Genomic DNA, 60,587 nt, shown 5'->3' with positions numbered 1-60,587 from the left:
TAAACTGGATAAAGAAGCAAATAAATCACTTTATTATTTATGTATCTTTCAACTTTTCACCACATAAGATCTGTTGTACTGTCACCTTCAGACTACAAATCCTCACCACAGGTCTGTGACAGTAACATCCCTCTGCTGCAAAGAAACCTCAACGGCTTCTTTCCGTTGAGGTTTTTTGTTCATTCCCCTGTCCCCTGCTCTTCACCCTGCAGACCCATGACTGCACACCAATATTCCGCACCAACCACATAACGAAGTTTGCAGGTGATATGACTGTGGTGGGTCTCATCTCAAACAATGAGACAAATTACAGGAAGAAGGTCAACCATCTGTCCATGTGGTGCAGCAATAACAATCTCCTTTTAAATGTGGGCAAGACAACAAAGATTGTTCTGGACTTCAGAAGAGGCCACATCGAACACCCCCACTGACCATCAATGATGCTGTTGTGGAGAGAGTGTGCAGCACCAAGTTAATAGGGGTGAGGATCTGTCCTGCACATCACTGGTGAAGAAAGCCCAGCAGCACCTCTACTTCCTCCGCAGACTGAAGAGAGTGAGAGTCTCCCCACCCATCACATGCACCTGTTAGCGAGGCATCACTAAGAGCATCCTGACCAGCTCTGTCACTAGATAAGATAAGATAAGATAAGATAAGATAAGATAAGATAAGATAAGATAAGATAAGAGAAGAGAAGAGAAGATAAGACTGTACTGTCCGCTTGCACAGAAAATTGCACTGCAGTACCGAATCAACAATCATTTCAGACAAGACTGCAGTCATGCAAAAACAAAAACAAAGAGTCTATAAATATCTATTAAAATATCAGCACAGAAATACAAGGTTTGTGGACTAAATGGATCAGCCTGTCACTGAAGCTGCTCTCCAGAGTAGACAGTCTGCCCCAGCAGACCACACCATACAAAATGGCTGATGCCACCACATGCAACCTGTACACTGCAACCGTGTTTTGAGTCCAGTACAGTTTATTGTTTAGGTGAACACTGAGGTATAAGAATCTACTCTTTCAATGTCCGTTTCCTAGATGTTCATGGATGGATGAGGGTACAGCAGACCAGCTTCTGCAAAAATCCACCACCATCTCCTTGGTTTCCCCGTACTGATCAGGAGGTGGTTTATATTTATTCCTCCTGCAGAAAATTACCCTGAAGCATCTGCCTGGTGGGAGTCACTGATACTCTTCATGGAGGGTATGAGAGGGATCTGCAGCTATCGTATTTGCCAGTCTAAGAGTATGTGCAGATCAGTCATTAAAGAAACAGCTCTCCACAGGAGGTTGACCTACTACCTTGGAGCGGCTGTTCATCTGTTTCAGAGTCCAGGACTTCAGCTGGACAGAGAGGCCACAGAGTCAAACTGGACCTCCATAATGCAGGATGTTTAGTATGGTGGCGCTGCGGAAACTGTGGAGGACCTGAATCTCCTCAAAAAATAGGTCCTCTGCTCTACTTTGTTGCAGATGTAATCCACATGATGGGACCATGAAAGGGCATTGTCCATGTGCACTCCCAAATATTTAAAGGATGAAGATTTTTTTATGGGTTTGTTATATATCATGACAACAGCTGGTGTATGTTGCATGGTTCCAAAGATGACTTCCTCTGTCTTGGTGGGATTCAGTATGAGGGCATTCTGGTCACACCACTCCACTAAGCTGCTTACTGTCAAAGAAAGCTTCTGGTTTCCCCTCCTCAGTCAACAGAGCCACCAGAACTGTGTCATTAGAGAATTTGATGAGATGGTGGTCAGGTGCTCTGATAACACAGTCATTGGTGTAGATGGTGAACAGCAAAGGTGAGCTCACACATCCCTGTGGGACTCCACTATACTGTTTGCAGCCAGTATTGAGCATGTGCTACTGACCTTTACCAAGTGCTGTCTGTTGGTGAAGAAGGAGAGAAGCCATCTATGAGAAAGCAGAGAGTAGTCCCTACCCCTTAAGGAAGCTAAGATCATTCAATGTCTGTACCAAGATGTTGAATATCTTCTATAAGTCTGTTATGGAAAGTGCAATCAGATTTGCAGCTGATTCATGGACAGCAGGTTTGACTGCAAGAAGCTGAACAAAATTATCAGGGAAACTTGTTTGGTACTGGGACAAATCTGGAGCCACTGGTGCTGGTTGTCCAGAGAAGAATGCTGCAAAAGCTGCTGAACATAATAGACAATAATGGATGATTCTTAATATCCCCTTTACAACAAAGCAAAAAACAACTGTATGTTGAGTGAGAAGCTTTTTCAAGTTCCCTGCAAAACCAAAAGCTACAGGAAGTCATTCCTGTCAGCTGCCATCACCCTCTGGAACAATTATTATTATTATTATTTTGGTTAAAACAACAACAACAAAACCCTTCAACATTCAATGTCCACCTGGGATTGATAAAGTATTTTTCCTTTTATCTCTTCATTTCGTCATGCAACTTTCTACTATGTGGCATTTCTAAGTATTTAACTTTAAAAGCTACTGCAACTTATAAGAACATTGTTTATTATTTACTACAATAATTAATTTGTTCATGTGATTATTTTATTTTATTTTATTTTATTTTATTTTATTTTATTTTATTTTATTTTATTTTATTTTATTTTATTTTATTCACTTGGAAGTGATAACGCACATCAAATAGGGTGCTGGTGTTAACACAGGGGAGGACGAACAATTTGAGGGGTAACAGAAATTGACGTTACACCGGAATTGTCATCACGCCGCTAGTTCTCGGCCATTTTTACAAGTGCAAGCTTCGACAAAACACAACACAAACCTGTTTTTATCATTGTAATCATATTCGGACTGTATTAACACAGTGAAGCGGGTAAGTCAAATTTCACAGTCATCTTTTCCTTTTCGATGTCTATGTTGTGCTGTATAGATAATGGTTGCTGAAGCCAATGATGGTTGTTGTTGTTCAGGCTAACGCATTGCTATGCTAAAGCATTACCTAGCTAATGCTATATTTCGAAATGGCTTCAGGGGCCTCGTTTAATTTCTGCTGATAAAAATCTCTACTAGTTATACGCGCTATGCTTATCGGAGCATGCTACGCTCAAATAAGTTCGAAGGAAAAATTGGTAAAATAAAAACTAGATACTTGTTGAAAGATTGTTCACTTGCTAAGCTGCTAACACTGGTAGCAGTGATTAGCGTCGTTAGTTGATGCTAACTCACAAGGGTAACCTTACCAATTGAATTCGGATTTAAATGTTAGATTGTAAAACTATATGTCAGTTACACAACATTGCACATAATTAGATTTAAAGCAAATTATCTTGTTTTTGTTTGTTTTGATTTTGTCTGTATACAACGATGTGGCGTATACGCATTGCGACACCCAGATATAGTTTTTAAAGCTGCTTATTTCTTTCATGTTGTTGTGAGGGATCTAAGCATGGCATTTTTATGATACACACTCAAGATTTACCATATAAGGTTCTCTGTCCTACAGACTGGATTCACACACGAACATGTCTTCTACGCACACGAACATCCTATATACAAACTCTATGATTGGAGGATACAGGACTGAGGAATTTTCTTTGTTTAAACCATATTACACCAAATTTCCCTTTGGGATTAATAAAGTATTTTTCATTTCATATATAAGACAGAACTTTACATCAGGTCTTGGGGTCTTCGTTCTGGTTCGGGACCTCCAGATTTTTCTGCAGAAATCTGTTTTGATGTCTGAACTTTTGTAATAAACTTCTTTTTATTATTCAAGTCAGCGTCCAGAGACATTTTTGCCTGAGGTTCAACTTTTCCACATCTCCTTATCAAGATACATCAGTTGTTAAGACATTACGACACAATTGTAGAGTGAAAACCGATGAAAATGTCAACTACAAACATAGACTTGTAATATTGGCTTCTATTATTTATTTATTTAGTAAAATATTACATTATAAGTTTTGTTCTAAATGCGCCAAAGGGCATTAGCTCACATCATATTTTTCACATATCATTGTGTATGAAATGTACGTGTATATGAGTTATCTTTATTAGATTACTTGACAGGTAATCAAGTAAATAAGCCACAGCTGATGGGATAGGATTACACATATGCTCGAGTTACAAATGGACAGTTCTTTAAAACTTGGAAATAACAAGAATCCTCAGTTTTAATAGTAAAATGTCCTTTGCAATGCAGTGAGAGTTGTATGTATAATGATTGCAGTGTTTTTTAAAATGGGGTTTCCCAAAGTTTAATTTATGTAAGAGGAAAGGAAGAAGCACAACTGCTGTAACAATTATTATTTTGGGGGTGTATTTGGTTTTAACATTTCTGACAAATGTAGGAGATCACTTCAATGTTTGTTGATTCTAACTACATTTTACATGTTTTCCAAAGATCAGCAGTCATGTCAGAATTTATTGAGAGCGAGGCAGAGGAATCAGAGGAAGAGTTTGAGGAGAAGGATCTAAAGCCCAAGAAGACCCAGAGGTTTTTGGAGGAAGATGGTAAGATCTGAAAGCTTTGACTTAGGAGATGTGTTTAATTCTTGAAGTTGGATATCATGTTGATAACTTACCTATCTTTTTTACAACAGATGAGGAGGAAGATGTTGACAACCCAGAGGAACAGGATGAGCATGGAAATTTGCGTGGTCTAATTGATGATGGAGATGATGATGGGGAAGAGGAGGAGGAAGCTGAAAGGAATAGAAGTGGAGAGGGCAGCGACTCAGAAGAGGAAGTGAGGCATCGACGTAAAAAGCGCAGTAAGTCTTTTTTTTTTTTTAAGTTTTCATTATATTGATAGATGTTGCTTACTTTTCATTACTTTTATCTATAAATAAAAAGCAGCCATGTCAGATTGCTATGTAACTTTGTTTTCTTACTTAAGGTTTCCTAAATGGGTGCTCTTGCCTTGAGATTTTGTAGAGGTTTTCTGGAGGTGCTGAATTTGAGAACATCTACAATATTATTGTGGACGTTTTCAAATTCAACCCTTCAGCTACATGTTGTGGTGTTTCCTTGCTCTGCTACCTGGTAATGAGCCTGGAAAATTACATAATGAGACCATGAATGCGGGTAGAGCATTCACAGTGAATAAACATAGCATGCTGATGGCGGTTGCTGCCTCATATGTTTACTGATGTGCCGTTCATAGCTTTCCTCTCATCTAATAAGTATTTTAAATGTGTTCAAATACAAGTAATATATATATTTCAAATAAAATCATTGATGATTTTTAGCAGTCTTAAAAGCTTTTAGATTAGTACTGATCAACCTCTTCATCACCAGGCCTGTTTTTTTTTTTTTTTTTACCTCCTGTCTAAAATGTCACACCCAAAATAAATCAATTATATCTTCATACCTACAAGGCTGTATGTATAATCTTGGTGTCCAAAGAAAGCCAAGACATATGAAATATGTGTTACTGTGTCTAAATAAATTCATCTTAAACACAGTAGACAATTTAATTATTATCTCCTGAGAGAAAACCTCATTACTTTGAGTGAAAACTAGAGGATAGTAATTAATCGAGGAATTAGTAATATCTGTCGAGTAGCTGTGCAATAATGGTAGCTAACAAAAAGTTATCCTGAACAGTTTTACCTATGTGTTAATAGAAGTGTTATGCAGGTAAATATCTTTACAACTCACCAGCTGATGTTGATGATCAACACCTCTATCAATCATCACTCAGGAGAATCGAGGGATAGCCTCACAAATACACTTTAGAAACACCATGAAGATTCAGAAAGAAGTGAACCCCAAAATAGTTCCAAGTTCCATAGTTCCAAGGTGGAATAAAACTTTTTTTTTTTTTTTTTTTAAACCACAAAAGCAAATGTAAGACTTGTTTGAAGTAGAGAAATTAGCAGAAACATTGAAGTGGGCACTGGGGCTTGTCAATTGTTAATTGTGTTTCACTGGGATGCCACCGCTTGGTAAAGTCTTTTATCTGAGTTTCTCCCCATGATTTTGACATGTTTTATGTTAGGATTGGTGCTTCCTAGCATGTGCAAAGATTTTATGTACTGCACACATCTCATGCTCCCCCCTTTACAGGAGGCTCTCGTGATGAAGCGATTAAATACCCTGCAAGTCATAATTAAGGTGGTTCATTTTATTTTGCCATATGTGTCCGCAGTGAATTCTCAGCATAATATAAAATTGGTAAATAAAGTAACAACTGATGTTATTTGATTAAATTGTTTTTACCTTCCCTTCTACTGGAATGAGTCAATCGATAGATTTTAAACTGAGCTCCTTATTACAATAAAAGAGGATGTTCTTAAGGAATCAATAATCAATAACAACAATAATAGCATATGTTAATCATGCAAAACAACAACTTCCTTCTTATTTTTCCACACCCACATATTTTTATCTAAAATCTGGTCCGATGTTGCGTATCTTGATTCTGTGCAGGTATAGACTTTATCTTCTCTTTTCTTTGTCAAGGATGGTCATTATGGTTTTTTTTTTGTTGTTGTTTTTTTATATATATAACATATAATAGTGGCTTGCAGCAGCTATGCCGACTGATGATATGGATACTGAGTTACTGTTAAATTTGGCATATTTATACCAATCTTTATACAAAATGTTATATTTCTAGACATGTATATAAGAAGTATAATCTCTCGTAAGAGGACGCAATGTATTTTGAGGCCATTTTCTATTATTGAGACTTTTTGTCTTTGCAGATTATGACGACTGTCTGGATGATGATGATCTTGACCTCATTGAGGAAAATTTGGGTGTCAAAGTTAAACGGAGGGTAATACATTTATTAAGTAACTGTTTCTTTCAAGAAAAACAGCTCTACCTTTTATCGTCTTTTAATAAAATTTTTAAATGTGTAATGTGGCTGTTCTGATGGTGTACCTTTTTTTGTGTCACAGAAGAAGAAATATGACCGTGTGAAAACATTGGATGATGATGAAGAAGATGACGATGAGAAGGACTTGATTGCAGATGAAATCTTTCATGGTGATGGTGAAGGTGAGCTGGAGGAGGGCGAGGCTGTCGACGAGCCCCTCCAACACCCAGGTGATGATGAAGAAGGAGAGGATGAGGAATCAGGTTGGTAAATTCATTACTTTTTTTTGTAATGCAATGATAGTAATAGAAACAATAATACATACAACTTCAAAATGCCTTTGTTTGAAATTTGCTAGGGTTAAAATGTGCCTTTGTTCCACAGACATAGATGATTTTATCGTGGATGATGATGGCCAACCCATCACCAAAAAGAGGGGCAAAAAGTTCTCAGGATACACTGATGCGTGAGTGTTGGAAATTTAGCTTTTTATCAAGCGGCTTTCATCCTTTCAAAAAGCATTATTCATGGATTTTTGGTAACCTTTTTCTATAGAGGAAATAATATTTAGATTCAAGATCTTTATTGTCATTATGCAAGCATTACAAGTTTCATGCATAAATAAGAAAATGGAAATAGAACAGGCACACATAAATAAGTAAAAAATGAAGATATAAAACATATAAATTAAATAAGAACACATTTATAGTTACAGAAAATAAGAATTGACAGTAGACAGTAATATTTACAGTGTGGATAAAGTGCATCCTACTGTGTGTGTGTGTGTGTGTGTGTGTTCATGTGTGTTCATGTGTGTGTGCGCGCGCGTGTTAGTCTGAGAAGGTGTGAACCTTCAGTGTGTGTTGCTGTGGAGGGTTGGGTGCATGCTACTATGGCCTCCCTTCTCTTGTTGATGTTAACAACCAGATTGCTATTGGAACACCATTTTGTGAGATTCTGGACCTCTTCTCTGTAATGGGTCTCATCATTGTTGAATATGAGACCCACCACAGTGGTATCATCTGCAAACTTCACAACCATGTTGGTGGGGTGGATGGCAGAGCAGTCTTTTGTGAAGAGGGCATTTCTGAGTATACAACCCTGCTTCCAGTGTTGAAGATCTGTGGTGAAGATGTTGACTTCCCTATTCTCACCACCTGGGGCCTGTTAGTGAGGAAGTCACTGATCCCAGTGCAGAGTGATGCTGACAGACCCAGGTTATAGAGCTTTAGGGCCAGCACGTCTTAGAGAACTGTGTTAAAGGCTGAGCTAAAGTCCACAAACAGTATCCTAACATAGGTGTTTGAATGCTGGAGGAGTCAGGGTCGTGTGAAGTGCTATCGAGACAGCATCCTCCGTAGAACGGTTCTCCCTGTAGGTGAGTTGCAGGCAATCCAGACCGCCCTTTGAACACTCCCCAGTCTGTGTGCTCAAAGCAGTCCTGTAAGGAACCCTTTGCTTAGCTTCCTCAGTCCAAATCTGAATGGTTCTGGTGGTGGGTTTGGCCCTGCAGATCAGAGGTCTGTCGGCAGGGATCAGGTCCACAGAAATATGATCTAAGGTGAGGAGCTGCTGCAGCGTTGCATGCTTCTGGAATGTTACAGTACACCTGGTCCAATATATTAAGGTCTCTTGTCAGAAAGTTATGAATTTGTGGAATTTGGGGAGGATATATTTTATTCCACATGGTCAAAGTCCCCAGCCAGAATCACAGCTGCCTCTGGAATAGCCTTCATATGCCCAGTGATCAGGCAGTACAGGTCCTTCAGTGCTAACTTAGCATTAGTTTGTGGTGGTATGTAGGCCGCTATGATCATGGCTGAGCTGAGTTCTTTAACCAGTTTAACTGGTCTGCACTTTACTGCCAGATATTCCAGGTTGGGTGAGCAGAAGTTTCCAATAATGTTAGTAGCTGTACACCACGAGTTGTGAACGTACAGCGGCAAACCTTTGCCTTTGGTCTTGCCTGAAGCAGCAGTCCAGTCGGCATGGAACAGAGAGTGCCCTGCTAGCTCCATCGCTGCGTCGGGGATATTGTTGTCCATCTAGGTCTTGGCGAAGATTGCCACACAGCTGTCAGCTTATTTGTGAGACGATCCTCAGCCAAATTTGGTCCAGTTTCCTGGCGAGAGACTTGGCGTTGGCAAGAAAGAGACTGGGCAGAGAATAAAATCTAGCTTTGGAGATGCAGAAAAAACATAGTTTTTCCCCAGTTCCAGCAGGTCAGCCTTTCTGTACTGGATTAAGGCCTCCACCCTTAAAAATGCAGGTGAAAACCAAAACAAACGTAAATAGTCGTGAGCCTGGAGCTACTGCGTGTGCCAGTGCCACAATCTTTTTTTTTTTTTGTTTGTTTGTTTTTTGTTTTTTTTTAGCACAAGTGTAATTGCACTCCATCATCATCAAGATAAGGTTACTATTAAATGAGTTAAAATCTTCATGTATCACTTCACAGAGCTCTCCAGGAAGCCCAGGAAATTTTTGGTGGCGACTTCGACTTTGCTGACTTTGATGCAGATGCTTATGACCAAGGTGAAGAGGAGGAAGAAGATCAGGATGAAGAGGGCTGGGACCGACCCAAGAAACAGACCAAGAGGAGGCTGGGGAGGAAGAGCATCTTTGAAATCTATGAGCCTAGTGAGCTAGAAAGCAGTCACATGACTGACCAGGACAATGAGATCCGGTCCACAGACATGCCTGAGAGGTTCCAGGTGTGTGTCACTTGGTCTGTGAATTGTGAGCATGTTCACTCCATTTGTCTGAAGGTGTATCTTAATCAAGTGGTTTTGTTTCTTGTAGTTACGATCCATCCCTGTTAAACCTGCTGAGGATGATGAGCTGGAAGAAGAAGCAGAATGGATCTTTAGACATGGCTTCTCCACTCTGACAATCTCCATGCAGGTACTTGTCATTACTGCAGTTCCATGCAAACCTAGAAAGATGATTACTCTTAAAAAAAACAAACATTTTTTTTATCGTCCCTGCTTAGAATCCTCTTTTAAAAATTAAATCATTTGATTATCATAAACTCTTCCCTTATTGTTAAAGAAAATAATCAAGTTTTTTTTCTTCCTTGCCATCAAAAGGAAAGTACAGATTATCTTGACAGAGGAACGACAACAAACTTCAGCAGGAAAGGGCCCAGCACGATTGCCAAGATCAAAGAAGCCCTCAATTTCATGAGGAATCAACAGTTTGAGGTACAGTGAGTTTTGTTCATTTTCAAGCTTCAAGTCAATCTCAGTCTGCCTTTGAGGGTAAATCAAAACTTTGTACTTTTATAGTTACATTTTGCTTATTTTTCAGGTTCCCTTCATAGCTTTCTACAGAAAAGAATATGTGGAGCCAGAGCTGAATATCAATGACCTGTGGAAAGTGTGGCAGTGGGATGAAAAGGTATAATTGATAAAGATATTTTTGCAGGAGTAAAACACAGACCAACTTAAAAGTAATGAATTCTGCAACTGGTTAAAAAAAGAAAGAGAAAAGGAAAGAAAAATTGCATTGACACTTTAAATTCGTTATCATTTACTAGAATCAACTTTGTATACAAATGCTTTCTTTAACTTTCTTGCCTTACAAACCTGCCTCCTCCCTGCCAGTGGACTCAGCTGAAGACCCGGAAGCAGAACCTTACTCGCTTGTTTCAGAAGATGCAGTCTTACCAGTTTGAGCAGATCTCTGCTGACCCTGACAAACCTTTGGCTGATGGCATCCGTCCTTTGGACACCGCTGACATGGAGAGGTACAGTTTCATAACAGTGCCAGCTGGAGAGGATTATCCCCTACATGCTCTACTTTATAGTGATTACAATAAGCAAGTTTAGATGTGATTAAATTATATTCTTAAAATAAAATCATTAGTCCAGATTAGGCTATTCACTTATTATTTTGGCCCTTGTTGGCTTTAACACAAACATATTTCATTATATTTAAAGGCTGAAAGATGTGCAGACTCTTGAAGAACTGGGTGATGTCTACAATCACTTTTTGCTCTACTATGGTCGAGACATCCCCAAGATGCAGAATGCAGCAAAATCTAACAAGAAGAGACTCAAGAAGATCAAAGAAGTGTCAGAAGATGGTAAGATGAAAAAGGGTCATTAGATGATTATTGATTGAAACTGCAGAAATGTTTTTTTTTTCTCAGAATTGAGGCAACATTGTGTTCGCTGTATTATAATAAACTGTTGCTGATCTTTAGGTGAAGAGGAAGAACTGGAAGTGGAAGAAGAAGAGGAACAGAAAGGACCTGATCTCAAGCTGGCGTCTCGAAGAGATATGTACAGCATCTGTCAGAGTGTGGGGCTCGGTTAGTCACTTTTTCTACTACCAGCAGCCCAATCTCAGAATTTGAATGTCTGTACTGCGTTTACCTCTATTGCTATTGCTCTTTTTCCACAGATGGCCTGGCTAAAAAGTTTGGTTTGACTCCAGAGCAGTTTGGAGAGAATCTGAGAGACAGTTACCAGCGTCATGAGACAGAGCAGTTCCCTGCTGAGCCTTTAGAGCTGGCCAAAGATTATGTTTGCAGTCAGTTCTCTACTCCTGAGGCAGTACTGGAAGGAACCAGATATATGGTTGCCATGCAAATTGCTCGAGAACCTCTGGTCAGACATGTTCTCCGTCAGACCTTCCAGGAGAGGGCCAAGATCAACATAAAACCTACAAAGAAGGGCAAAAAGGTATGTATTTGGGGGGCGTTGTTGGATACAAAACAGACATTTGATCTGGGCACCCTTTTAAAGCTGTTGTTCCGTCTTGTTACTTTCCAATAGGAGGTAGACGAAGCTCATTTCGGTTACTCCTTCAAGTATCTTAAGAACAAGCCTGTGAAAGAGCTGAATGGGGAACAGTTCTTGAAGATGTGCCTGGCAGAGGACGAGGGACTTCTTTCCATTGACGTCTGTATCGACCTTATAGGGGTGAAAGGGTAAGGAGGCAGTCTTGGTCAGCCAGATGGGCTGGGCGATATGAATTAGTGGTGCATATTAAAGAGGGGAAAAAAAATATAGTTTTTCATAAAAAAAAATGAATTGTCATAAATTTCAAATTCGTATTTATTTCGAATAAATTCGATTTATTGCCCAGCCCTAATTTTAACATTATTTTGTGGTTATCAGCAGATCTTAAGGATGTTGGCTGCTTGTATGAACTTCAGTATATTCAGTTAGATGAAGCTAATGATAAATATACAAATGTTCAAAAGTCAGATCTTTCCTGTCAGATGTTGTTCATGTACACTTCTTAACCTTTGGACATTTATCAGCTGAGGGTTCTTATGTTACCAACTATTGTCTCATTTGGAGAAATAATTTATAGCATCTACTCAAAATCTAACTTGACTGATGATGTAAATATTAGTTGATAAGCTGGAATGATTCTCTGAGTTTAATTTCATGTCAATGTAAGCTTTAGTTGTTATCCATCTTTCCTGTCAGTAAAACTTAGAGTTTTGAATTTATGACTGGTAATACCAAGACTGTTCTCCTTCCTCTTTTCTGTATTTCCTCCGGTCTTTTAGGTATGCTGGGGACCAGACATATTTCGATGAGATCAAACAGTTCTACTACAGGGATGAGTTCAGTCACCAGGTGCAAGAGTGGAACAGACAGCGAACTTTAGCCATAGAGAGAGCTCTCAACCAGTTCCTTTACCCCCAGATGGCCAAGGAGCTGAAGAGCAAACTGATTGCTGAGGCCAAAGAAAGTATTGTTAAGGTAAGTTGTCTTATCTACTGTTGTGTTTAAGGAAGTCACTGGATTTTTTAATTACTATAGCATTATTACTATTATTATGTACAGCAAATGCTTAGCAGTTGTCCCATATTAGTGCAATTATAATCTAGAATAATCTGAAATCATTACGCAATTTTTCTGGTTTATTTATTTATAACCTGGGAACTCATAATTTTTTTCATTTCTTAAAGTCTTGCTGTCGCCGGTTGTATAACTGGCTTAAGGTGGCCCCTTACAGGCCAGATCAGCAAGTTGAGGAAGACGATGACTTGATGGATGAAAGCCAGGGGAAAGGCATTAGGGTGTTGGGTGTTGCCTACGCTCCTAGCAGGTTTGTTTCCCACAATATTGTTTTCCCTCCCTACATACATTATGAAGCTTAACTTGTTGGTGCTATTCCCTAAGGATTTGCTTATTTTAGGAAATACAGTGTACTTGAGGGGTGTCCAAAGACAGTCCTCAATGGCGGCTGTCCGGCAGTTGTTCACTGTTTCCCTGCTTCACCACACTTGTATCCAACAGCCTATGAATCAATCAATGACTCAGTGATTTGGGTCAGTCGTGTTGGAGCAGAGAAACACTGAAAACCTGCAGGATTGTGGCCCTCGAGAACCGGAGCTGGACACCCCTGGTGTACTGCATCTTTAAAGTAAAAACAAAGCCATTTCTACTCATGCCATTGTATTAATATTGTCTTATATATACATATAATGTTTGCTCGGACAGGGATACACCTGTTTTCTGTGCTCTGATCAACGGGGAAGGAGAGGTTGTGGACTTCCTTCGTCTGCCTTACTTCATGAAGAGGAGAAATGCCTTTAGGGAGGATGAGAGAGAGAAGAAGGTACAAGCAGAAAAGATAAATGATCCACTGTGGAAGCATTTTATTTAAACATTTAGATCCAAAGATTTAGATCTTTAGAAAAAGCATCTGTATGACATGGCTCTCTTTTTGTTTCATCTACAGGCCAATGATATTGAAAATCTTAAGAAGTTTTTGTCCAGCAAGAAACCTCATGTTGTTGCTGTAGCTGGAGAAAATCGGTAAGTTTTCGTTTTTAATGTGTCAAAGTTTCCCACGAAGTACCAAATTAACAGCCAGCAAAGTATATCTGACCATCCACTCATTTTTTTTTCATTTAGAAAATCTTTACTATTGAAATAGTTAGGTCTTCTTTTGCTGCACATCTATGTATAGCACAGCTGTTTAGCGCTTCTACTTCAAGCACAGTGTCAAACACACATTACACCCTCTTTATACGCATTCACAGAATCAGTGCATCGCCATGCAAGGGAAGGAAGACTTGTTGGGTTACTTGACATTTTTGTGGCAACATTCAGACCCTTTGGGCAACATTTTTCATGAGTGAAAAATCAAGCAACCTTGTGTTGACCCCACACTTTGCAGACACATAAGACTGATGCATTACTGTACTGATGAAGAATAAAGGCGTGTACTACATTTTGGAGCAGCCAGTTTGACAGAGTGGACTGCTGTCCTTTTATTGAGTGGTAAGGAAAATGAAGCAGCCCAGCCTCTGACAAGAACATGAATTTGAGTAAGAAAGAGGAAAATGGTGGCATTCTCTTGAATTTTCTTGTAATCATACACAATGCAGGTTACATAGTGACTTTAAATATAAATAAAAATACATTAGGATGTAACAACAACCTCCTTTCCAATATCAGGCTGCGGAAGTTTAGGATGTAGAGCAGTCAGTGCCATTTGTAAAGTCAGTGGTTTGATAGCTGGACGTGTCCACCATTTTGCTAGTGTGTGTATGGCAGAGAACTGCCTAAGCTGAAAATGAGATGGTAAAGACAAAGAATTGTTGTGTGAATGGGTGCATGTGGCTTGTTGAGTAAAATTGATCTGAGGGGTCAATGAGAGTGTAAAACACCATGTAAATATGGTCTTTCTATCAAAGGTAAAATCTTATTCTGTGGTTAAAGAAAACTGAAAAATGTTGTTCAACATGTTTGCATGCGGTTTAAAAGTTTCAAAGGAGTTGACAAGAGGCTGAAATATTAACAACAGGCAATTTTATTCAGAGATGCTCAAATGATCATGGAGGATATAAAGAGGACTATCAGTGAACTTGAACAGGAGTCCTCTCTGCCTGCTGTGGGAGTGGAACTTATTGACAATGAATTGGGCACTCTGTACATGAACAGCAAGAAGTCTGAGGTAAATACGTAAATGCTTGACACCTCACTTTTCAGACGTATCACACACAAACACTGTTATATCATTTGTTTCATAGTTGGCCTGTTGCAGAGGTGGTTTAATTTCTTCTGATCCCACTTTATTTTTTCTCCGTACAGACTGATTTCAGGGATTATCCTCCCTTGCTGCGACAGGCTGTCTCCATAGCCAGGAAGATCCAGGATCCCCTGGTAGAGTATGCTCAGGTCTGCAGCACTGATGAGGATATTCTTTGCCTCAAGCTACACCCGCTGCAGGTGAGAGACGAGATGGATTATATTGTTTTTGTGTCTGTGTGTTTTTGGCTGTATTTTCTCTATTTTGATGTTATGATTTAATTGTTTAGAATAACTTTATTCTTTAAGCCTTGTCATTTTGCATTTCCTAGATAGTCTTGTCTGTCATGTTTGTTTAATGTTTGTCCTTCTGTAACATGAAATATTGCTTGAAGTCTAAAAACTGACAAATTTGTTTTTGTTCCTGCGTGTAACATATCTGTGTAAAACTTGTTCTTGTTTTCCAGGAACATGTGGTGAAGGAGGATTTGCTCTGTGCCCTTTACTGTGAGTTCATCAACCGTGTCAACGAGGTTGGAGTGGATGTGAATAGGGCCATTGCCCATCCTCACACTCAGAGCCTGGTCCAGTATGTCTGTGGTTTGGGACCTAGGAAAGGCTCCCATCTTCTCAAGGTAGGAATTTGTGTGCTTATAAAAGAGAGACATTATAACCGTATTAACTTGCAATGTGTTATCTGCTGACAGTATAAGTATTGTTCTTTCATTTTTTCAGATTCTAAAGCAGAACAACACTCGTTTGGAAAACAGAACCCAGCTGGTCACAATGTGTCACATGGGACCCAAAGTTTTTATCAACTGTGCCGGTTTCATCAAGATCGACACTGCATCACTAGGAGACAGGTTGGTACCTTGTCTCAAGTGAAATTTCCAGATCATTGTTTCCCACAACCCTAAAGATGTTAGACAGTTTGGATTTAGCTTGCTGTGAATTTATTTTAAATCAGCATTTTTCTTTTCCCTCTTTCAATCTCTTCTGACAGTACGGATTCCTACATCGAGGTTTTGGATGGTTCTCGTGTCCATCCCGAGACGTATGAGTGGGCTCGCAAGATGGCTGTTGATGCCCTGGAGTATGATGAGTCTGCTGAAGATGCAAACCCAGCTGGTGCTCTGGAGGAGATCTTAGAAAATCCAGAACGTCTCAAAGATCTGGATCTTGATGCCTTTGCTGAGGAACTTGAGAGACAGGTCTGTGTGTTTTTGCTTTGACTATAGTACAGACAAAAAGAAAAAGCCACCATATTTATTATAAGGAATCTATAAAGGGAACAGAATCTTAAGTGTTTCATTTTGCCTTTGCTTTGTCCTTCTTATTTTTTTCCCCCTCTCATAGGGATATGGCAACAAGGGAATTACACTGTATGACATCAGAGCAGAATTGAGCTGCAGGTACAAAGACCTCAGAGTTCCCTACAGAGTTCCCAACACTGAGGAGGTCTTCAACATGCTCACCAAGGAGACCCCAGAGACCTTTTATATCGGTACATAGAAGGCAGTTGTGCATGTTTGATTGAAAAGAACATCCCCAAAGATCCAACCATCAGCGTTAGACAAAAAAACTGGTTTAATTGTGTAAAGGAAGGAAGACTAAGAAGAACTGTGAGAAGTTATGGTTGGTAATGACTGATGTCTCACTTCATTTCCATCCAGGAAAGCTCATCACCAGTGTAGTGACTGGTATTGCTCACCGCCGGCCTCAGGGAGAGAGTTATGACCAGGCCATCCGAAATGATTCAACCGGCCTGTGGCAGTGTCCCTTCTGCCAACAGGACAATTTCCCTGAACTTAGTGAGGTACTAGACATCAGAGTTTTCTTCTGTTGGAAACTCTTGATTGACAGAATAAACAAAAGGGTTTCATATATTTGTTTTCTTTGTGTTCTTATGCTTTAGGTCTGGAATCACTTTGACAGCGGCTCATGTCCAGGTCAGGCCATTGGGGTGCGGTCCAGATTAGATAATGGTGTGCAGGGATTCATTCCCACCAAGTTTCTCAGTGACAAAGTGGTCAAACACCCTGAGGAGAGGGTCAAGGTGAAGAGCGATTGTTTTCATTGTTGATTGTGATTTCCTGATGCTTTTCAGTGATGTTTTGCTTCTCATTTGTCTGGTCATTTTCACCTTAACATATGAATAATTTTAATATACAAAAATAAATAAAGATACAAAAAGATTTTTTTCTCTTGATGCTAGGCATATTACAAGTCCAGATAAATCCATAATTTTAATTTTATTTTTGTTACTTTGTTGTGGCACAAGTGTAATGATTGGTTATTCCTCGCTCTCCTCCTTCAAGGTGGGCATGACAGTTCATTGCCGCATCATGAAAATCGACATAGAGAAATTCAGTGTTGACCTCACATGCCGCACCTCAGATCTGATGGACAAAGCCAACGAGTGGAAGCTCCCTAAGGATACCTACTATGACTTTGACACGGAGTCTGAGGACCAGAAACATGAGGAAGAGCTCAAAAAGAAGCAACATCGAACACGTGAGTATGTTAGCATAGTAAAGCTAAAATAGTCCATTTTTTTCTTTTTGTTTTTTGTTTAACTAAGAATTTTTACTTTTGCATCACTTATCCATTTATCAATTATTTATGATGGGTCTCCACAGCATATATAAAGCGTGTGATCGCCCACCCCAACTTCCACAATATCAGCTTCAACCAGGCAGAGAAGATGATGGAGACCCTGGACCAGGGAGACTTGATCATCAGGCCCAGCAGCAAGGGAGAAAACCATCTCACAGTCACCTGGAAAGTAAGAAAAATATGGAGAAATACAGCCAATTTATTTGATTTTTTTTTAGTTTTGGTCTTATTTTGTTATGTTCTTAAGTGTATTTTATGTCTTTTAAATGTTTTATGTATACTTAATGTTCAGCACTTTGGTCAGTACCTACTGCTTTTAAAGTGCTTTATAAATAAAGTTGTCTTGGCACATTTGGAAATTCATCTGAAAATGTGCTATAATGATGAGAGAAAAAATGAGCAGCAGAAGGTTTATAGTGTTTGTAGCTTTTGAGCAAATGTTAAGAAGATGTGGCAAAAAGTACGTTAATGTATAGTTTGCTTGACAACATATTTCCTCTTCACTGTGTGTTTTGTAGGTTGCTGATGGCATTTACCAGCATGTAGATGTGAGAGAGGAAGGCAAAGAGAATGCTTTCAGCTTAGGACACACTCTCTGGATTAACAATGAAGTGAGTCACTTTTTCTTCTTGGTTTAAAATGTAAAATGTTTATAAATGTTGCAATTCATAAATATGGAAAATGTGTTTGGGAAAGTTTTTGAAAGATTTGGTCTCTGCATCTTTTTCATGAGTGTTTATGATTCTCTGCAGGAGTTTGAGGATCTGGATGAAATCACTGCTCGGTACATTCAACCAATGGCTTCATTTGCTCGAGATCTGCTGGGACACAAGTATTTCCAGGATTGCAATGGGGGAAACAAAGAGGTATGCACTGATTTTCCTTTTAATCTGTCTTCATTGCTTTTTTTTATAAAATATATAATATTAATCCCACTTTTGGAACCATAACAAATATGTTCTGCTGATTCTAATAGCTCATTTTGTTTTCTCCTTGATAGAAAATGGAGGAGTTTTTGATCCGGGCTAAGAGGGAGAAGCCTACTTTTATTCCTTACTTTATTTCTGCCTGTAAAGACCTTCCAGGAAAATTCATATTGGGTTACCAGCCTCGTGGAAAGCCTCGGTGAGCAGATGTTTTCTTTTTGGTTTGGTTTTTTTTTTTTTTTTTGGGGATTACTTGGAATGACTCAGATAAGTAGTCAATGCTGGCAGAAAGGTAGTAGATGATAAGTAAAGAGCTTTTCCTGCTGGATCCTTTTAATTTGAGTCAAGCGTGTTGGAGCAGGGACACACTGAAAACATACAGGACAGCGGCCCTCAAGGACCGACTTTGGACACCACCTCTTTAAACCCTCAGTGATATACTGTGTGTTGACAGGCAGATACCATAGATATCATACAACTCTAGCCTGGATGTCAATAGTTACATTATTCATAGAATTTTTTTTAGTAATTGTGTTAGTGCCACATTATTTCACAGTACACTCCTACACAACATAAATCGCTTGTATATAATAGAGACTGATATCATCCTGGGTGATCAACCCCCAAAGGCATTGCCCAGATTAGAAAGCCGTCATCTGTTATATTGCTTATACTAGAAGGGCCGACAGGCTATTATAATATTGGAACAACTATACCCTCAAACTACTTGCACATGAGCATTAAGGCAATAATTAGAATTTCTTTTTCTGTGTTCATCTATAAAACTTGTCATAGAAATTCTCGATTTAAAAAATCTGTAAGCAATAAATTCCACAAAACCCCAGTTGTCTTTTGCATCTTTATTATTCTGTAGTGGGAAAATGGTTTGAACAGAGTACAATACAGAGTCTGTAGAAGTGTGCTTTTACTCTGCTCAGCCCTCATGGCTGCACCTTATAGGTTGTAGGCTGTAGGTTTTGAGTGTGAGGACAGTACATGCATGGAAAAAAATTCTAAAAAGTCTAAATCAGGGCAACTTAGTTCGGTCCTATGAGGAATGAAGCCCTGCAAGTTTTGAAGGAATCCCTGCTCCAACACACATGACACAAATTAAGGAATCATTGTGCAGAACTTCATAGGCTGTTGGATCCATTAAATTTGAGTCAGGTGAGTTGAAGCGGGGATACATTGAAAACCTGCAGGACTGTGGCCTTCATAGGACTGAATTGAGTAGTCCTGGTCTAAACTAACTCACTGCAGCAGGGCTGCCTCTGGAACCAGAAACTAGCCTTCATTTGGAGTTGGACTGGGTTCTGCAGTGTTGACAAACACAGGATACAAGTGCTATCTGTCTGGCACGGCTCTCAAATTAAACTTAACCTTAGCAATGTTACATAACATTGCATTAATATGAAGACAAATGTTTATAAAAATTATCAGAATGTAAATTTCTCTAACAAATGTCTCCCAATATGATGTCATGGAAACTATTTGTCACATTCTGATGTTCTAATTATATGACAATCTCCACATACTATCCTCAAGACATGATCTAAGAGGTTTCTATTAGACTGTAATGTTATGTCATTTTATTTATTTCTCCTTTTAGGATTGAGTATGTGACCATCACCCCGGATGGTTTCCGCTATCGTTCACAGATATTTCCTACTGTAAATGGACTATTCCGTTGGTTTAAGGACCATTATCAAGAGCCAGTGCCAGGTATTAAAGCGTTATTCCTACAGTTTGGTGAGATAATGAAACTATTGAAACGTACTATAGATGACAAACATCTTCTCCCCAATCAAAGGTATCACTCCCAGCAACAGCAGCCGAACGAGAACACCTGCCTCCCTGAATGCCACCCCAGCTAATATCAACATTGCAGGCAAGTCCTGGCCTTTTCCACACAGGAGTATACAATTTAGCACAAGTTGAGGTTGATTGTACCATTTTTAAATGTATTCCCTTCTTTTCCCCCAGACTTGACACGAGCTGTCAACGCCCTCCCACGCAACATGACTTCTCAGATGTTTAGTGCCATCGCTGCAGTCACGGGCCAGGGCCAGAATCCCAACACGACTCCTGCACAGTGGGGCTCCAGTCAGTACGGCTACGGTGGCAGCACAGGAGGGGGAGGAAGCTCCTCTGCTTATCATGTAAGGACAACTTTAATGTTAGGAGCTACTGTGGAAAGAAAGAGGTTGTCTGAGAGATACTAAGGGCTCCTAACAGACTAATTTAACATTAATTTTAGGGTTTTATGGACTATAAGTGTCCATTTTCTTTAATCTGAAATACTAATAGCTGCACTTAAACTACAAGTGCTAGAATATTAAATGTCTGGGTGACAATCTTCAATTACCAATATTTGATTCTCTCCAGGTCTTTGCTACACCACAGCAGCCTATGGCTACACCTATGATGACACCCAGCTACTCCTACACCACACCGAGCCAGCAGGCTCTGGGTACGCCGCAGTACCCAGGCTCTACCCCTCAGTCCTCACACTCTCATACACATGCCCACCCACACCTGCCACATCACAGCCATCCTGGCCATCACAGCAGCCATCATGGCCACTCATCTGGCACGCCGTCATCCTCCACCTCATCCCGAGGACGGACACCACAACAACAGCAGCCGCAGCCAAAGTAAGTACCTGCAGGGGATCTGTATGCCATACATATTTAACTATTTGTTATGTTTTAATATGAAAATGAAGCTGATTGATTTAACTTTTACATTCACTTACAAATGTTGCCCTCACCTCCAAGGTGTCGAATAGACTGAATTGATGGTTAAACTCCTTATTTTGCAATATGCAGTTTTATACCACTTGGTGGTGCTAAGCAGTCTAAACTGCTTTTAAGCTAAACTGCAGTCTGCCATATCCTCACATTTTCTTTCATACATTTTCTAATAAAACACCTCCCCCTCTGCCCTTCCTCCCCACAGGCCGAGCAGCAGCTCATCTGCAGTGGACTGGGGCAAGATGGCTGAGCAGTGGCTAAAGGAGAAAGAAGCAGAAGGGCGGAAGAAAGCCCAGAGGATGACGCCACGGCCATCACCCAGCCCCATGATCGAGAGCACACCCATGTCTCTTGCCGGAGATGCCACACCCCTGCTGGATGAAATGGACCGATAGGATACAGAGGGGGGCGTTGCTACATCCCCCCTACCACACTTCATACATTGTACTGCCTCATTCGGATAACTCTTCACCGTTTTCTCTCTCACTACTGATCCGCTTTTTCACCTTGTTGACCACCAGCTTAAGTCCACTCCATCCAGCTGATTGTCCATACATTCATTCCCCTCACCACCTCATATTGTGGCTGTAGCAGTCAGTTCGGCATCATGGTTCAAGTCAACACTTTCCTTCTACAAGTCTCCATCTCATATTAAATATTTTATATTCCTTCTCTCCAGCCAGTCTGCTATGGCTACATAGTATTTTGTATAGTCAAAATAACACTGTACATGTCATTCACAAAGGCAGTACAATGACAAAAAATACTTGAATTATCAGTTACAAATAGGATATGGACCTACACAGACATTGACAAATGAGCTGTCCTATCTTTGTTTTTGCTATTGGTTTTAGTTCTATCCCTGAATGGTTTTGACAGAAAAGAACAGTCGTCCTTTCCTCGGTTGTAATTGGTGGAGTTTTGAAAGCAGTTGCCAAAAGAACGCTTTGCCAAGCCGATCGGGAAATTTCATTTTTGTATGGGATGAATCAGACTGAATAAAGACAGTTTCCTCTCTTTTTCTGTTTGAACCTGAAGACTCCGCTCTTTACATGTGAAAACCAAACACCAATGTAACTGTACAGACACAAGCTCACACAATGAAAGGATGGTTTAAAAAGAATGCTTTGTCAATCCTGCGTTACTGCTAATTGTTTCCACCACATGCTGTATTATGAGCAGCTGACTGTGTTTTTCTCCTGTATACCGCTCTAATGTATTGTGGACTTTGTGGTTTGGACGTTAACAACATGCCACATAAGAATCAGTTGTTGCTTTTTGATAACTTCATGTAAATGCAAGATGGTGCAGAAGAGGGTAGATATTTTAGAGCTATTGATTTTAGTAACAATCTACCATAACTGGCAGATGTTTGACAAAATTCTTTGTCAACTACAAGTCTGGCAAATTGTGAATTTTTCCTTTAAGTTCACTCAATTTTGGTTCTCATGCATCTTAAGTTTTTGCAGTTTAGGGACTTTGCATGCATTGTGTTAGGTTTGTCATCAGCTGGGTGTGATCTCAAACCACTGCTCTTACTGTTGATATGGTTTGGTGTTCCCACTGAAAATTGACAAGCAAGATTTTTCACAGCTGCAGCAGAATTTCAAAAGATGAGCTCAAGTTTTTCTAACTTTAACACTATCAGTAAAAGATCCTGTCAAACTGACTTCTACCCACTGTGTTTATGTTCCTAGCGCAAGTATTTGGAGGTGCACACAGTTATTTCAGTAGAGTGAATATAACATTATTGAAAATACACTTTGTGATCATTAACAGTTTAATGTTGCTGCTTCCCTCATGAGTCATGCATTCACTTCTTGCTGTGTCTCTGTGCCACAGTACAAACAAGCAGCACTGGTTCTTAATGGTGTGCTACAATTTGCAATGTGCAAAGCATCATGATCTCTTAAAATGCATATTTTAAATAATTATTTTTGAGTAAACACACTGAGTTTTACTTCTTATGCCGGGTTAAGATGTCGCACCTGTCTCGGAGAGACTGATTGGTTGTCAGCAGCAGATTGTGATGATGGAGAGATGTCTGCTCTGCTGATTACCTTTTCTACCGGTAATCCTTTTAATAAAAGTGTTCATAGCAAACACTGTCTTTGTGCTAATTTGAGAAACTGGAAGTGACATATTATGCTGAAGTAAGTGTCAACATATTTGCTTTATTTTCTTCCTCGTTCATCATCATGGTATCTACTTTTTTTATTACAACGAAAGGAAAGGAAGTGCACTTAGAAAAAAACTGTTTATTCAGAGCTCAATAATCAAAGTACTGTAACAGTGGGAAGCATTCACACCCTTTTTGCTCTTTTTCTAGATTTATTTTTATTCTAAACGGTAGAAATGAATTTCACCCAATCAAAACACTTAACATCCCACATAGATAAAGAGAAAACACAAAAACATGGCTTCCCCAAAGTGAAATGCAGCCATCAAAAATACACCCATCCATTGCTACGCTTGATAAAATCTGTAGATGGACAAAAAAAAGAATAAATAGATATAGGCAAGAATGGCACACATGTATATAGATTTGACAACCCACATTATAAAAGCAAACAGAGAAATCCAAAGGATTCTTTAGAACTTCCAAGAGATCAGAGTTGAGCTATCCAAGGAGCAAAGTGAAACTACCAGGACTCCCTCTAGAACTGGTCCTTGAGCCAAACTTAACCTAAAAAATGTGCCCTTTGTGAGGGAGGTAAATAAACTCCTAGTCATCCTCAGCAAGTCCTCTGCAAACACAAATAATGATGACTATCTTCATGGTCCTCCATTATTCAGGTTTTTATGGCAGTACAGTTGGGTGGAGAACTCATGTGTCAAAGACATGCTTTTAGTTGTTTAAGTTGCATTTAATTATTCGTTACATAAAAAAAAACTAATAATTGTGTTGATGCCAGCCACTAACCATCACTTAGCAGTGTACCATAACTACAGTAAAGCATGTTGGTGGCTGCATCATGGTATGGTGGTGTAGATCTGTGACTACAACAAGGAGGTTGAACAAAACCGGAGGGAAAAATGGAGCCAAATGCAGAGAGATATTTAATAAACCCTCCTCCAGAGAGCAGGTACTTCATACTGGAGCAGCTGATTATGTTTAGGTTTGTTCCTGGCCCAGATAGGTTTACACTGTGATTAAGGTTGTCCCTGAGTTTGTTAGCCAGTGATAAATTTTAACTATTTTATTAAAGCATGTAAGAGGACACTACATGAAAAAAGTAGAGAAATTGCAGCCATATTTTAAGTTGTAAAATTCAGACTGTATTGTTTTAATAGTCTACTTACATTCTACGTGATGTCTTTCCCCAGTTTATAAGACTGATGCTACACAGGACAAATTTACAAAAGATGGCTTAACAGATGCTTCACACAGAGCTGATTGACCAACAACAATGAGGAAAACAACCCCACATTCAGGTGTGCAAAGCTTCCAAACACCTATCCAGAGACACTAAATGCTGTAATTTCTGCCAAAAGAGCTTTTTCAAAGTACTGAATTAATAGTCTGATGACTTTTGTAAATTACATTTCATTTAAAGATTTCTGTCAATTTTGAAAATACTTGTATTGACATGTCTTCACATTGTCCTTCCGGGTTACTGAGGGATAAAATTAAATAACTGAGCACACATAACGTGAAAGGATTTGCATGCTTTCTGCAAAAGAGATATATCTGCATCAAACGTGAGATGAGGAGAACATAAACTTATAAAGGCATGCACTTCTTCCTCTCTCCTGTCAGAAGAAAATAGTTGGCCATAGATGTAACTTGCTGCTTGTTTCCATTCCTGCAAACAATCCCTCCATTTTCAAGATAATGTGAACCCTTGTGTCAGAGGAGAGAGCTGCTTTATGAGCGTGACAGTGGTCATTGGAGCCAGCGTACGTATCAAATTAGCAGCACAGAGACACATGATGGGAGGCCAGTGAGGAAACGAAAAGATATGCAGCTCGTCTCATTCTTGAATTTCAACCATAACAGCAGAAAAATGTTGGATCTTTTTATGAGGATGTTAACCAAGTGCTTTTTGAAATTTAGAGAACAGTCTTCTTTTTATGAGAAATGTTTATGTAACCAATCATGTAACAAAGCCTCTCTTGTTGCAGGCCTGGACAACTCTAAATATTTCTGAAAGGACACTGCTCAAGTCACCCCGCTGATAGACTTGTTTACAGACTCAACTTAGACTTCATAATGCCGAAGATACAAGTTGGATTATTAACAATTGCTTCTAAGGCCGTTTTCAGAATGCTACAAATACAACATCAACATCTTGACATTGTTATTCATGACTTCCACTCTGAGCCGCTGAGACCATGTTTCTGATGCATTTTCCTTTCGAGTGTTCCACCTTGTCTTTGCTGTTGCAGCGTACAGTAAAGTCCAGGTGGCCATTTGTTAATCCTCAACAGCAGTTGGACTTCCTCTTCGGCTTGTGATCGGCTTCTGTCCGATCGGTGATCTCTGTATACAACCAGAAACAGATGATACAGCCCATTACAACTCAAGCTCATTTTTCATTGTCAATTAATTGCATAAAATGATTGAAACCAACAATGAAGTGACTGAAGTTACAAAATTCCAGGCTTGCCAACAGCCCCCTGCTATCTAGTACATCTAGAGATGAGTCAAATGCAGAGCGGAATTTCCCAATTTTTATTAATAAAGTAAAAATTATAAATTATTGTTATTATTTAAAAATGTACAACTTTTACGGTAATTGTTATGACATGGCTGCTTTTTCTTCCCTATAGTTTTCAAATGGCATTCATGTAATGGCTGCTAAGTTCTTTTCTGCAGCTAGAAAAGTCGACAAAGTCCACCTGACTTCACTCAGGGAACTGATGTCCTTGTCCCATCTTATGAGATGGATGGATCAATGCAACATGAATCAAAATTTTCTTGTTAAAACGCTACTCCCTTTGTATCTTTTCATCTACCCTCCATCTATCCTATATCTGTTTTATCCTGTGGGATGCAGGGTTAACACTGAACAAGTCGCCATCCATCACAGGGCCAACACAGAGGCAAACAACACAGCAACCTTGTATGCTTACTCTCACACATAGAGTCAATACAGATACACCATTTAATCCAACTTGTATGTTTTAGGACTGCTGGATTAAGCTGAAGTACCCAGAGAGAACCTGCACCTGCATGGGGAGAACATGTAAACTTCACATAGAAAGGCCACAGCTGAGCTTTGAACTGTGAATCTTCTCGTGGTCCATTTGTACGGATTTTGTAGAGTAATTAATAATAAAAATGATAAAGTCAAATCCACAACCCTATTATAGATGACACTGTTTGCCTTTAAGTAGTCTTCTTTTTTTTCACACCAAAACACTCAATGTATTAAGCCGGCCCCTGTCATATGACATAGTTGCAGTCTGTGTCACATGACTGTGAGAACCGAAGTAGCTGTTGGTCTCAGAGATTTCTTCAATAAAAACATTGTGAAAGATAGTAAGGAGCTGGAGAGTGATGGAAACATACAAAAATCCCTCTTTAATGCAGGGATTCATTCCTGATGTACCAAATCTGGCAAATCTAGCTTCAATATTTGGGTGTTTTCTAAGATGATGTTATTAGGTCCTTTTTTCATGTACAATTTGGATGGAAAATGTGCAAGTCTTGCTTAAGTTTTTCAAATTTTACTAGGAACTATTTATCAGGAGACTTGCTTCAGAGTTTTCCATGATATGTCATTGATGTGGCCATAGCTGCTGTCTTACTGCCTACTTTGGTTTTAACTGTTCAGTTAGGTTTAGTAAACAAAACCACTACCTAGGAAGCACTTAAAGAAAACAATAATGGTTTAGATTCAAATAGATCCTCTTACAAAGTTAACCACTTATTACAAATCTCATTTTCCAGAGTTCCACTCCATCTAGAAGATATGCTGCAATTTCACAACAGTGCTTCTACTTAAGATTTTGTTGTTTGTTTTTGCTGTGGAACAAAATCATTTTCACACATTTTGAATTGAGTTCAAGCTCCCAAACACATAAGTGTGTGTGTGATTAACATTCCTGTCTCTCGTCTTATGCTTCTTAAATGGCAAGAAGGCAATTAAGAACACACTTAATAGTGTTATTGGGATTTTGGAGGATATTGCAAGACTTTAAAACCATACTAACAGTTGATTCTTCTCATATTTTTGTTGAAAGGCAATCTCAGTTAAATATCTGTGATGTGGCCTGATCTTTGATAACTGGTGGGGAGATCGTGTGGTTCTATCATTTCATGGAGTAGCATGTGGAGACATCTTGTTTGTCTAATGAAGTGACCAAATGTGGTTCTTTGCCTTATAAAAAGTTAACTTTCTAGTATGACAGGTAGACAAGCCTGGCAGCCACCTACTGGTTTCTGAATAAAATGACTCACTGATTATGTCTTTGACGTGCCTTGACCCACTTTTCTCAAGCTCAGCCAAAACATTGGCCTCAAAAGTCAAAGAAGCCACTCGTAAGAAGAAGTCCCTGATACCATCTCCTGGAACAAGCAAGAGACAGAGAGCCGGGTTTAATGAGAAATCAAAAAAGGATCGAACAAAAAATAAACACATGAGAAAATAACAGTTGGACTGTGTTCATCTCCCACCTGACTTTGCAGACACAGCCCAGTACTCTGCTTTGATTTCCTCAGAGAGTCTGATGGCTTCCTGCTCAATCTTGGCCAACTGATCGGGAGACTGAGGAGTGAAATACAGAGAGATGATAAGAATGGTAAAGATTATCAGAAAATAGCATAACTTTCAAACATTTAGACACACAAAGACACAACCGATCACCTAAATATAAACCAGAAATACCAGCTCATTTATTCATAGATTTTCCAATAAAATAAAATAAAATACTAGATTAGATAAGTACTAGATTTTGTCAGAAACTGGCACTGACAGTGGGTCAAATAATGGTGTGTAAACAAATTGCAAACTGCTTTTTTTTCTAATAAACCAGTTTCTCATGGTGTTTAGAACTTTCAGGAAAAATCTGATCTCTTACTTTATACCGGTATTTTGTTTAGATCAGGGCAGTGGCCACTGGGAGTCAAGTCTGGCAGAAACTAAGATAACTGAAGTAAATATGTCACATTGAAAGTTGTGTAAGAATAAGGAAAATACAAACACTTAAGCAATTAACTGTGATGAGTGTAAAATGATTTAATGCTAGAATTTATGGTGAAGTTTTCCCAGATGATCAGCTGCATCAAGTCACAGATTACAATTGTGGTTATAAAATATCAGACAGAGGTATTAAAACTACATTTCTCCCAGGTAAACATTGCAAATCCCAAAACATTTTACAAGTAAACTTCCTTATCCTCAGTTAATCTGTTATTTAATATGTATCTGCTCTAATCTCTAAATTCATTTTATTTTCATTCATTTCTTTAAATATATCTGAATTTCACCCACGCTCAGGTCCTTCTTGGTACCAACGAGGAACAGCAAAACACTGGATGGGTCATTTTCCTTCATAGCATCCTCCAGCCACTGCCTACACACACCACAAAGACACACATACACAAAGCTACAAGACCAGGAATGGCTCTTTACAAAAATAATTGCAAATAAAAGGTTATTACATACCTGGCATGTGCTAGTGAGTTCACACTGCTTAAGTCAAACACCACTATGATGGCTGGAGCAAAAAAAAAGCCAGAAGGTGTCAGAGGGTGGAAACAACAGTTTGAATCAGTCTCTAGCCAAAGGTAATAATGATACATGTAGAAGCTGAGCAAAGCCCACCTTGTGCTCCTCTGTAATATGTGGACGCGATGCACTTAAATCGCTCCTGACCTGCTGTGTCCCACCTGCAACAGATCAGACACAGTTTAAACTGCTGTCTTTGGCATATTTGGCTGTTACAGAGATGAGAGTCATCATATTCACTAAATATGGGGCTTGTTTAAACAAGCTAACATGTAAAATTGTCAACTGTTTTCAACCAAGACTCAGCTTCATAGAGACTGACCATGTGACATATCCCTTAATACAACATTAACTCTGCACAGCCACAGCCAATATAGTAAAGAAAGCACTTGAAATTTAAGCACCGCACAATAGTCTAATGTGATGAATATTACTTAGCATTGAATTTTTTCTTCTAAAGCTGATGGTCAACCTGTTTAAGGCTCAGTATGAAACTGGAGTGGCATACTCACAGCTGTAAACTGAAGGGAACACCAAGCACCTCAAAACGCTCCATCTCAAAGTCCACTCCAATGGTTGCTTTGTAGTTCTTGTTGAATGCTCCCTTACAGAACCTGGCAGAACCAGAAGAGACATACAGGGAGAGGCTATTGCAGGGTCGAAGCTAATAATATTACATTACATTTCTCTGTATCTTATCAAGAATTTGTGGAAGTCAGCCTGTCGCAACCATATTTAATACTTAGTTCAGGTATGAAATGTCCAAAGTGATGGTTTGTCATGCGTTTACATTTTCAAATTTAGATATTTTTACCATAAAGGGCCACCTAAAGCCTTTTGAAAAGACTATTCTTGTAATTCTTGCTCCACATTCATAAAAAAATGAAAACAAACATTTTTCCATTGTTTTTTTGTTTTTTTTCAGAGAGGACATTAAATAGTTAATAAGAAATAACTGGACAAATATACAATAACCGAAAGAAAGAAAACAAGCAAGTCGTGTGTGCTTATGGTGTAACTGGATGACCTCTGATTCTGACTCAGAGCCTGAATGAGGATGTGGATATTTCCCAAAGAAAACACGAGTCTCTGTTCTGTGAGCAGGTGGGTTGCATGTGTTCAACATGCTTCGGTGTAGTGTAGTGTGATAAAACACTCATAGATACATTGCTAGCACCAGGGCTCTAAATTAACACGTGCAAACCCACCTACATGCAAGTAAACATACATTTTGTGGGGATAAGTGAAACTATGGACCATTTGGTTAAGATGCTTGTTACACCTTTGACTTCTGCATAAATATTCCAAATATTAAGCCCAAATAATTTCCCCTAAGCTAACTTAAGTTTAAAGCAGTTAATCGTGTTAAGAGCAACTTTGCAGGAAAAGAGAACATTGAAAGAATGTTATTGTTGTTGTTTGGCCTTTTTTGTGAAGTAAATGTCAATAAAACTATTTTAAGAAACATGTAATAAATGCATTCAGCTGCACTTATAATCACACTAATTTACGCCACTGTGTGAATTCTGATTGGCTGGTAACTTTAGGAATCTACTAGCAACTACTAGATCAAGAAAGCTGATTTAGAGGCCTGACTGGCGGTACCTCAACATAAAAACTAAACATGCTTAGACTGAAGAAAATTCAAGTCATGCTTAAGACACAGCTAATATAAAACAATGTCATATTTTGACAACTTCTAAAGTTAAGAGCATGGGTAGGACTTTTAATGAGCTAATCATTTACGTGTGTGTCTTACCTGCTAATCAGACATGTTTTCCCAACTGCGACGTCTCCCACAACGATGACCTTGGCAATATTGAAGCTGACAACAGAAAAGCAACGTTGTCATTCATAACTACATGTAATATCAGTAATAAAACTGATGCAGGAATTACAGGAAGCAGCCTGTCAACATCGTGTTTTGAATCCAGCAGCTGCTGTCCTGAACTTACTAATAAAGACCTGATTTGACATGCTGGATGTAATTTAACATTGTAATTATCTTGTCATTCATTTAACCAGGAACACTAATCCTGCTTTATCGCATCAAAATCTATCAAATTGTTGTATTTTGTGTTGTGTATACCTGGAACTCAATGTACAAATCTTAAGAAATTACATGTAACTGGTCATTTATTATGTTACGCGTGTAATTATAACACATGTTTGACACATTAAATCAAAAGACCACAGCAACAATGTGAAGCCAGGGTGTGTTTATTCTTCTAGCTTGTTACTGTAGCTCATAAACAATTACAAACACATTTGTGAGCCATAACATGAGGTTATACAGTATATTCCAGCATTATAGAGAAGTTTGAGTTTAACCACATATGTTGTCACATTGCAGTACAACAAATGTGTATTAATCCACAGCAAAATCTAGTCCTTGACAAACACAAATTACTCTTGTTTCAGAGATACTTTAATAACCAACTGTGTCTCTTTTTTGACAACTTTAACTTTAACTATGTCCAAGAGTTTTTTTTAGTAAACTTTACATTTTCAGCAGAAAAATAGACAGCGTTGTCTGTTTTGCTGTCTTTCATGTGATTTACAAGAATCTCACCAGTCTTATCTTTAAATAGACCACCAGAATAATGCAGTCAGATGTGGTGGCTTTGCAAGATGGATATCAGCTGACAGAGCAGACATAGCGTGACTTAAAGGCTCCTGCCAGAGCTAATTCATTTAGCTTAAACACATGTCTCAGTGTGTAGCCACAGCCAGATGGGAGGCAGAGTGTTGTCTTAATAACCCTCGTGATATCTCACCTCACAGCGTCTGCCTTCTGAGCTGAGCACACAGCCTTCACCTGAGGGTGGAAGCCGTCTTTGGTGTGCAGCGCCGCATTTGGGCTAAAACACTGTAACGAAAGCAGAAAAAACAAATGGTCAGAAACAAGAGATGCACACAAAGTAAAGCTAAAAGAGGAAAAAAACATCAAATGTTTTTTTTTCGTGATTGCAAAAGCAGAAGCAGCAATAATACAAGCTACAAGTTGGTGAAAAATTCTCTGCTTTGTCAAGTTTAAAATAACCTCTACATCAATGGTTACATTGTTAGTTGTAATTGCATTACAGCGCATGTATTTGTGTGTGCACTTTTATAGCTACAGTTTGCTTGAAAGTCTGTAAAACATTGAAAATGTTCGACATTTTTGTTTAACTAAGACTTCAAACATCATTAAAACTAGATACAAGACATCCAATTAAACAAAGGAGGCAAATATTATTATAGGTAATCAGTTTATTGAGGAAAAACATCTAGTAGTACGCATTTGTTATTGGCAAAAAGTCTGTACATTTTTGTTTTCACTAGCTTGTGTGGCTTCTGTGCTCAGTCATTGACTTGTTGTATGGCGCACTCTTTTCCTGAGATTTAATTCACATACAGATGTTGTGACATTTGTCCTTTCAGTTACTTAAATAATTGAAAATTCATTGTTTCTTATACATCATGGTTTCTATCGACGCTTACATTGTGAATATGAGTTTAAAAAAAGATGCATGGAGAGTAAAAAAAGAAAAGAAATAAAAAATAACATACCACTGCAGCACAGAAACAATCATGTACATGTCTAAAGCTTGTTTGGCCTTTTTCATAGATGCACATTAACCCTTTAATGTCCTGCTGAACCATTTGAAGGAGTAAATAGAAGATTCATAGAAGTAAACCTGACAATGCCATATCTACTGCTACAGAGTATAATTATGCAATCACTTTGTCCCCTTTTTAATCTTTTAAGAATAGATTAAACCTAAATGGTGATTTGAAAAAAAGGGCAAAAAATATATATAAATATATTATTTTGCTCGAATTAATTTTAAAAAGTGCCAAGAAAAAGCTTTTTTTTGGCTCAGTGGAGACATTAAAAAATAAAATATAAAATAAAACATGACCCAGTTGTTTTAAAGTCTGGGTTGGTACACAGTAAATTTATGTGACTAGCCTGTTATCTTGATGGCAAACCATGCATCCAAAAAGGGCTGAACCATGATACCACCACTACCATGTTTATAGGACAGAGTTTTTATCTTGGAATACAGTTTCCTGAAACACGTTTATCATCTAAAGTTTTTAGGCCTCCCTCCTCTATCATGAGTCAATTTAGAAATAGTTGGCACTAATGTAAAATAAAAAAGAAAGAAAGAACAATTATTTTAAAATGTTTTAATGGAAATTGGTTTTGTTGTGAAAAATGAGTACTCTCAAATATTAATAAAAACTCAAATAATTGCAAAGAATTTAGAGATTTCTGCAACTACCAATCCACATGTCATGATATTAATGTACAAAAAATCATGACCTCTAAATTTCAGGGTTTTATTTTCTCTCTCTCTCTCTCTCTCTTCTCTGATGATAGTTGATTTTTTTTTTTTTTTCAAACAGAAAAGTTGTTTCATGACTAGGTTTAAGATCTGTGTCTGTACATACATACCTTTGGGAGGTGAGTAATGATCCGATCCCGCTTCACAGGTGGCAACATGCTGCTGCAGTTGTTCAATATCGCATCACCATGCACAGACACACATTCAAGTTGTCCCTACCACTAACACAAACTCTTTGCATTCAAGATGTGACACTTCCTATTTTCAGTCACCACTCATTCCTCAAAGCCAGGGAAGGACACAGTTAATGCCTTCCAGGTTTGCCTGAAATAGACCAAATGTGCAACAATTAAAATACTGATCAGCATATTAACAAGTTTAACAAGCAGACTAAACTATCTAAAAATGTTTATTTTCCATCTGACAAACAGATGGAAGGGAGTCTGAAAATTTCGAAAATACCGAGACAAAAGCCAGTTCAACATAAAAAAAGACTTTTGTCTTGTCTTGAAAACATTGCAGGGGTTTTTCAGGGACCTATTTGTTGGTCCAGGATCACAGGAGGAGTGGGGAAATAAACCCACTGACAACTAGCGAGTAGAACATCTACAGAACAGGCAAACGACCTATGATTATAACCAAACAAGAGTTAAAAAATAAATAAAAATCAGAAGACCAACTTTACCTGAAGCTGATGTAAGACGTAAGTCTACAGTTATGTGTTGTGATATCCAAAGTTTGACTCTGAACAAAAAATGCGTAGTGATGCCAGTGTCCAGCCTCAACTATCCACAGAGACAGCGGACTCACATACTGGCAATTAAAATACGTTACAGGAGTTTTTAAAGAAAACTGGAGTAACTTGTCAAATACCGCCATCTAGCGGCCGTATACCTCTCTTGCACATGCTCACACAGTTAAATAACTTTTTGTTTCTTTTCTTATAAATACAACTAAAATAAATAACAGAAATATAGCAAGACATGGCTTGCATACATGTATTTTAAAGTACTTTTAATCTTGTTTTTTCTTTCTTGAATAGATCACAGTCCAAGAAGCAGAAAAAAGGTGTAAAAATAGAGCTACACTTATTACAGAAAACCTAAAGCTAGATAAAGCTAAATAATTATTTATTATTATTATTTTTATTACTTCTTTAATTGTATTGAGGCTTTAATAACTAACCAATCACAGTTTGATATTTTTAAACGCAGTGAACCGCAGTGAACATGCGCTGACTCCAGCCAATGTGCGGACTTAAGACGTCAATGTCGTATTACGAAATAGTGACGTCTTAAGTCCGCGACAGTCCGTTTAAAAGGGGTTCCATACCCGATTTCAGTCCTTTTCCCTTCCTCCCGCTTACTGAGTTGTGAGGTCCGACAGGAGACGTCTATTATCAACCTTTATAAGCATTGAACAAACACAAAGCCATAGTTCTGTTTATCAAACAACGCACGTAAGTTTCAATTTTATGTGAGATTAAGATAAACCATCTGCAATTTAATGATGCAGCACGAGAAAGGGCCTCAGGCTGCCACGTGGAGACGACTGAAAGATTTTGATTAACTAGTATTATTTTTTTATTTGCTTAAAATTGCAGCTAACTTAGAGTTTTATCAATTTTGCACAGCGTAAATCTGAAGAGCCATTTGTTCAAAAGGTCTTGTTTGGATATTTTTTTTTACCCTATCGTGGCGATATATAGAGTTTTGTATGCCAGCATTGTGTGTCAATATAAGCTACATGAAAGTAAATATGAGGAGAGACAAATATATATTAAATGTGGCATTGATATTTAGTTTTTGTACATGCAAACGTCTGTTATGGTAATAATTTAGTTCAAGACAAATGTTTTTGTTAAGTTTTAAATTATTAACTTTATTTTTCACTTCAGAAATACATCAGTGTCTTCTCACAAAATGACATCAACAAATGCCACAAACAAGCCATCTTGGGGTCTCCTTGTGTCATCGGGAGGTGAGTAAGAGCAAAGTTGTTGAAACTAGTTAATGCAGTTGTGACAGTGATGAAAACTGTGAATAGGAAGTGCCGTCTGATGCGACAACTGACGATGTTTCTCACTCACTGTTCTGAGCCCCAAACTGCAACTGACTTGAGGTGATGAGTCTGGACAGTCAAATTAAACTGATTTGCATCTATTTTTTTCTCTTCCCAGACTTTCTGAAGCATCCAAGGTCAAATCAATTTAAATTCACTCAGGTTGGTTTTGAATCTACAGTTCTACTTTGATGCATTTTTTTAAGGTTGCCAATGAAATTTAGCCTCACATGGCAGAATTTCTAGCATATATATTGAAATTGCCATAACAATGACCTGTAGTTCTTACCTGTGAAAATGAGACTAGTTGTTAACCAGTAATGTTGTTTTGCAGCTTAAAAAAACAACTTGCTCCAAAGGACGTTGAAGCCAGAAAAATCCCCCCACCTACTGATGAAGTGTTTAAGTTTCAGGTACTTTATTGTTTTTATATGGCTTAGCACTCAGTAAAACCCTGTACTCACCAACCAGTGTATTAAATCATTGGCATTAGATGCAACACCTGATGTCTAGTTTCTTAAACTTGAGAATTTTACATGTGGTGCCATCACTCTAATGCTTTTCTATTTATTGTGGTGTGCAGGGGTCCAGTCAAGACAGCTGAGTAGGTCTGTCCCGGTAAATATGAATAATTTATTTTTCCTCTAAAATGGAAACTGGTTGCTTCTGTTATGATGAAACTTAAACTGATATAGCTGGAATTACCGTCAGATTGTTCAGTGTTGATCATTGGTTTTCTGAACAGAAAGATTATTGCATTTTATCTGAATTTGGCTTGATTTGTGTAGGTATTTATTTTCCTTTGATATTTGCTTTTATTCTTCAGGATTCATCTGAAACACAAGTCCTCGACTCTACTGCAGCTTCACCTTGCAATTGTGTGTAAAGTCATGTGGTGAGTTTATTAAAATTTGAGTTCAGCGAATCTGCACATCTATCCGTGATGAAAACTTGGAATAGGAAGTGCCGTCAGATGCGACAACTGACGATTGTTTCTAATCCACTTTTCTGAGTGTTTATATTTTTACTGAGGTTATCAGAGTGCATCTATCTGTTCTCATTGTTTCATCTTTTATTAGGTGTCTTTAGGCTGATCCCACCTCCTGATGTTTGCTGTTAAGTGGCGTTGACAGGTACTGATTTAGCTGTAGTACATGTTGCTGTAATTATCTGTTATGATGAAAACCAAACTGAAAAAAGCTGGAATTACCGGCAGATTGTTCAGTGGTGACTCTCGGTTTTCTGAACATTAAATGGTGGCATGAAAATTTGATTTATGTTGTTTTCAGCTGCCCATTAACACCAAAAAAGTTTCCACTATGTCTAATTTCTTAAATAATGTGTGTGTATATACTCATTTAAATGTATTTTCCTTTCTTTCTGTCTAGCTTTAAGTCACTTCAGGTGGCTAAAAGTCAGGACTTTGGTCTGACGTGATCTCAGTCCTCTACTGATCCGCTGTGAATCCCTCCTGCTTGACCAACAAAACTTGACTCAGAAGGTTTTTGACAGACGGTACAACAGCTGTTTCAGGGTCAACTGTGAGCTGCTTTTGCAGCATTTAGGTTTCAAGTTATTGTGACCATTTTGCTGTTTATTTTTACTCCTGGCTTTATCTAGTGTTTTTTTAAATTTGTCAATTTCTGAATATCTGCATGTTTAAATTGTTTCAATAAAGCTTTTTTTTTTCTAAAAAAAAAAAAAAAAAAACTTAACATTTATTGCTTTTTTTTTTTTTTTTTACCTGTCACACACTGACACATCAGGCTTGAACTTGTTTACAGGTGTTTTTTTGTAAACTTCAGGTTTAATGCCGTATGTTGCAAGTTTGCTAAATTCCTTAAGACTTTTTTTTTTTTTTAAACAATAACACAAACAAAATGCTTATGTTTTAATATACCGATTTATTCAAAGTGATTTAATGACAATAGATTGTTTTTGAAGTAATTTTTGTAAACATTTTTTAATAAGTGGTTACTATTTATAAGTGTGAACAATCACATTCTTATTGCTGAGCACCATGAATATCTAAACTTAAAATCATTACACCTGATCTCAGGCAATGGATCATAAACGGTATGTTGTGGCAAGGTGTCATCAAGTTCTTTTAAAAGCTGCTGTCTGTGAAAGATGAACCACAATCAAGTCATGTTTATATATGTAATTACTTCAATCCATAAAGTCAATTTTAAGACTCCCGTGAGTTCATGTAAAAAAAAACTGACATTTGTAAATCATAAATGAATGCATAAAGATGCATTGAAATACTGGCTGTAAAAAAGTTTTTAGAAATGGAAGGATGCCAGCATAATGATTCAAGGCATACATTGCCAAATATTAAACGTGTGTGTATAGAAGGAATTAAGTGAAAACTCATCTTGTATCTATAAGTTGTAACAAACCCTTCTACTAAGGAGTGCCACGTTAGAAGATGAGCAGAACCTCCCATGAGCGTTGAGCTGTGCTCAGCACTGATGCTTTCCATGTCAAACAGGACTGAGTCTGTCATGAAACATCAGCATGGCCTGATCGTATCCGCACGCCTGGTGCAGATGGTGTAAAGGTCTGACACACTATGTTACTTCATGTTCCTCTGATGTTTGAGATTAAATGATCTGGAACTGCTGCTTGAAATCGATCGAGGTTTTTGCTTGAAGACAAAACAAGATGTAATTTCCAGACACGAAAGGCTGAAGTGGATCAGTAGTGATCAGTCTAATTAAGGTTGCCAGGCCTGACCCTGCACATTCATGACTGGTATGCATTCAAAGTATGATCATTTTTTTTATTAATTACCCTGCCAATAAATATTGATCTGGTATATTAAATTTACCAAGGTCAATTTTGCCTTCAGTCAGAAGTCTCTGCCACTGCTCTTTCACATGACATCCATCTGCGTCTGATGAGGGTGGTGAGGGAAGCACCTCTAAAAATGTGAAATGTAAGGGCCAATACTTAAAGCAGCTCAAGGAAACTTCAGCCAGGGAGAGATTTTCCAGGATGAAACTTTCCTAATTAGCCTCGTCTATCTGAAAACTTGAGAATATCACAGCTGAGCAGCTCAGTGAGGTGAAATGGCTTCGCCCACATGTGAGTAAGTTTATCTAAATCCTACAATGTTTTAGAGCAAGCTTGCAGAAGAAATTTTCCTCAGGGGATTTGTCAAGTATTTTTAATTTCATTACTTTAATTTTATTTTTAAAAATTCAAATGTTTCACTTTTTTACTTATGCTTATGGGATGTGGAACTTTTACTAAATATACCAACTCACTGTGTGTTAATTAGCTTTTAGGTTAGTGGGTTTGAGATTATTGTTTGGATGGATGAAATAAAAACTAAATGTGTTCACATATCCTGCAATGATCTAATTTTTTGCAATAGATATTTGCACCTGAACAGCAAAAGTGTCATCCAATAGCTAGCTTGACCTGAGAAGCAGATTTTAGCTTCTGTAACAATGAACTAACAACAGCTCTGCTCCCAGACTAAAGGCTCGGTTCACCCAAAAACAGCTCATGTGATTGTTTTCTACATAATTTCTGCCATTTCTTCCATTATGAAGCTTGTTGAAGTTGTGGTTCTCACTGCATTTTTTTATTTATTTTTATTTCAGAGCTAAAGGCTCTATAAAAAGAGAACCTTGTCAGAGTGAAGCTGAGAGTGACAGCAGCTCCAAATAGTTTAAATCCCTACAGGCCAGAATTTAAACACCGACATAGTTTTTTCTGATGTGTCAGAACTTGTTTCAGCATTTTTCCTGTTGGGGTTTCAGCATTTACAAAGTCAAGACAGTTTAAACCTTTTTTTAAATTTATTTTTAAAGGTTTAAAAAGATGTTTGGAGATGTAAATTACACAAAAAGATGTAAATGCAAATGTAAACCTTATTAGGAAAGTTTGACAATTGAGCACAAGGTCATCATGATTACTTTAAAAAGGAATTGTGACAGTAAGGAAATGTGGGACATCCACACTTGCTGCAACAGATTCCAATCATTTTCACATTCCTGATTTCTGCCCAGACAGGCTTCATTAATCCTGCTGACTTGAGAGTTTGGATAAATTTAATTACCTTTACAAAGAAAAGGTGCCAAGAATTGACAGACACTGGCCATCTTACTGATTAACGTGCCAATTTTCCTCCACACAAAGACACCGAATTCTCCCTTTGAAAAGAATTAAAAACTCATTAAGAGCTTGTTAAATGTTTGGTTTGGTATGTAGACAAAAAAAGATTAATTTTAGATGGCTCACAGACAATCACAAAGATTTATGGATTAATAAGTATTCTTATAATTTCTCCTCAGGGATTAATGGCTACTTTTATTATTATTTTTTTGACCCCTGTACTGGTTTATATATGCTGTATATGTAAGACATTTCTGGATTACTTGCATATTGTACTGCAGTAGGCTGCTATTTTGTCTAGCTTGGGTAGATGAACAAAAATCCAGCCACAAACAAAATGTAGTAAAGTGTAATTTTACTGTCAGGACTTGTTGATTGAATGGAAATTACTCAGGCTGAAACAAACCCCTGAAGCTTGTTGTGCTGGAGCAATAAATATGGGTTATTTAAAAAAAAAAAAAAAAAAAAAAAATATATATATATATATATATATATATATATATATATATATATATATATATATATATAATTTGGGAGATAAGTTTGCTCCCTCTGTATAGGCATTATTTAACTATTTCCAAAAAAGTTATGTAATTTTGGAAAAATGTGACGTACTAACTGAATGCAGTGACTTTCAAAGCATTTAGGATATATATCTAATTAAAAATGGAACAAACACAATGTGTTTAACAGGAGAAACTAGACAAGAGACAGTAAAAATGTGACATGCTAAGGCAAAGCATGTTATAATTTCCACCAACAAAATGCTTTTCCTGTTCCAGCAAAGCCTCTCAGCTCCTTTCATTTGAGCTCGCAAAAGTGGGTGGTCCTGAGTCTGGAGAGTTTGCTTATAAGACAGCCGCTGTCTCCTGTGTGTACTCCACGTAGTTCTTCCAAGTTACCTCTACAACAAGAAAGCAGCAGGTAATAATCTCCATTTGTCTGTGACACACTTTTTGCATAACAAATTAGAATTCCTTCATTTTTTTCATGTTGTCAGAGCCTGTCTGAAGCCTTCAGGTCAACATGCTCCGTTCTGGAACTTGCACCTCCATCATCAACTTGCGTTACCAGGATGGCAGCGAAGGAAGCCCCTCCAATCCTGCCAAGTTCAAGAACCAAGACTATGCCCAGCTGAAGGATTACTGTCACAGCAGAGGACAGCTGTTTGTGGACAACACCTTCCCACCTGACAACCGTTCTTTGGGCGACCTTGCCAACTTGACCACCCAGCAGGAAGATGATGTGAAATGGCTTCGTCCAGCTGTAAAGTGCTTTGAAATACGTTTTATGTGAAACTAATGCTAACAGGTCATTTATGAGTACAAGTGCTAAATACACAATTTTACATTCCGAGATTTGGATTGTTTTTTTTAACAAATGTGCGAGTCTGTACTTGTCTAAATGTATTTCTTGTTCTTTGGCTTCTCCAGGACATCCTGAAATTACAAAACAACAATGATGAGCCTATGTTTTGCAAGAATGGAGCCTCAAGGTTTGACTTTGGTCAAGGAACAGTGGGTAAACCAGAATTAACTCTGACTAAAAGAAGACGTAATTAATAAAAAGGGAGAAAAGCAAAAGAACTGGTTTGAAATAACAAAATTATTTGCTTTTTTTTATTATTATTTTAACAGGTGACTGTTGGTTTCTGGCTCCAATTTCCTCACTCACATTCCAGCAACGCCTAATGTCACAAGTTGTGCCCATGGACCAATCTTTCAAGAACTATGCAGGAATTTTTCACTTCAGAGTAAAAACCTGATGAAACATAAATATGTTAAAGTGATGCTTTCACTGTATATCTGCAAAGTAATTTGTACTTTTCGCTTCTTTAGTTTTGGAGATTCGGCAAGTGGGTGGATGTTGTCATTGACGACTATCTGCCGATACTCAACAGTCAGTTGCTGTTTGTGCACAGCAAGTGTGGAAATGAGTTCTGGGCATCTCTGCTGGAAAAAGCATATGCCAAGTATGTAGCTATTTGATATATCTGTTCACAGTTTTGGCCCAAACATCAGTCAACATTTGAAATGGTTAATTCCAAATAATTTCCCTGCCTCCCTCAGAGTGTGCGGCTCATATGCTGACTTGAACGCTGGGTTGCCACCAGAGGCCTGCAAGGATTTCAGTGGAGGTGTGAACATGACTTACAAACTCAAAGAAGTCCACTATCCAGGCCATGATCAGGAGCTGTGGCTGTTACTGAGCAGAGCCACTGGGTGCAAATCATTGATTTGCTGTGGCACTGCCCAGGGAGAGGTAAAGAACCACCTACTCACAGCAGCATTTAACACTCCACATTATCTGGGTTACATTTCTAAACTAATAGATGTGACAATGAAACTTCTATAGATGATTGCTGATATAATAATATGCATTTTTTCACTTGAGAGTTTCATAAATTTGTATTTGTTAATATCAAAATTAAGTATTATATTGACAAACTGAATAATATTTTCTTAAACTTGAACTTTTTTACCTGTTTCAGAATAAGTTGAACAACACTGTTGCTCACACTGGATTGGTTGACACACATGCCTATTCTGTCACAGCTGTCACTGAGGTAAACAACAGGGCTGAAACACTAAATATATCTGAGGCGAGAGCCTCAAGAACTGAAATGCAGCTAGATTTAGACAATATTTTGTTTAATTAATGGTCTGTATTAATTGGTTAAAAATCTTTTACTCACAGGTTGAATATTATGGGTCCAAAGTGAAGCTGGTGCGAATCATGAACCCTTGGGGTAAACAAGAGTGGAACGGAAAGTGGAGTGACAGGTATTTGAATGACTCATTTCCTACCACTTGTTCTATTGTGAATGTTAAAGCAATAATAATAATAATTAAAAAAAATAGAACTAATTTGAAACGATTATTTTCTGTATATTTCTTTGAAGAAAATAAAAAATCTTTTACTTTCATTGTGTAATCTAGTATGAATTTATTTCTTTCTCGTGCTCAGCTCAGATTTGTGGAACAAAGTAAGCCCAGCAGACCGGGAGAAGTGTTTCAACCGGAATGACGGGGAGTTCTGGTAAATTTTCCTATAACTGCCCCAAATACACACAATAGTCTCCATATTTTACCAGCAAACATGTGAGGCTAACCAATTGCAAAGCCAGTTTTGGTGAAATTTGAAACTGATTTAAATCTATTTTACTAGATATAGTATTATATATATATATTTTCTTTTTTTTTCAGGTGTTTCAATAGTTTAGGTTGTTGGGAATTACAATGAAACTTAAAAAGTATGTTCTGGTATAGACTTACAGACAAAGAAGATGTATTTGTCTTGTTGAACTGGACTGGTCCTGAACACAGTTTTTCTTACATTTTTATCTCTGAATGTCTCAGGATGGAGTTGGAAGATTTCTGCTATTATTTCGCAATACTGTCCATCTGCTGCGAGAACCCAAACTTCATTGACGGTGACCTCACCTGCCAGTGGAAATGCATGATCTACGACGGCAGCTGGGTAGCGGGGACATCTGCTGGTGGCAGCATATACGACAGTGAGCACGCTCTGTTCTTTTGCTTTCAGATCTTGTCTTTTACATCTGTAAACACAAAAAACTGCCAGTTTCTCTAAAAATGCTTTTAACATTGCTGCTGTTTCTCTTCTCCTGGAGACACCTTTGCAACAAATCCTCAGTATCGCATTCAGGTGACGATCAAAGACAAAGAAGACCCACATGATGAAAACATCTTGCTTTCTCTGATGCAGAAACCTCAGCAGGAATATCGCTCAAAGAGACGATTTTACCCAATTGGACTCACTATCTTTAAGGTACTTTTTCTGAATTTTTGCACATGAAATTTAAGTGATCCAGGACGGACTGATTAGTGACTTTCTTTTTCTGGTTTCTCATTCAACAGGTTCCCCCAGGGGTAAGCTCACATAAGAGCAAATTTACCACACAAAGAAAGTTCATTTAAGCTGATGCCCAGGAAACATTTTCAAGGCAATAAACAAGTTTAATTTCCTCCTAGACTCCACAGGGACGCTTGGGATCCTCCTTCTTTACAAGAAACACCCCTGTGAACACAAAACAGGCTTACGGCTATGAAAGAGACGTGACTGAGCTGCTCAGCTTGGAGCCAGGAGAGTACGTGATTGTTCCCTCCACCTTAAAACCCTACATGACTGCAGACTTTGTTCTCACAGTCTACACCAAGTCCGACGCCAAGATCAGGTTAAGTTTTACTTGGATATTTTGCACATAACATAGGATGCTCATTTAAATATCTAGCCTCTGGTGTCTTATAGGAGCCAGATTTTTATCAAAATAAACAAAAAGGTACTGTTTGTGTTGGAAGAAATGATCTGATTCTTCTTTGCATCCAGTCCCCATGATATAGGTGGTGAAGATAATGCAGATAAATTAATCCTTCCAGAGGTATAAAATAATAGATTAAACTGCATATTTCATATCATCAAGTGTCTAATCACAGAGGAAATTAAAAATGTTGTTCTCTTTAAGATCCCTGCAAAGCCCAACAGGGTGAACGCTGCCGATAAGGATCCCACCCATGCATTATTCAGTCTCTATGCTGACCAGGTGTGTTTACACCCCACCCCACCCCCCCACACTCTCACACAAATCTGGTGATGAATCTGGTTAATCATCAGAGTTGTGTCTGACTTGTCTGTTGTCAGGGAGGTGAGCTGAGTGCCATCCAGCTCCAGAAGCTCCTGAATGACAGGTTCCCTCATGGTGTGTTACTTTATTTTGAAATCTGCACTCAATTCTAAGGAATCCTTCCTCAAAATCTACATAAATTGTTGATGGTTTTTCATGTCGGTCCTACTAACAGGCACCTGGCGTGGCTTTGGATTGGAAACCTGCAAGAGTATGATGGCTTTGGTGGATGTATCCTAAAAGAATGAAATGTTCTTCAGTTTGTTTTTTTTTTTTTTTGTTTGTTTGTTTGTTTTTTTTTGTCACATAACATTCAAAATCAAAATGTTAGTCAAAATTAAGTCACAACATTTAGATAAAGGGTTAAATACTTTTCATGCTTTTGATGTAAAATAATTAACATGCAAAGCTCGATCGAAGGATGGGGATGAGTTTTGCTGAATTCTCAATTCTTTGGAAGAAAATTCATGAATACAAGGTAATGTAGCAATCATGTAGGCTATGATAAAAAAAATAATAATAATTTCAGTGAATTTCTCAAATCCTCTGAGATAAGCTTGGTATGTCTTTGATGTTCAGTTCATACATACATGATTAAGTTGAAATGATTATTACGTTTTACATTTATAAAAACCTTTTTGGCAGGATCTTTTCCATCGCTCTGATTTGAATCGCAGCGGATCCCTGTCCGACTATGAGCTATGGAAGGCAATGGAGGCCGCAGGTGACAATATTTACTAGTTACTTAAACCAAAAGAGGAGAGGACTGACCACTGGATTAAGGGCTGAAGTACTCTTCTCTTCCCTCTTGTGTCCCTTCCAGGAATGAAAGTGAATGATCGGAATTTGAGGCTGCTTATGTTTCGATATTCAAGCTTGTCATCCACTTCCTTGGAAGACTTCATCACGCTTATGCTGCGCCTGGACAAGATGTCAAGTGAGTGCCATGGCAACCATCAGTCACAACCCTTTAAAAAAAATACTTTTAATTAATCATATTAAAATGCACCACATTTTTTACATGTTCATCTCTGAGCTTCATTAAAAAATGTTTTTCTGTTTTCTTTACAGACGTTTTCAAGGAAAAATCATCCGATGGAATGATCCACCTGACCTGGGATGAGGCAAGTCTGGTTCCACTTCATTAAAACTCGACATAGAAAAATGTAGTGGAATTGTTTATAAGACATAAAGTAGGAAAAATGCTAATTTATCAGTCAAAAAAATCTAAATTGCCAAGTGTTAGATGGTATTTCAGGTCAATATATATGTTCCAAAAAATTCTGTTGATAGTTGTTTACTATGCAAGTATTACACATTAGTGCTTTGTACTAGTAGCATTTTCCTATGGAAGAGGGTTTATTAGTTTTGCAATGCAAGTTCATTTGACAACTGTAGTGTGCAGCCTTTTTGTGCAGAAATTACCCATTAATACCATATACAAAACTAATCACTCTATTAATTTGCCTTTTCTTTTGTTTCAGTGGTCCACAATGTCCATGTACAACTAGAACACAGCTGACGCATCAGCGAAACAGACTTCCATGAGAAAACTCCTGCAATCAAACATCGCTGTTAGTTTCCTAGGGCCCATGCAGTTATATTAAAACTTTATTACGTTTGTTAAGATTTTATTTCTTAACATGGTAGCAAACGAGTTGCATTTATCCCTCATTTTAGTTTCTCAATTCATCTATATTGCTGCTTTTAAGCTTTTTGCCTTGAAAAATGTCAGATGTAGCAGCTTTTCATCTAAATCTATTTAACATCTTATTAGAGGCTGTGCTAGGCCAGACATCCCAAATCAGACTCAAGGTCAGGTATAAACAAAGCTTTCAAAAGTTATAGAAGAAAAAAGAAAATTTGAATTTATTAATCCTTTTGGATTTTGCAGACTGATTTTGATTTTTAAATGGTTCAAATAGCAAAAACACATGAAGATATAAAGGTGTCAACCTTTATTTTAAGATTCTCAGGTGTTTTCACTCAACTCAAAACAGTTTGTCTTGTTTTTGCCTCTCGGGGAGCTGCACATGCAAGAAAGTTTACAACTTTTTAGGAAATGCTTAGGAAATTATTGATTTAAGTGGAAATCATTTAAGACAAGAACTCTAAATTTAAATACATTTAATCTCCAAATAATAATAAAACAATAATAAAATTGCCTGTATGTCCAATTTCAGCTGTATGCTGAAATTTTACAGTAGTGTCTCACTGCAATTTTTGGTCAATTTAAAGTTGATCAGTTTGTTTCTGAAACTGTGCTAAAAGAAAATCTACACCTATGTGTTCACAAATGTTAATAAACTCTTATTTTTTCTTTGGATTTTAAATATGTGACATTTTGTTTCGATTAGCATAGAGTTTTCTATTTTATCCGGTGTTTGATTAAATATTTTATTATAAATGTAAAACTGTATTAAAGATAACTTTTCCAGCAACTTTGTTTTATACTTTGATAAGTGATCAAACACCTAAAAAAAACAAAACAAAACAAAAAAAAAAAAAAAAAACACTTAAGCTTTGCTTATATTGTCACTGCACTAACTTCTAAGCAAGTCTGCAGTAAACCATGTCTCTGTCTCATGCCTGGAGTATATTTATAGGTGCTAAATAAAGTAAGTTAACAGGTCAACTGCTAGAAATCTGCTTGCAACATGACCATTGCTATCTATTGTCATATTTGGGGTTGATGTCAGTATAAACCCTGAGAATTACTAACATATTTCTGTGATCTTGGGTAATAAAACTTTTGAATTATCTTCTCCGAGTGTCATTCTTGCACACATTTAAGCATGTAATTGTAAACAAAATGAAAACCAAGAGAAGGTAATGTGGACCAGATATTATTTAATGAACCCGTTATTGACAACATGAGATACAAAAGTTAAACAGAAAGTCACTGGTTCACAAGTCATTCCACACTCACCCATTTTCCTGACTCCACCATGAGGTAAAGCTTTCCATTTACACTCAGCCCAGCAGAATATTTCTCACATTTACAGGTCAGTATTTTTTTCCTGCCACTCAGGACTGTGAGCACTCTGCGGTCTCAGTCTGTCCACTGTAGTGCGAAGTAAGGTCAGTGGTTAGGTGGTTACTGAACAGGATTGGTATATTTTACACTTTCATAACTGTCCTATTAGAAGACTAAAACCAAAAGAAATTTTAACCCAGCTGACAAATACAGTCAGCTTACTACTGTTGTATAGATCTCTACAACGTGTGAGTGAAAATAGTCCACAACAAAACCACCATGTCCTCATGTTGGAGCAATGTTTGTAATGTTTTGGGATGAATGGTATTACAACGGGCAGGCTGAAAAGTACTGGAAGAAGAAAATCATGGGTTTTGTCTTAGTTAGAAAAAAACAAACTTAATTTAAAATAATGTCTATCTTAGTTTTTTTTAAGCTGTGATAAAGGTTGAGTGCAATTCAGTGATTTGGTGTGTTCGACCCGTCAGTCCTCCTCTTTCTCGATGTAACTCTTCGATGATGAGCGTGCCATCTGCCTGGCCATATACCTTTCCCGTGCTGAACTCAAAGTCTGATCCGTGCTACGCTTTGCAAACTTGTTTGGCTTTTCCTCCATTTCCTCATTTTCTTCACCCTCCTTTTTCTGTTCATCTTTTTCCTTCGGACATTCGCTTACTGCATCCTGCTTTTCAGGATGTTTCTCCTCTCTCTTTTCTGCCTTTTCCAGCTCGTGTTCTTTCCTTTGCTCCTTCTCTTCTTCCTGATATTTGTCTTTCCGTTTGTCTTCATCTGAATTTCTCCTCTTCTCCCTCTCACTATCCTTATGCCGTTCTCTTTCTTTAGGGCTCCTGTCTCTCCTCCCATGTCTATCTTCCCTCTCGATATCCCCCCTGCCTCTACCTCTCTCATCGTCTCTGCCTCGATCTCTGTCCCTGTCTCTTTCTTTCCTTCTATCTCTGTCACTTCTTCTGTCTCCATGTCGTTCATCCCTTTCTCTTCCCCTATGTCTGTCACTATCTTTGTCTCTCCCTCTGTCCCTGTCTTGGTTTCTATGGCTCTTCTTATGTCTCTCTCTGTCTCTCTCTCTTTCCTTCTCCCTATCCTCCCCGCTCCCAGATGAAGGTGACCTCTGTCTATACTGGCGTTTTGTGTGAGAGCCCCCACTAGGCTTGCTAAACCCAGACTTCTGCTCTCGTTCCTCTTCATTGTCACTGCCTGAACTTGGAAGATTCTCATGGGATGTAGGTGACAGAGCAGGTGAAGTCCTCTCTGTGTCTTTGGAAACATTTGATGTTTGACTTCTGTAAGAGGAAAAAAAAAGAAAGAAAAATATGTTCTATGATTAAAAAATGTTTTGAAAACTATGTTGTATTTCATAAGTAATAAGGAGCAATAACTGACTTGTTTGCTGAGCGATCTGGTATTGCTTCCTCTCCTACAGTTTGATTCAGAAGGTGCCGGTAGAAGCCACTCAAGTCTTTCTGTTTCTTCACATCCAACGCAGCTGAGAAGAAAACAGATGGTTATTAAAAACATATAATTTACCTCGTCATAGTCTACCTGAAAGTATCCTTCATGTTAAAATGTTCTGCCAAATAAAATGCAACAGTGAATGACTATGAGTCAAGTTAAATTGCTTGTACATTTAAGAACATTCAGTATATGTCTATTTTTACATTGTCTGCACACATTATTTACTACAATATCTAAAATGCTTAGACAGAACAAAAAGTCACTTTAGTCCCATTCACATGACTTTTTTTTAAGGCACACCCCCACTGGAGCTGCTTGGTGTGCTTCTGTGGTTCACAGTGCAAAACATTTTTACAGTCATTTAGCTGATGCTTTTCAACAAAGCGACATACAATTGTTAGCGAGTAGCGTTAAGGGTCTTGACTGAGGACCCAACTGGAAGGTGTTCATATTCGTCCCCTGGGGGATTCGAACCCTAGTCTCCCGCATGTCACAGATGGATTTTAAACAGATGACCAGAGGACTAACTCTTCTTGAAAGAGTTTATGTAACACTAAAATATGGGTTTGAATATCAGAGGTTTGCAGCAACATCTGAGGGACCCTCCTTAACCATAAATCTGACACTAGAGGCTTGATCTGATCAACTCAAACCAAAACAGCAGTTTATCACCTAAGAAATCAACAAACCCCAAAATATAATTTTCCCTCTATCAAAGGGCGGTGCTATGAGGCTTTGTTTTTATTCTGTATTTAAGGTGTTAATGATAAACTTGGTTCATTTGTAAGTGAACCCTGTTCGCTTTCAACGTGAATGCAAATAGATCATCCAGCGAACCAAAGAGAGGAAAAGGCATAATGTGCATTGCTGGATAGCTCACTGCCCTGCCTGTTGCTCATACTGGGCAACTTCTTGTGAAAATGGTATTAGGTCTGAACACCAAGGTAAAAACACTTCAAAAATGCATGAACTTGGTTCGATCCACTAGAGCAGTGGTTCCCAACTAGTAGTCCAGGAGCCCCCTACGGGGTCCCAATCCTCAACAGGTTGGAACCACTGCACTAGAATAAAGTGCAGGGTGAAAGCAAGCCAACAAAGGCTCAGCATTACTCCCAGGACTGAGTCTCCCAAACAATCCTGGTTTAAAAATGCCATTACTTGTATTGTTGGATAGTTTTTAAACACAATGAATGCTTAAATTCTTGCTTGGCACAGGATTTCAGCTGCTTATCAGTTTAGGCCTCCTTTGATTTGGGCCAAGTGTTCGCAATAGTTGGCAGGTATTTGTTGCCTAATTACTAGATAATTTTGCTTGTTGCATTTTTTTTATATGCATCACACGGATTAAATTCAAAATTATACACACACACACACACACACACATATATATATATATATATGTATATATATATATATATATATATATATATATATATATATATATATATATAAAAACAAAAATAACTACAATGTTTTGACAATTTTAAAAACTAAATATAGAATCTGAATAGGTCAAAATTCATGGCATCCCATATCATTTAAATTCTACAAAAGTTTTCTGGAGAAGGCGTTTTAAAAATATAGTTAGAAAGTATGAATCTAACCTTCCATCGCCGCCTCTCTTTGTTCTCTTTCCCGCTCCTCCTCCTGCTCCTGCAGTTTTTTCTTATAGGCAGAAGTAACATAAGCTTCTTTATCAGCAAACTGTTCTCCCTCTGCCTCCCTTTCCTTCTGAATCTTCCTCTCCTCCCTTCTTTCCTGTTCCTTCTTTCGATCCTCTACTGCTTTCATTAACTGGTGGATATATTTTGGCTGTAACAGAGACAAAGAAAAAAAGAAATAGTATGTGTGCAAAGAGATTTTATTTTAAATTTTGCTTTCTTTACAGCAAAGGACACAAGAACTCAACATTAACTGAACAGCAGCACAACAAAAGTAATTTTAACTGGTAGAACTGTATAGGTTTCAAAATGTTTCAAAAGATGTGAAATTACCCTTTTGTCAGCACCTCCCAGAATTTTTTTGTTGCTCTCAAGTCTCTGCTTTTGAATGTCATCGTACACAGAATCATAGTCATACACAGTGCTGTCCTGCTCCAGAGCCTTCTGCATCTCCAAACGAGTCTTTAGATACAAAGAAAGAAGCACAATCGATGAGACGAGACGAGTGACCAGCTATTAAAAGAAGCTAAGCAGTTTTAAACACTAGGTGGACTGTCACATGAAATCTCTTCTTTTGCTCACCTGCTTCATCATCTTCTTTTTGATGGCTTCTCTTTGTAGACTCTCTCCAACCGAGGTCTGAGAAACAAAATATACTGAACATAATATTTTGGCCTACTTGAAAACGTGTCTACCTTTCACTAAAATCTGTTTAGCTTCCCTAAGAGGTCCTATACACCAAACCAAACTCAAGAACCAGTGAGAGAGCTCTTGCTGGGTCTTCTTGCTCACAATGCAAAGACCAGGCCCAAATGTCAGCTAGGATATACCTACACAAGAGGACATAACTCTCAATTGAAGAGGAGGGTTGTGTTTTCATATTATCTTCACGATGTGCTAATCACTCTGTCAGAATTATTGCTCTCACTGACAGACTTGATGCTAATTCAGCAGCAGATAGAAGGATAGACAAAGGCAACATGATCTAAAGGATTAGGTGGGGCCTTACACACATAGAAAACAAGAGTTAAATCTACCTAGATAGTCCAGATGCAGCACATGTTCCTGGCATACAATACTTGGCTTGGTGTACAAGGGCCCCACACATGACATATAAACATTACAAAATAAATAAATCAAAATAAAGGAATGTACCCACCTCATCATCTGAATCATCCCCAAACACTGAGGGCTTCTGCAAAACGGAGGTCTTTGATGCTACCTTTTTTTGTGGCAAGATCAGCCCGTACCTGATAACACATATGCATTAAAAATTATAACAATGATATATACTTCTTGTTATTGAATTAAATAAATAAATAGACCAGTATTAAAATATATTTACAAGAAAAGTAATAATCTATTACATAAAATTGGTATGTCAAATTAAAATAATGCAAAGTCAGGTTAGAAAATCTTTTTATTTTCCAACAGCATATTGGAGGAGGAATATTCATTAGAGCTTCAATTCAGATCATTAAGTCACTTAACAAATGCTTTCTAAGACTAAATTAAATAACTAATTCTATCAGTACATAACTTGTGCTGACAAGGTTAGGATTGGAAAAAGAATTAGCAGGCAAATCTGACCCAACTTTCTGGATTAGATTTTACTTAACTGTCATAAATTGATTATTTTTCCTTCTAAATACCCTCCAAAAAAGCATCAAATAACCACTGGTGGTGCTGCATACAGCTGCATGTCAGTTATCATTGTTGTTATTTGATTTATTTTTCTTATCAGAATAAACACAAGAGTTTTAATTAAATTATTCAAACCTAAGACAAGTCAGATATAAACAACAACATAAAGCATGATGCACATTAACGCAATGAACAGAAAACCATGAAAGTGAAAAGTTCCATTTGAATTAATTGCAAAATGTAACCCTAAATTCAACCTCAAAAGTTGAGTCCCCAGAATTATAAATAAATATCTCTAAATCTTTTTGGTAGACATAAATCCTGTTCATGACAAGAGACATTACTCTTCATATCAGAGCACAACAGATTCTTAACACTGTCAGTAATTTGCAAATAAGTTTTTTTTTTTTCTTTCATTTTTCGAGTGGCACGTTGGGAATTAATCTATTTATATTTGATGTTCACTTGCTCACTGTTCAAAGTGCCAGACAAAATGCACCAAAAAGACTACAACTAAGAGAATACGTATAACCTTTATAATATCCATCATGTTAAAGTGTTTTAAGGGGAAACTGGCTGATTAACTAAAACAACCTTTCCTGACCGCCTAGCGTTGTTGCAAGTAAATGTACTGAATTGGCAAACCCGTATCATGTGTAAGAAAAAAGTGAAGTTCATAACTAACATGCAGACATTGCAGAAAATTGATTAGTAAACATCAACTAGCATAACGTTAGCAAAACGTTAACTGGCTAGCTTCAAGGCTGCAGTGGGGAATATCCGTTTTAATAATTAATTGGTTATATGTTAACAGCTGCTGAGGTTACTTCGATTCTCAATAATAAATGAAATGACAAAAACTGACTGGATCAATTATATTCATTGTAAACCACACACTGCCATGAGCTCGTTAGCATGTTTAGCACTTACGGTTTTGTAGGGACCGCCATCTTGCTCTGCTGGCTGTGAACGAGCAGCGCAGATTCGACACAACAAAACATAAGAACAACAACAACAAATATTTTATTTCTGGTTCTTTGGCAGTTTTATTTTTAAACTAAATATGGGTTTGTCCATGCACAAACACCAACAAATATTATGTCCATCTGAGTAAAATATGATTTCTCACTTATTTGCGAAATATAGTTTATATTTATTATTTTCAATACATATAGTTTAATTTACAATATATTTGCGGCAGTGCCCTTACCACACCACTTTACACTGACCGTGACTTTAATTTATTGTTCCCCTCTATAGATGGCGACATTACTCTAAAAGATATACAGAAAAATTAATGTTAGCCATATACGACTACACATATGTTTCAAGAGCAAATGTCCTTGCATTTTCAAGAAATTTTATAACTCGATAATACATCATTTACCACTACGAAAAGTGTTTTCCTCTTTACTGTGTGACTGTTGTGCTTCCATATGCACCAAGGCCCATATATATATATATATATGTATATATATATATATATATATATATATATATATATATATATATATATATATATATATATATATATATTGAGGGTCCTACGCAGTATCATAGCTGTTCATAGGACTGCACCCTTCTGGATGGAGATATTTGATGTTTCTCCTGGTGTTGGAGCCACTTCTTATATGCATGGACACAGCCCCAAGTGCTCCGATGACTACGTGTACTACTGTTGCATTCACCTTCCAGGATTTTGTCCAGCTCTTCCTTCAGTGAATTTTTTCTCAAATGGAAGCATGGGTTCAGGCTTTAGATTGTCCTTGCAAATATAAGATAAAGCTTCATACATGTGTTTTAAGTAATCACACAAGGAAGGACAAGTCCAAACCATGTGGCCGGTTGTAGCTGGGCTGGGATGGCATCTTGGACATGTCACACTCACCAGGATATATTTTAGAGTTTCTCATTAATATAATGTAAACCGTGCACAACTTTAAACTGAATAAGTCCATATCTAAAGCAAAAGGAAGAGGTGTGAATGAGTTTTAAAATATCACTAAGCTGGGTCCCAAAATATTGGATAAATTGGGTATAGTCCCAAGAGGGCAGTTCAATGGCTTGTATTTTTCTATAAATGTCTACAATTCTACCCTTAGAAGAAGGATTCATAAGTATAATCAGTAACACTCAAGGAGGGCAGTGTAGGAAATGGAAGGCGTTTTTGAGCAAACTGCAGGTATTTCAGTGGGTCAGAATAAGGGAGGCTATATTTACGCTGGAGTGTATCAAAAGAAGCAAAACTGCCATCTATAAAATGGTCCTTATAGAATGGCAGGCCTTTTTTGTGTCATTGTTTGAAGCCTATGTCAACCTGAAAGGGGCCAAAAGATGGTTATTGATTAAAGGAAGCAAACTACACCCAAGAGCATGTTGAAAATGTTTTCTGAATTGAAAACATATTTTAATACAGTTTCTGACAACTGGACTGATAACTTTAGGTTTGTCCCCTGTTGTGGAATTTTTAGTTATCAAAGATCACACACTAAGTGAGAATCGAACAAAGTATTATTTATTAAGAGCTGATCAGCAATGAGAGTCCCACAGTCAAAGGAGTTTGTCTGCGTGAGTCTGGCGAGATACAAGTGAACTTAGTTAATATACCAGGCATGAGCTGATAACATCACAGTAGGAGATCATTGTTTTAAATTTCTCACATAGCTGTTAACAAATGTTACGGAGTGAAGGGTGCAAAGGAGGAAGCTCATTAAACCCTCAACATCTGTTGAGGGGATGAGAGAGGGGGGAAGGTGTGAGAAGGAGTTCTTATCTAAATACACAGACATACAAAGTGTAACCTACAAACTATAAGGGTATATGAATAAATTTTCCATTACAATCCACCCCTTTGATTAAAATGCAACATATTAATCACACATAAAGAGAAAATTTACTCAAAGAACTTCAAACCACCATATGGAGAATACAAGAATCACTAGTAAGCCAGTCCCAGAGATCAGTAAGGGCATCATGGATCACAGACAAGTTAGCAGATGTATCAGGGACAAAGGTACAATACTGATTTCCTATCGGAGCACAAGTGTCACCTTGTGTAGCTAATAAAATCAAGAGCCATCCTGTTTATAGAGGCATTATTCTCAAAGCCTAACTTCCTTTTGCAGCAAGCTAAACCCAGAATCCACCAGAGAGGTTAAATTTTCCAAAGAGATTGATAGATCTTTCACAGCCCAAACCAGTTCCCCAATCCCCCACCAGGGCAAAGTCATCATAAATTCTTTCATCTGTGGAGAGAAGGTACCGCGTTTAACACGATGGGGGTGTTAAAAGGGGTCAGGAAAAGGCCGCAATGTTTAAACACAACAACTCTTAAGCCCCACTCTGTAGAAAGAGAACAGCCAGGGAATAATCACAAGAATTTAAGGTGAACGAGTCAGAGTGTTTGGGGGAAGGTGAGGATATACATGAGACTAGAGTGTCTTAAAGAGAATAGTGTATCTGTCCCGTTTCGCTAAAAAAACAGTTCTGGATAAAACACATGTGGAGTTTGTATTGCTGGAAATTCAGTGTTGTCATGATGCTGAAGAGTGTGGTCGTCTCGGTGGTGCTTCCTCAAAGAGGGTGCTTCTGTCCCCTGCAGTCATCTGGCGGGTTGGGACGAAGCTAGGGCGCGTTGTGTTGGGCGAGGCCCGGTTGGATCCAGGCATCAGAGGAGGAAGGCGACAAGGATGAAGAGGATGACGCACGACCATCCCCTCACGGCAGCCTGGGTGTACTTCATGTTGTCACGTGGAGAATGGACTATCTCGCACGGGGCTGACCTCAGGGATTATTCTGCCCTGTGGTTGAGAGGTCAGCTGGAGCTCGGGTTGGTGTACCTTGGAACCTCCTACAGTGGGATGTGTGAATCCACGTGGACCTTTCAGCGACCTTCACTGCTGTATGAGTGACCAACAGGACCTGGAATGGACCCAGCCACCTTTCAAAACGCCAGTGCTTTCTTCTCGTCTCCCAGACCAAGATCCAGTCTCCCGGAACCAAGGAGTGGAGCAGATCTGATGCTGGCGTGGCAGGCCTTCCTTACCCACACTGTGTACCTGTGAAAGAACTTTCTGTTCAAAAGGAATCAGAGATGTTATTTAGAATATCACCTCCCTTTTGTCACATGGTCCACCCCATGTGACAACCTAGCAAACCATGGGAAGAAATGACAAGGAAGAATGATAAGAAAGGCAGGGTTGTCCATCAGTAGCGCGCACAATACCTGCAGAACCAGGGGTGCATGGTGGAATAGTCAATTTATCAAAAACTGATATACATCCCATCTGTGTAAATATGTCACATTATCCTAGATAAGAGTGAAATTGTACACAAAACATTAAAATTCTTGTATGCTTGAATCCTGAAGTTGCCTGTTCCGGCATCCCCCTGTAAAAACAATCCTCATCAGCATAAGCACATGTGTACATGGTGATATATTCCACTCCACCTGTAAAGGTTTATCCCAAAATGTCATGAGGGTCAAAGTCATTTTTTATTTTAAAATGCACATACACATATTTTACAAAAAGAGATGTAGAGTAGATGTCTCCTCCTCCTGTAAACAGATTATCAGTCCTGCTTTTCATGACAATAAATGTGTGTAGCTGTTAATGGCAGCAGAATTAACAGCGTTATAAAACAGCAATCATTCTTCTGTGGAAACAATCCTGGATAAGAACCTGCTGGAAGAAAAGTTCATTCAATATCAGTCCATCAGTGGTTTGTCGTCAGGTCAGAGTCAGAAAACTTTGTCAAAGTCACGTCAGTTGTTCTGCGCAGAAAGGCCAAATCAGAGCAGGTCAATTTTCCTGCATTCATGAGGATCCTTAAAGTTCATTTTGAAATTGTTTGGAAAACATTAATTGTTTTTGGAGATTTTTATTATTAATGCTTTCAACTCCAAGATGATATGGACGTAAACCCAATTAAAATTCTTTTAATGATGTGTCCATCATCAGCCAAATTTGCTCGAGCAGCGCTTTCCTCTTTTAGTCTTTTACAAAACCCTTTTTTCATTATTATTATTTGTATAAGAGAATCAGTTTAAAATATCCATGGATATCAGACCAATATGAAACAAGTTTTAATTTTCTTCTGGTATCTCTGGTCATCTTAGTGCATTTTCCTGTTTTAATGCAGAGCTAACAATGACCTAAAAGTAATTTTATCTGCCTCAACATTTGTTGTTTTAGTTTTTTAAGGTTTTCTTTGTTCTACTAAAAGTAATTTTGCATACAGTTACATCTGATAACAGTTAATAGAGGAGCTCCTTAACGTAATTTTATTCATACATCAGCATTTTCTTTAGGTCTTAGGAAATTCCCTCTAAGCAATCTATTTATTGATTCATCTGTTTTCAGACAGATTTCAGATTTTTTTTAGTTTGCTTGACTGAAAAATAAATCTATTATGTTTTCAGTTTGTATCTTTAAAACTGTTTCAGATTCAATTCTTGTTTAATATAGATTATAGATACAGTACCAAGAGTACTAAAACCCTAACCTAAGCCATTTGTGAAAGATAAAAATTTAAAACAATCAGGACCCAGAGACACATGAACGGTTTTGGTGCAATTCACGCACACACTTAAGGTTTTCAGGAAATCAGGGGACTTGCAGTTTGCATCACCACACAGAACCAAGCAGGGAAACTGCCATTCAGTATTACAGAAATGTACATAAGGATCAGTATGTTGGCATTTCCACCTCTGGCAGGAAGGTTTTACTCACTCTCACTACTTCAGCTGTAGTAATGAGAGAGATACCATCTTATCTGATCTTGGGTCAACGGTTAGACGGTAATCTGGAGAAAATATAACTTCATGTGTCAGTGAGTAACAATTAGAATGCATCTGAAGGGATAAAATAAACAAAACATTATTTTCATCCCGTTTTACTCATTTTCTTCTCCTCTATAAATGAGCCGATCAGTGTTGGATAACTGAGGAAAGGTTGTTGCCACCAGCTTGCTAAGCATGTTCTGTTCTTTCTAAATCATGAAAACAAACAAGACAGGGTTAGTAGCTCATCATTTCATGTTATGTGATGTCAGTAGCAAGCAAGTACTTCGTTGCAGTGAGCGTGCGTGTATTTGTGTATGTAAAGGTGTCTCTAGTTCCAGCTGTGAACTAGTCTTTTGTGTGTGAAATGTCTAGACGTGAAGCTTCTTCTGTTTACTCTTTAACACTTTTTTCCATAAACGATGTAGATCTGCTTAACTTCAATAAAGATTTTGAATTAAATCATTAATTATTTGTGGTAAGAAATCAGAACAATCTCACCATCATTCTGTTAAGTGGTCACATGACTGCTTCCATCCCCGAGTCAGCTCTGCCGTGGATCAGTCAGACGGCAAACCGCCTTTTGATTTTATGGCCAATGACCCTTTTTCACCATGTGGATGTTCTCTCTCTGGTCAGTAGAACCGGATGGTTGTCTTCAGCACCCACCTCTCGGTTCGCTCCTCAAAGTCCAGCGGCCACGCCACCTCGGAGCTGGACTACAGAGCTCACAGTCAGTTTCTTGTCCCAGTTTAGTCTTCTTGTTCTCTGAACAAAACGCATGATCAGGAGCGTTGTGGAGGATGGTGTCCTACCATCCAAAAACAGATGTTTACATGTCCATCAGACATCTGGTTTTAGTCTCTTTGGAACTAGAAGCAGAGGAACTCTGGTGGTAATTGCTGGATATCAGATGTCTTTGTTTCTTCTCTTGAATCTTGTAGAACATCGGGTGGTGTTGGTAGATATGGCATCCGTATCAGTTCGTAGGACATGGTGGTGATAGAAATTTTAGATATATATATATACATATATATATATCGGTGGGTCTCTGCTGACTTTTATCCAGGCGGAAGAACTGAGTCGGGTCAGGTATGCAGCCTGTGAGCTTCAGGAGAGGGTGTCTCCGACGGAGACGGAGGAAGGAGGAAAAGAAGAAAAAGAAAATAGGGTCAATATTTATTCTACAGAGATTATGCATGTGTCTGAGGAAAGTTGCAAGTGTTTTCTCTCAGAGATTTGACAAAGCTAAAAATAAATCTTCAGTGTGTGTATCTAATTTCCTTTAAGGTAAAAATTGTTTATGTTTGACAAGGTTTAAAGAACACACAAATTAAGTAGAAAGAACACAATAAAATTAAAGCATTGTCCATAAGAAAGGACTGAAAGGACTGAAAGTCTTATAAAAATATTTTATAAATGCAAATACAAGTCAGCTGAGACTCAAAAACTGTGGTTTTTCAAACAACCAGTTTTTACAACCCGAAGGTGTCCTTGTATGTATTAAGTATTCTGGAGCAGAGCAAAACATTTCCTCAGCCTGATCAGATCATTTTACATTATCTGGATCTTTTCCAGACGTAATTTTAGCATCTCCTTCTAATTTAGTTTTTACTGTTAAGGTACCCATTTTATTTCTTCATGAGATTTCTCAATCCTACTTAAACTGTTAGACAGTGCTTCATTATTACCGGCAGCGTGTCCTCTCTGTCTGCTGCTTCGGAATGTGAGGGAAATATCCAACCACACACTTTAACACTTTAACTCTTTCGTTATCTTCTTATTATTTGGTATCATTATTCTTCCCTTTTATGCTTCAGCAATACACTTATTTTATGTAATATATTTATTTCTTCTTTAGTTATTTTATAAGGTGCACCTATTTGACATTTTCATATATTTATTTTATTACTTATATATATCCTTAAATATTTTGTTTGGCCCTTTTATTTATTTATTTATTTATTTTCTTTGTTACATATTGGGGAGTCCCATTTACTCTCCTTCCCCGTTACAGCTGTGTTTCCCATTTTCAGCTAGGACGTCTCCTGCTGGATTTTCTCTCTGTTTTCGGGTTGTCCAAACCCAGGCACAAAAATTACTAAAACGCCTCTTATTACCACTGAAGTTTTCACTCCAGTGCCGGACTAACTCTACCCTACCGCAGTAGAATAGTGACCTACCTTGCCTCACAAGATAGTGGGACCCTGCGAAAAGGAGCAGTAAATGGGAGTCCGATATGAAAACTTCTCACCGTGTGTGATTCTGGATGCTGCTCCACATGCAGACTTCGTTCTGGATATCAGTGGTGCCTGAACGGAGTCCCTCCACCGTCCCCTGTTGGTTAAGGCTGACCCAGGGGCTGAAGTATCCTTCAGGATGCGCAATCACGGGTTCTGGTCCTCCGGTCAGTCACTCAAGATATCCTGCCGACAACGCCAAATTGTTGTGGAATTTTTAGTTATCAAAGATCACACACTAAGTGAGAATCGAACAAAGTATTATTTATTAAGAGCTGATCAGCAATGAGAGTCCCACAGTCAAAGGAGTTTGTCTGCGTGAGTCTGGCGAGATACAAGTGAACTTAGTTAATATACCAGGCATGAGCTGATAACATCACAGTAGGAGATCATTGTTTTAAATTTCTCACATAGCTGTTAACAAATGTTACGGAGTGAAGGGTGCAAAGGAGGAAGCTCATTAAACCCTCAACATCTGTTGAGGGGATGAGAGAGGGGGGAAGGTGTGAGAAGGAGTTCTTATCTAAATACACAGACATACAAAGTGTAACCTACAAACTATAAGGGTATATGAATAAATTTTCCATTACACCCCTTAGACAGTGGACAACTTATGATGGCTGCAGGGTTAGTCAATGAGCAGGATGATAATTCCATTCTGGCCCACATATGGCCACTGTCCTTTTCAAAAAACATGAGACCCAGTAGGCCAGTTTAGACATGTTTGCTGCCCAGTAGTAGCAAAAGGAGTTAGGCAGGCCCTGGCCCCCAGCATTCCTTGCTTTTCTCTTTTTTTATCCCTACTTTTTCCAGTGTAATCTTCTACATTCAAAACATGGCTATCAGGTTCCTCTAATCTCAGCAATATATCTCAAATTGT

General features: G+C 38.1%; 4 protein-coding genes, 1 long non-coding RNA gene and 4 other non-coding genes across 11 annotated transcripts; 7 read left to right on the top strand and 2 right to left on the bottom strand.

Moving 5' to 3' along the window:
• The first annotated feature begins 2,716 nt into the window (after positions 1 to 2,716).
• On the top strand, positions 2,717 to 23,185 carry supt6h (SPT6 homolog, histone chaperone and transcription elongation factor). Its single transcript, XM_042007734.1, has 37 exons — positions 2,717 to 2,834; positions 4,368 to 4,477; positions 4,567 to 4,737; positions 6,676 to 6,749; positions 6,874 to 7,054; positions 7,176 to 7,257; positions 9,247 to 9,502; positions 9,591 to 9,692; positions 9,878 to 9,991; positions 10,098 to 10,187; positions 10,394 to 10,536; positions 10,730 to 10,875; positions 10,996 to 11,103; positions 11,196 to 11,476; positions 11,570 to 11,724; positions 12,316 to 12,511; positions 12,721 to 12,860; positions 13,256 to 13,373; positions 13,497 to 13,573; positions 14,582 to 14,717; positions 14,855 to 14,992; positions 15,259 to 15,426; positions 15,527 to 15,654; positions 15,795 to 16,002; positions 16,148 to 16,295; positions 16,465 to 16,607; positions 16,707 to 16,847; positions 17,110 to 17,305; positions 17,431 to 17,576; positions 17,926 to 18,018; positions 18,160 to 18,273; positions 18,408 to 18,532; positions 19,943 to 20,055; positions 20,144 to 20,221; positions 20,317 to 20,492; positions 20,719 to 20,987; positions 21,292 to 23,185. Exons 2-37 carry the CDS (start codon positions 4,378 to 4,380, stop codon positions 21,479 to 21,481), a joined length of 5,244 nt encoding a protein of 1,747 aa, XP_041863668.1. The 5' UTR covers positions 2,717 to 2,834; positions 4,368 to 4,377; the 3' UTR covers positions 21,482 to 23,185.
• A 1,763-nt stretch (positions 23,186 to 24,948) lies between these two features.
• LOC121654402 (ras-related protein Rab-34-like) lies at positions 24,949 to 33,880 on the bottom strand. 2 transcript variants are annotated; one of them, XM_042008527.1, is made up of 11 exons: positions 33,782 to 33,880; positions 33,207 to 33,420; positions 31,540 to 31,631; positions 30,522 to 30,587; positions 29,275 to 29,376; positions 28,859 to 28,923; positions 28,700 to 28,751; positions 28,526 to 28,607; positions 27,709 to 27,799; positions 27,493 to 27,600; positions 24,949 to 25,569 (listed from the first exon to the last, which is right to left on the bottom strand). In XM_042008527.1, the coding sequence occupies exons 2-11, from the start codon at positions 33,252 to 33,254 to the stop codon at positions 25,511 to 25,513; spliced, it is 765 nt and encodes a 254-aa protein (XP_041864461.1). In that variant the 5' UTR covers positions 33,255 to 33,420; positions 33,782 to 33,880; the 3' UTR covers positions 24,949 to 25,510. The 2 variants fall into 2 exon arrangements, with proteins under 2 accessions (XP_041864461.1, XP_041864462.1); XM_042008528.1 differs by lacking the exon at positions 33,782 to 33,880 and having other exon boundaries at positions 33,207 to 33,477.
• A 533-nt stretch (positions 33,881 to 34,413) lies between these two features.
• Positions 34,414 to 36,842, top strand: LOC121653801. The gene is made up of 8 exons (XR_006012865.1): positions 34,414 to 34,555; positions 34,994 to 35,076; positions 35,276 to 35,319; positions 35,492 to 35,570; positions 35,741 to 35,775; positions 35,984 to 36,052; positions 36,237 to 36,290; positions 36,546 to 36,842. It is a non-coding gene; the product is annotated as an uncharacterized LOC121653801 (long non-coding RNA).
• Positions 35,119 to 35,190, top strand: LOC121655029. The gene has a single exon (XR_006013074.1). It is a non-coding gene; the product is annotated as a small nucleolar RNA SNORD49 (small nucleolar RNA).
• Positions 35,827 to 35,900, top strand: LOC121655025. Its single transcript, XR_006013070.1, has one exon. It is a non-coding gene; the product is annotated as a small nucleolar RNA SNORD65 (small nucleolar RNA).
• Positions 36,094 to 36,171, top strand: LOC121655022. The gene has a single exon (XR_006013067.1). It is a non-coding gene; the product is annotated as a small nucleolar RNA SNORD49 (small nucleolar RNA).
• LOC121655024 lies at positions 36,331 to 36,405 on the top strand. The gene has a single exon (XR_006013069.1). It is a non-coding gene; the product is annotated as a small nucleolar RNA SNORD65 (small nucleolar RNA).
• Positions 36,843 to 40,106: 3,264 nt separating the features above from the next.
• Positions 40,107 to 46,495, top strand: LOC121654550 (calpain-1 catalytic subunit-like). Of its 2 annotated transcripts, none has more exons than XM_042008751.1 (22): positions 40,107 to 40,209; positions 40,286 to 40,551; positions 40,719 to 40,806; positions 40,923 to 41,038; positions 41,124 to 41,257; positions 41,355 to 41,547; positions 41,777 to 41,851; positions 41,983 to 42,068; positions 42,253 to 42,324; positions 42,645 to 42,802; positions 42,920 to 43,077; positions 43,167 to 43,178; positions 43,281 to 43,396; positions 43,636 to 43,687; positions 43,772 to 43,849; positions 43,948 to 44,005; positions 44,106 to 44,161; positions 44,340 to 44,408; positions 44,576 to 44,654; positions 44,754 to 44,867; positions 45,002 to 45,054; positions 45,415 to 46,495. In XM_042008751.1, exons 2-22 carry the CDS (start codon positions 40,312 to 40,314, stop codon positions 45,439 to 45,441), a joined length of 2,034 nt encoding a protein of 677 aa, XP_041864685.1. In that variant the 5' UTR covers positions 40,107 to 40,209; positions 40,286 to 40,311; the 3' UTR covers positions 45,442 to 46,495. The 2 variants fall into 2 exon arrangements, with proteins under 2 accessions (XP_041864685.1, XP_041864684.1); XM_042008750.1 differs by having other exon boundaries at positions 43,281 to 43,483.
• A 268-nt stretch (positions 46,496 to 46,763) lies between these two features.
• nsrp1 (nuclear speckle splicing regulatory protein 1) lies at positions 46,764 to 52,661 on the bottom strand. The gene is made up of 7 exons (XM_042008752.1): positions 52,616 to 52,661; positions 51,201 to 51,291; positions 50,624 to 50,680; positions 50,375 to 50,503; positions 49,985 to 50,192; positions 48,309 to 48,411; positions 46,764 to 48,208 (listed from the first exon to the last, which is right to left on the bottom strand). Exons 1-7 carry the CDS (start codon positions 52,633 to 52,635, stop codon positions 47,392 to 47,394), a joined length of 1,425 nt encoding a protein of 474 aa, XP_041864686.1. The 5' UTR covers positions 52,636 to 52,661; the 3' UTR covers positions 46,764 to 47,391.
• Positions 52,662 to 60,587: the final 7,926 nt, after the last annotated feature.

The sequence above is a fragment of the Melanotaenia boesemani genome, chromosome 15 (assembly GCF_017639745.1).
Source record: "Melanotaenia boesemani isolate fMelBoe1 chromosome 15, fMelBoe1.pri, whole genome shotgun sequence".
NCBI lineage: Eukaryota > Metazoa > Chordata > Actinopteri > Atheriniformes > Melanotaeniidae > Melanotaenia > Melanotaenia boesemani.
Note: the sequence above shows the minus strand (reverse complement) of the source record. Positions and strands in the feature narration are given on the sequence as shown.

Excerpts from the sequence above, each read along its gene's own strand:
- supt6h (XM_042007734.1), top strand. The coding sequence starts at position 4,378 with ATGTCAGAATTTATTGAGAGCGAGGCAGAGGAATCAGAGGAAGAGTTT. Across the intron at positions 15,655-15,794 it reads ACTGCATCACTAGGAGACAG|TACGGATTCCTACATCGAGG; the intron begins GTTGGTACCTTG and ends CTCTTCTGACAG. Across the intron at positions 17,306-17,430 it reads AAAGAAGCAACATCGAACAC|CATATATAAAGCGTGTGATC; the intron begins GTGAGTATGTTA and ends GGGTCTCCACAG.
- LOC121654402 (XM_042008527.1), bottom strand. The coding sequence starts at position 33,254 with ATGTTGCCACCTGTGAAGCGGGATCGGATCATTACTCACCTCCCAAAG. Across the intron at positions 31,632-33,206 it reads TCATTACTCACCTCCCAAAG|TGTTTTAGCCCAAATGCGGC; the intron begins GTATGTATGTAC and ends CTTTCGTTACAG. Across the intron at positions 28,924-29,274 it reads GTTCCCTTCAGTTTACAGCT|GTGGGACACAGCAGGTCAGG; the intron begins GTGAGTATGCCA and ends GATCTGTTGCAG.
- LOC121654550 (XM_042008750.1), top strand. The coding sequence starts at position 40,312 with ATGCTCCGTTCTGGAACTTGCACCTCCATCATCAACTTGCGTTACCAG. Across the intron at positions 44,409-44,575 it reads AGAAAATTCATGAATACAAG|GATCTTTTCCATCGCTCTGA; the intron begins GTAATGTAGCAA and ends CCTTTTTGGCAG. Across the intron at positions 44,868-45,001 it reads GCGCCTGGACAAGATGTCAA|ACGTTTTCAAGGAAAAATCA; the intron begins GTGAGTGCCATG and ends TTTTCTTTACAG.
- nsrp1 (XM_042008752.1), bottom strand. The coding sequence starts at position 52,635 with ATGGCGGTCCCTACAAAACC. Across the intron at positions 50,504-50,623 it reads AAAAGAAGATGATGAAGCAG|ACTCGTTTGGAGATGCAGAA; the intron begins GTGAGCAAAAGA and ends TTGTATCTAAAG. Across the intron at positions 50,193-50,374 it reads TGGGAGGTGCTGACAAAAGG|CCAAAATATATCCACCAGTT; the intron begins GTAATTTCACAT and ends TCTCTGTTACAG.